Source organism: Eschscholzia californica, unplaced genomic scaffold (genome assembly GCF_041429995.1).
Source record: "Eschscholzia californica isolate CP2 unplaced genomic scaffold, dmEscCali1.0.p SCAF_2, whole genome shotgun sequence".
Classification (NCBI taxonomy): domain Eukaryota; kingdom Viridiplantae; phylum Streptophyta; class Magnoliopsida; order Ranunculales; family Papaveraceae; genus Eschscholzia; species Eschscholzia californica.
In genome coordinates, this window is record NW_028238309.1 from 16,742,869 (window position 1) to 16,814,598 (window position 71,730).

Here is a 71,730-nt window from a genome sequence, read left to right on the forward strand (position 1 = left end):
AAAAGAAGGGAAAATTGGGAAAATGAGCTCCCTAATGTCTTTTGGGCTTATAAAACTATACAAAGAAGAACGGAGAGGGATACCCCCTATAAAATGGTTTATGACATGAAGTCAAGTCCTGCCCGTGGAAATATACATGCCTATCCTAGTATCAAATACTTCGACCCCGGAACAAATAAGTAAGTAATAAAAAAACACTAGGATCTAATAGAATATGTTAAAGACCGGGAAGAGCTCAAAAATTTCACTTACTGAGATAAGTTAGTTACGCAACACAAAGTAACGTACACGAAAGAGCGTTCAAGATAGGATATATTGTATGAAGAAATGTAGGTTTGTGCAGAAGCCCTTGGTTGCCAAAATTTTATCCAAATGAGAAGTACCATGCAAGATAAAATATGCGTTCTCCAGAACATATACCCTGTGTGCGAGCAGATGCATCCTTTCCTGACCCTGAAACAGATGGCACCGGAAAAAAGCCTCCAAAAGAGGGCCAAAAGAAGCCCTCTAAGGTACATATAAAATTCTTCTTATAAAGTGGATGTATGAAACTATAGTTTTTTTGTGTCGAGTGTTCACAATGCATGTATGAAAGATACTTGATTCGTTTTGAAACTATAATGTTGTGTCGTGTTTGTATAGGCACAAATGAAGCACTGCTTTGCAGACATATATTAAGCCTGCTCTGCCAAGTATTGAAAAGAGTTTGCTCTGCTAGACACAGACTAACCCTTGCTCTATACGCACAAATTCGAAGCAAATCATAATTCCAATAATTCATTATATTGGATCCCGAGTAAATACAAAAGAGATTTAAGTAATTAAGTGTTTGTTTTATAATGTGAAATTATGCGGTGGATTTTATAACCTTAGATATCCTCTTACCTCTCTCACTTAGATAGTTTTATTTGTTTTCTTATTTCTTGCAAATCAATTATCAAATTTATGAAGTGGTGTGTGTGTGTGTGTGTGTGTTAGTCTAAGTTAGCTATTGACATTTTGATTATTGGGCTAAACTCGCCGTCAATATACGAAGTTACCTACCTATTCCTTGGGACGATTTCCCGATTTAAAAATTATACTACAACTTGACCCCGTATACTTGCGGGAATAGACCTATTTTAGGCCTATCAGTGCATTGGGGTTGAAGGACACCCACTTGGACGAAATCACTAGCTTCAATCTCATAGTGCAAAGAATCTTGCAAAAATAAATGTAGGAAAGAAACTTCCAACAAATTGCAACATCTCCCATCATCTTTTAATTTGATGAAGAAGACCACAAACACCACATAATACTTTATGGAAAAATCAACCTTGAATTTCTTCACTTGAACGATCTTTCCACGTTCATCTTCGTGTTGCTTATAAACCACACTCGAATATGGCTTAATCAAATCTAAACTAGAATGAACTGACCTTTTCAAGCTAAAAGATGATAATTCACTTTGTTCTTCTTTTTCCTCCGTCATTGAGAAAATTTTATTCTTTTTGTCAAGAACTTCTTCTTCAATACCATCGAACACGGTGACCGAAATAACATTCGAGAACTGTCTACTGGATTCAATCTTTGTCTCCACATATGGAAAATATTCATCTAAAGGAAGAAAAACATACCTAAAGATGTTTTTCAATGTAGTCCAAACGTCCGACTTTTTTCCCTTGATTAATGAGTCTCCATTGCATTGCATTGAATTGTTCATAGATTCTTTCGGACATATGTTGTTCAATGAGAAAAACCTTATCTTCATCATGGATATCTTGGTTTATGAACCAATCTTCCATATGTTGAATCCAAAAATTTATATGATATTGACCGTCAAATAGAGGAATTTTAGAAACGGTATTAATTTTTTCTTCATATTTTCGATCAACATAAAATTGTTTTGAATCTCGAAGGATCCAACCTAAACGTGGAAAAAAATTCCAGCATTCAAGGAGAGATGTATCCATGAAAAAAAATTCATCTTTCATTCCCAGATTCTTCAAGCTCTGAATACCAGCTGATGTAAATTATTGCGGAAGCGTAAAAGTAATGGAATCTACCATTGTTATTAAACTAAACTAATGAAATAAAGCTGATGAAATAATGATAAAAGCGATAAAACGATAAACTTGATTAATAATAAACGATAAACTTGATTCATAATATTCTCCGATGTGAATAACAAGGACAGACCTGACTTCCTTTTATAGGAACTTAGAAACTTCTAGATAGACTCAAATTAGGATTCCTAAATATCAAAGATACTCAAACATAGAAACTTCTAAACCTAGACTTAGTAGGAAATACTAAAACATGGAAACTCCTAAACTCTAAGCCTAATGGGCTCGGCCATGAGGCCCTCTAACTAGTTCGGCCGTGAGGACCATCTTGATGGTCTCCATCATACTCCCCGACCGAGAACGAACTTGCCCTCAAGTGAGACTCAACAATGCAATCCTTAATTCTCACTTCGAGCGAACGGTGCATGATGGGTCATGAAAATGTCCCATCTAAGTCTTTTAATTTAGTCGAGTTAGTCAGTTTCGAGCCTTTATTATAATAAAATGGTTGGTTTTCTTGATTAGGTGTCTTTTGCAGAGTTAGGTGTGAAAAACGGTTAAAAACGAGGAAAATATGCATGAAGGGTATTTTGGTCATTTGGAGTCAAGGACATTCTGGTAATTTGGCTAAGGTCAGTGCATGGGTGAAAAGTATAGGTCGAGACGAGTTCGTAGGAGAAAACGGAAGTCAATTTGGAGTCTGGATGAGTGAAAAATACAAAGTCAAAGTCAGGTGCATATTTGGTCAATTTTCGGGACATTGTCGGGATGAATTCTGGCGCCCGGAATACCGACAGACACGTGTCTTGGTGCGGAGGTAGGATCATCCAGTTACCGTATTCGCGCTGAGCAGCGAAGTTGGGCCAACGAGAATCATCCAGTGTAGCGCGTTTCAGCGAGCTTCAGTAGTCCCGTGCCCACGTTCTAATCCTATCCATACGCTTCCGCGTTTTCAAGATCTGACGGCTTCGGATGGTCTGCTCGTTTGTTCTAATCCCGTGTCACTCGTAGCAACATAGCTACCGTACTCCCAAGCACGTGTCTCCCTCTAAGCCGTCCAGATCCCGCGTTCTCCTGATCCGAGGGCTGCTGCTTGCTGCCGCACGTCAATTGCTCGACCGAGAAGCACTTTAGCAAACGAATTTCCCAGCACAAACCCTAGGATCTCTAACACGCTGACACATGTCCCTCCCCCATTTCTCTTTTAGAAATCAGGTTCCCTATCTCCTTGCGACACATGGCAGTCCCTTATCCCTTCCCTTATTAACCAGCCGCCGACCAACTTGTGTAATTTAAGGTTTTCTCATTTAAGCCCCAAAAATTCCAATTTTAACCCTCATCTTCCCACCTTCTACCATCTTAACCTTAACAAAAACCCCAACTCTATTTAATAGCACTTGCTCCTCCATTAAAACTTAGACTTGCAAACCCTCTCAATCCCTCTTCTCTATTCCCATACCTTCTCTTTCTCTACTATTCTTTCTCTAACCCTAAAATCATCCTCTCAATCCCCTCTTACCTATTTCTTTCTCTCTTCTCTACTACTAAATCTATCTTCTCCATTATTTTTCCATTTTTCACTACTACTTCTTCTATACCAATATTCTTTCTTCCATTAATAGTCTTCTCCTTCTTCCTTCCATATTCTTCTATCATCTTTATCCCCTTTCATCTCTTCTTTTCAACTTCTTTCTACATCTTATTTCTTCCTTCATTTTCTTTTTCTTGTTTGGGTGCAATAAAATAGCTATTACTTGGAATTCTTGGAGTAAAATTATTGAGCACTAATGGAGCAAATCTTCGACAAATTGAAGATACATGGGGATATGGAATTTGAACATTTTTGGTGATTTCTTTCCATTAATTTCTTAGTATTTTCATTTATTTTACAATGTCAATGAATGTTATTCTAGATTCCATGTATAGCTAACTTAGCAATCTAAGGTTGTGAATGAAACCCATTGTGGATCTTTGTAACACTTGTTCTTGATTAATTAAATCCCTAGATGTGCTTTAATGTCTATTGATTGTTTATCTATATGGATTGGATTTTCTTTCCATTACTCATGCATCATAGTTAGATATTTCATACTTTCGTTAAGTTGTTAGATGGAGTATGCTTTTTAGATGATGGATAATAGTTAAGCGATCCGAATCTCTATAAGAAAGACAATTAGAATTAGTAATTATAAAATTGTTTTATCTAGAACATCATCCGGAATCCAAATAATTCATTATATTGGATCCCGAGTAAATACAAAAGAGATTTAAGTAATTAAGTGTTTGTTTTATAAAGTGAAATTATGCGGTGGATTTTATAACCTTAGATATCCTCTTACCTCTCTCACTTTGATAGTTTAGATAGTTTTATTTGTTTTCTTATTTCTTGCAAATCAATTATCAAATTTATGAAGTGGTGTGTGTGTGTGTGTGTGTTAGTCTAAGTTAGCTATTGACATTTTGATTATTGGGTTAAACTCGTCGTCAATATACGAAGTTACCTACCTATTCCTTGGGACGATTTCCCGATTTAAAAATTATACTATAACTTGACCCCGTATACTTGCGGGAATAGACCTATTTTAGGCCTATCAGTGCATTAGGGTTGAAGGACACCCACTTGGACGAAATCACTAGCTTCAATCTCATAGTGCAAGGAATCTTGCAAAAATAAATGTAGGAAATAAACTTCCAACAAATTGCAACATCTCCCGTCATCTTTTAATTTGATGAAGAAGACCACAAACACCACATAATACTTTATGGAAAAATCAACCTTGAATTTCTTCACTTGAACGATCTTCCCACGTTCATCTTCGTGTTGCTTATAAACCACACTCGAATATGGCTTAATCGAATCCAAACTAGAATGAACTGACCTTTTCAAGCTAAAAGATGATAATTCACTTTGTTCTTCTTTTTCCTCCGTCATTGAGAAAATTTTATTCTTTTTGTCAAGAACTTCTTCTTCAATACCATCGAACACGGTGACCGAAATAACATTCGAGAACTGTCTACTGGATTCAATCTTTGTCTCCACGTATGGAAAATATTCATCTAAAGGAAGAAAAACATACCTAAAGATGTTTTTCAATGTAGTCCAAACGTCCGACTTTTTTCCCTTGATTAATGAGTCTCCATTGCATTGCATTGAATTGTTCATAGATTCTTTCGGATATATGTTGTTCAATGAGAAAAACCTTATCTTCATCATGGATATCTTGGTTTATGAACCAATCTTCCATATGTTGAATCCAAAAATTTATATGATATTGACCGTCAAATAGAGGAATTTTAGAAACGGTATTAATTTTTTCTTCATATTTTCGATCAACATAAAATTGTTTTGAATCTCGAAAGGGATCCAACCTAAACGTGGAAAAAAAATTCCAGCATTCAAGGAGAGATGTATCCATGAAAAAAAATTCATCTTTCATTCCCAGATTCTTCAAGCTCTGAATACCAGCTGATGTAGATTGTTGCGGAAGCGTAAAAGTAATGGAATCTACCATTGTTATTAAACTAAACTAATGAAATAAAGCTGATGAAATAAAGATAAAAGCGATAAAGCGATAAACTTGATTAATAATAAACGATAAACTTGATTAACAATAAACTTGATTCATAATATTCTCCGATCTGAATAACAAGGACAGACCTGACTTCCTTTTATAGGAACTTAGAAACTTATAGATAGACTCAAATTAGGATTCCTAAATATCAAAGATACTCAAACATAGAAACTTCTAAACCTAGACTTAGTAGGAAATACTAAAACATGGAAACTCCTAAACTCTAAGCCTAATGGGCTCGGCCATGAGGCCCTCTAACTAGTTCGGCCGTGAGACCCATCTTGATGGTCTCCATCAACTTTGACAAAGACAAATCAACTTAATGTTTTCACTAACCCCTAGTAATTTATACATCAGTATTTGTGTTGTGCATATCACCAAAAGGGCAGAGTACAACATCCTCTTCTGGCAGAGATCCTCGATCAAAGGAACAGATGCCCTAAATAAGAGGTCAGGTTAAGTCACAGTCCTTCGATCAGTGATAAGTTTAGGTTTCTTGGTTAGCTTTGCAACGCCTTGCGACAATTTTACAATAATTTTGCAACGCCTTTGTAAAAAATATTAGGTTTTTAACCAAACAAAATACAAATATATAAAAAACCTAATATTTGGATTTTTAACAGAAAAAAAACAAAATTTGAATTTGTAACAATTTTTTTTTGCGCTCATCTTTTTAACTAAAAAAAAAAAAAGTTTAAATAGGGTCTTGGGCCCAATTTCCTAATATCTTTTTGCTACTCTAATCCTTTTTGGACCCAATCTGTAGCCCCTTCAATAACGCCCTATGAGCCATTTTGTGATGACCAACATGGATCAACTTGATGCCCTAAAAATCTAAAATATTCAAAAGCATCGATTACTCGCGCCAACGTTAAAACCCCCCAAAAACCTATTCCCTCTCACTTTCTGTTTCTCCCTCGTAGAATTTCCCTTCTTGCAATAGTCTCTTCTCCCTCTTCAATCCTCTTCTCCTTTAACCTGCTTTATTTACTCCAAGATTTAGGGTTTCATCTCCTGAAATCCTAACAGTCCACCCTTCTATCTTTCTTTCTTCTGGGGAAACTATCCTAGGGTTTGATTTTACTAAACCCAGAAGAAGAAGAAGAAGCGAAGAAGAGGTGGAAAAATAATGATGTCGTGGGAAGACGAAATTGTTGTTCGTGATGTTACGAATGCTGGTGTTGTAATTAGTGATTGCATCGTCCGTGATGTTGCTGGTCAGCTAGATCTTGAAGAAGCCCTAGAAGCATCTAGATATGCTACTCATCCTTATACATCTCAACCCAAGGAGGTAATTTTCTATAATATCTTGTATTTTCTTAACTCAACCTTGATAAATTAAGTGTCTATACTGGCAATTTTGATTCTTTAGGTTGAAATTAGGTTAATATTAGAGTGCTGACAACTTGAAATATAGGATTTACATACTTTAATACTTAATCTTAATATGACTCGGTACACTCAGTTTAACATCACAAGTTGGGTATATGTTTAATTGTTAGGTTTTTAGAGTATCCAACTTACATGACTATCAAGACTCCGGCAGTCCCGCGTAGTATAAGGAACATGTTATTATATCATATGATGCTAGTTGCTGTTACTCCTACGGTCCTACCACCACCAAAGTGCAATAAGCTCATCCTCGAACTAATTTTTTGTGTCTGTAATAGGTACACATTTTACGTATGTGTGATCACTAAACACCCCGTCATGCTCAAACTTAAAATAAAGAATAAAAGTAAAACATTGAAGATAATAGAATAGATGGGTGCATATGTTTTACAGTTTTAGTTATAGTCGTGAAGCTTACTTTGGTTGAGTGGTCCGTGACATGTATGTCTATCCACTAGAGAGACCAGGGTTCAAATCTTATTGTTTCCAAAAAATAATTTAGTTGTAGTAGGACATCTACAATAAAAGGAGGAGGGATTTCTTACTATTAGTTAACTAAAGTCTTTGGCACCTTCTCCAATTTTTGAAAAGCATGTGTTCAAAACTTATCCAACTCAATTTTGGTTATTTCCACTAGAAAGCCACATCACGACACTCTAAATTGGTACCCGAAAGAGAAGATGCGGCCTGTCCTAACCAACCTATCACGCTCATCTGATCATCAAGAGAAAGAGTAAGAATGAAATGCTGAGAGAAGTTAGAAGATAACACGAGATCATCATTATTTTTGATGCTTCGTATGATAAAGTGTATAACTATGTTGAACATTAAGACGCATAATACTTTAGTCATTTCTTTATGATATTGATTATAGACGTCAATAACTTCGTATAATTTTCTTTTGTTGTTGTAATCATATTTCTTATGATTAATTCTTGGAAAACATATTGTGTTTGTGGTTTCTTGATTTGTTTTTTGTGGGTTGTGGCCATTCTTTTCTTTTAGTCGTCATTTTGTTGCTTATTCATTATTTTTCCTTCATGTATTAACGTTGGTAACTGTTGAATCATAGTGGCCTCCGTCAGTTGAAGTTGTGGATACACGAGGATTACCATCTATACTTGTAGAAAAGTATAATGCTTCCGCTGGCGAGGGAAGAGCTTTATGCGGAATATTTCCAGAAATACGCAGAGCATGGGCTGCAGTAGACAATTCTTTATTTCTTTGGCGTTTTGATAAGTGGTGAGTTATTGAACTACTGTATGAAGAGGTACAATGTTCTAAAAAGAAGTTGAGGTGCTTATTGAAGCACACTAAGGCAAAATGTCTTAAAAAGCATTTAACATTGTACACCACAAAATTGAATGTATAAATGACAACCTGCTTTAAGTTTGTATATTGTAATATTGATTCTACAACATATTAGAAATTGTTGTGCGAAGAATGCACATCAGGTGTGATTCTGTTTCAACATCAAGTATCCACGTTATTTCACATTCACTAATTTATAGTTTTTTTCTAACTATTTGGATAGGGATGGTCAATGCCCTGAATACAGTGGCGAGGAGCAAGCTATTTGTGCTGTTGGCCTTGCTAAATCGAAGCCGGGAATCTTCATTGAAGCTATCAAATATATTTTAGTCATAGCAACTCCAATTGAGGTTATTCCCCCATCTGAATTTTCTCATGTTTTGTCAGTTGGGCTCGTAGTTGATGTTTATAATTACACTGCCGATAGATGAAAGAGATCTGTCTGTGGTATTGACAAGTGACAACTATGTTCTATGTAGTACATAGACTCGTAAAAGGTAAAATTAATCTAGATTATTTTTTAGCTGCATACGGGCAAGAGTAGCATGTTGATCTCAGACTCCAGAGGTTATGGAAAGAAAAGTTAGGCATAATACTGTCACAATGCATGGTTGTTGGTTAATTACATATCTGACCTAAATTATCCCAATTCTTTTTCTTGTTACATTTTTACTGTTGAAATTCATTTGTGTTTATACTTTCATCATATGTCCAGTTCAGGTCATTCGTCATGATGTTTGATTGTCTTCTTTCCGTTTAATTTCTTTTGAAGATGTATTTTATTGGCTATTCTTTCATTCATCATATGACAATTGATAAACTTTTACCTAGAAATTTGTAAGGACTCAAGGACCTAGATAATGGCTTTCAAAAACCTAAATGTTGAACTACAACAGCCCAAAGTTGCAAGTGTGTCGCCGGTAACTAAATAATATACTAGTATTATTGATAGCCACCCTAGGACATATCTTGAAATTTACAATAGTGTTCCAATATAGGGGATGTGTTAAGTGTTAACTAATTGATCTGGATAAAATATGATTGTGAAATATAGATATTCAGATATCACATAACACCGGAGTTGTGAACTTTGTTGTTTATAACTTTGGCTATGTTGATGGTGTATCCGTGGTGGTAGTGAGACATTTGAATTGATTTATATTCCTTTTTCCGAAAATAAATTGAACGAATGTATATCAATTATTTTCTGTCTATAATGTTGTACTCAGTACTCTTATGAAACATCATGATATCATTACAGTTACTAACTCTGTATTTGAATACTGGATCTGTGCTGTTTATCATGTACTTTCTCATCAGGAAAAATAATGGGAGGCTATTTTTGTAACAGTGTGATTTTATAGTTCATTGGTGTTTGTGGATTGTTTTAAGATCTCTCTCTCTCTCTCTCTCTCTCTCTCTCTCTCTCTCTTGTATATTTTCATTATATCAATATACTATTTTTTGCTGTAAAAAAGACGATTCCTGTTTTTGATCACTATTTAAAGTTCAATTGTATTGTGGTTAGTTGATTCTTTTAGGGGTTTGCTGCTCAGCTGGAGGAGACGGATCCGATCCATATGCTGAGGTTTCTTTACAGCCATTACCGGAGTATACAATACCATCTGATGGAGTGAGCATGACTTGTATTGCATGTACAAAGAGAGGTGATATTTTCTTTGCTGGCCGTGATGGACACATTTATGAGATGCAATATTCAACTGGCTCAGGTTGGAACAAACGTTGCCGAAAAGTTTGCCTTACTGCAGGATTGGCCAGTCTTGTATCAAGGTACTTTTGGTCATCGTATGGTTTACTTGTTAGGTCCTTATTTTTGTGTTTTATATTTCTCAGGGTGTTTTTATGTGCATGCAGATGGGTCATACCAAATGTATTTAAATTTGGAGCAGTTGATCCAATTGTTGAGATGATAATTGATGACGAGAGGCATGTTCTTTACGCACGGACAGAAGATATGAAACTGCAGGTGTTTGATTTGGGAGCCGGTGGTAGTGGCCCCCTGAAGAAAGTGGCAGAAGAAAGAAATTTAGTCAATCAGAGAGATGGGCAGTTTGGAGGTAGATCTGCTGGGAGAAATGCTAATCGCGCACCAAAACCATCTATAGTATCGATTGCACCCTTGTCCACAATCGAATCGAAGTGGTTGCACCTTGTTGCTGTTTTATCAGATGGTAGAAGAATGTACCTTTCTACCAGTCCCTCTGGTGGAAGTAATGGAGGTGTTGGAGGCTTGGCTGCTCATCAAAGGCCAAGCTGTTTAAAGGTTGTAACAACCAGGCCTTCGCCTCCTTTAGGAGTTTGTAGTGGGGTAAGTTATGGGGCTACGCCTCTTGGTGGTAGATCAGACACCGAGGATTCATCTTTGAAAGTAGAGAGAGCATTTTATTCCGCTGGAACTCTGATTCTCTCAGATTCCTCGCCCCCAACCTTATCTTCTCTTCTCATTGTGAACCGAGAAGCAAGCACTCAATTGGCAGGTGGTTTTGGGATGAGCGGAAGGAGCTCTGGCGCACTACGTGAATCTATATCTTCTCTACCTCTCGAGGGCCGAATGCTTTTTGTGGCCGATGTTTTATCCTTGCCCGATACAGCAGCTACTGTGCAATCACTGTATTTTGACATGGAATCGTGTGGATTTGAAGGCTTAGGGGAATGTGAAAAGGAAACTGGTAAACTCTGGGCTAGAGGTGACCTGATGGTTCAACATATCCTGCCACGGAGAAGGATTTTTGTGTTTAGCAGCATGTGCATGATGGAAATAGTTATGAACAGGCCGGTGGATCTTCTGCACAAGTTATTAGACTCCAGAACACAAACTTCAGTGATCGCAGATTTCTTTAACCATTTTGGAGCTGGAGAGGCTGCGTCAATGTGTTTAATGCTGGCAGCAAAGATAGTGGAGACCGAGAACCCCGTCAGCAATTCTGTTTCTGAGAGGGCTGCAGAGACATTTGAGGACCCAAGAGTGGTTGGAATGCCACAACTTGGTGGTTCACTGGCTAATGCAGGGTTCGGAATGAGCAGGCAGGTAGTTCAAGAGGCTGAGCCTGTATTTTCTGGTGCCCATGAAGGGCTCTGTTTGTGTTCTTCAAGGTTGCTTTTTCCGATATGGGAGCTTCCTGTTATGGTTCTGAAAAAGAGTTCAGGTTCTTCGGATGGTTTCGAAAATGGAGTAGTTATTTGCAGGCTTTCTCTTGGGGCAATGAAAGTTCTTGAAAATAAGGTTCGTTCCTTGGAGCAATTTTTAAGATCTAGAAGAAACCAGAGAAGGGGTCTTTATGGTTGTGTTGCTGGTCTAGGAGATGTAACTGGTTCCATATTGTATGGTGCTAGTTCAGATATAGGGGTTGGTGAGGGCATTGTGAAGAATTTGTTTGGTCCTTACGCAACAAATGGCGACTCCAATAATGGCTGGACGTCTAGTAAACGGCAGCGGCTACCATATAGTCCCGCAGAACTGGCTGCCATGGAGGTTAAATAATGAAATTGCTTTGGCTTTTCCTGATTCTTGAATAGTATTTGTTTTTCCTTCTCAAAGTTCCGGTTCTTTTACAGGTGAGGGCGATGGAGTGCATCAGGCAGTTGCTTCTTAGATCTGGCGAAGCACTATTCCTACTCCAGCTTATTTCACAGCATCATGTGGCTCGTCTAACTCAGGGTTTTGATTCGAATCTAAAGCAAAAATTAATTCAGTTGACTTTCAGTCAACTTGTTTGTTCTGAAGAAGGTGACCAGCTTGCGACAAGGCTCATATCTGGGCTTATGGAGGTAGGTTATGGTATATTTACTACTATACAGTATATCCCTGGAAGGCTGGAAGGATCTCACTGACAAAGAATTGGAATGTGACCTTAGAACTCGGTTTCACCATTTATTTGTTTGTTTTTTTTTTTTTCGAATTTCTCCTTTTCATAGTAAATCGATCTATTATAAATCTCCCCAATTCATATAAAATAGGCATTTAAGTAAGATTTTTTGTCTCCTTTCAGTACTATACAGGTCCAGATGGACGGGGGACAGTAGAAGATATCAGTGGGAAATTGCGTGAGGGTTGTCCAAGTTATTACAAGGAATCTGACTACAAGTTCTACCTAGCTGTGGAGTGTCTCGAGAGAGCTGCGGTTACCGTTGACCCTGTGGAGAAGGATAATCTAGCTAGAGAGGCTTTTGATTTCTTAACTAAAATTCCAGAGTCTGCAGATCTGAGCATCATATGCAAACGGTTTGAAGACTTAAGGTATGGTATATTTTGTGAAGCCAATTAATGTTGATATGTTTTACAACCCTCATTATTTTCTTCTAAATCTTGAATGGCTAAATTTTTCAAAACTTGTCTTCTTTCTGGGTTTTGCAGATTTTATGAAGCTGTGGTCAAGTTGCCACTACAAAAGGCACAGGCTCTTGATCCGGCAGGTGATGCTTTGAATGAACAAATTGATGCAAGCGTTCGAGCAAAAGCACTCACTCAACGTAAGCAATGCTATGAAATCATCACTAGTGCTTTGTGCAGTCTGAAAGGTGAAACTGCCAATAAGTCTGCAGTCACTCGAGCAATGCCTGATCCAGCCACTCGCAAAAGATGTGTTCGCCAAATTGTTCAGCTTGGGGTCCAATCCACTGATAGAGCCTTCCATGAACACTTGTATAGGACAATGATTGATCTGGGCCTTGAAACTGAGTTATTGGAGTTTGGTGGTCCTGATTTGGTCCCTTTCCTTCAAAGTGCTGGGCGTCGATCAACAGAGCAGGTTCTGATAATTTATCTTCTCGATTCAAATAAGTAACTTATATATGAAGGCATTTCATATAAGTTGTAGTTGTTCGATACAAGTTAATCTTATATTGAATTTGCCATTCATCAAACTATAACCTTCCCGTTTAACTTATTATTGTTTGTCTTTTGCAGGTTCTTGGTGCTTCTGCAGTTACAGAGACTTCACCAGATACTGAAGTCAAGTATTTTGACCTGTTAGCACGCTACTATGTCTTGAAGCGGCAGCATGCCCTTGCAGCTCATATACTGTTACGACTAGCAGAAAGGCGCTCCACTAACGCAGGGGACTTCCTTACACTAGAGCAGAGGTGATATACTCGTTAAAATTTCCTTGAATTTTGGTATCTCAAAGGAGCTCTTTTAGTTTTTGTCTATTGAGGTTTATTTTTTATTTTACTGTAAGCACTCTGTTCCTAATGAAACTGCGGGAAGTTCCAACTAAGAAAGATGCTTGTGATATGTACTAATGTATTGTCTTCCTGGAACCAGGCGTCAGTACCTCACTAATGCAGTTCTACAGGCAAAGAACTCGAGCAACAATGATGGTTCTATTGGTTCTGCTGGTAACTTCGATGACGGGCTGCTGGATTTGCTTGAAGGAAAGCTTGCAGTTTTACGATTTCAAATGAAGATCAAAGAGGAATTACAGGCAATAGCATCAAGGTTGGAGGATAGCATACCTCAATCTTCTCCTAGTGATCTCTCTCTTCAGAATGAAATGGATGAAGACAACAATCTCGCAAACCTTGCACGGGAAAAGGCCAAAGAGATATCTTTGGATTTGAAGAGTATCACTCAACTGTACAATGAATATGCTGTTCCATTTGAGCTTTGGGAGGTATTATCCTTTCTATTTGGCTGAGGAGAACCAGTGAGTAGCTTTGGAAGTTTGGTTGTAATTTGTTTCGTTATGAACTTATCCATTTGATTGTTTTCTCTTAGGTATGTTTGGAAATCCTCTATTTTGCCAACTATTCTGGGGATGCAGATAGTAGTATTGTTAGAGAAACATGGGCTCGACTTATTGATCAAGCTCTTTCAAGGGGTGGGATTGTTGAAGCTTGTTCTGTTTTAAAGAGGGTTGGATCTAACGTCTATACTGGAGAAGGAGGTGGATTGCCTTTAGATACTCTATGTCTTCACCTTGAGAAGGCTGCGTTGGTAATTTGCTTCTCTTGTTTGACTTTTCTATTGAATTTATGGCCATGATTTTGTACTTTCAATGCGTCTCTTGTAACCGCGTGATTGTTTGATGTGTTTTGCTTCTCTCTCTTTCTATTTTGCAGGATAGGTCACTTTCTGGAGTTGAACTTGTTGGAGATGAAGATGTTGCCAGAGCTCTATTAGCAGCTTGTAGAGGTGCAGCAGAGCCTATAGTAAATACATACGACCAATTGATCTCAAATGGAGCTATTCTGCCATCACCAAAACTCAGGTTGCGTCTTCTCCGTTCAGTTCTTGTAGTTCTTCGTGAGTGGGCAATGTCTGTGCTTGCACAAAGAATGGGTACAAGTCCAACAGGGGCTTCTCTCATTCTAAGCGGAGCATTCTTCCGTGAACAAACCGCTATTCTTAACCAAGGTGTCCGAGATAAAATTGCAAGTGCTGCAAACAGGTCAAGCTCTTTCCTCGTTTTATGTTAATATGTACAAATCCCTATTTTTCTAACAAATCGAGATTACAAATTCCGCGTGCCTCCTATATTAGAATCTAAACTATCTTAGCGATGTTTCCTCTTGCACCGTAATATTTTTGTTTCACTCTCGTAGACCTTAAATACAAACTTTGGGTGTTCATATAATGGCAGGTATATGACGGAGGTGAGACGGCTAGCCCTCCCACAGAACCAGTCTGAGGCAATATACCAAGGCTTCCGCGAGCTTGAGGAGTCTTTACTGAATCCATTTTCATTAGATTAATTTTGAATCTCAGTTTCATTTTTCTCTTGTAAACGGAATAATGATATTTGGAAAAGGTAACCTGTGTAATTTTGTTTTTATTTAAATCAGTTAAGGGAGAAAAACAAATATAAAAACACTCCCTTTGATGACCGAAATATAAAACTCAGACGTGTGAAACTATTCCTTCGTGTTTCACATGTATACACTTCATCACTGTACCGGTGTTTCAGAATCCACCGTTCTTTAGAGACCCTCAGTTGTTACTGTTTTGTTATTCTTTTTGTTATACCATATGTCATTTCTATTAGATAATTTCTGCGCGGTATCCTCTTTCAGAGTGGAGCTGTTGGAACTGTTGAATTACTGTTTTGCCATCTTCGGGACATTGATTTGTACCATTGTTATGGAGTTGTCGAACTGGATTAAGAAAGAGGAAAAGAAGAGTTGGAATACTTCTGTTTTTGTAATTTTTGGTCGTAACTGATATTTTCATTTAAGAAAATCTGAAATTTGGCGAAAGGTAGTAGTTGTCTGAATTGGCTGAAGAACTCTCATTTCTGACTTCAAAACAAGCATGAAAAGATGGTTAAACTTCTCAAATGTATGGAGTGATCATTATACCTAGAAAACGTTTTTCTTATCTCCCTCTTCATCTTTTTCATAACGCCGACAAGAAAAACGCAAAGAATCACCACCACTGACTCTAAAAGCACATGTCCAAATGTTCCGACCACCACAAATTAAGAAACACAGATCGGAAGAAAAGAGATCCGATGAGAGAGATTGAGAGGAGGCCGAAACAAATTGGAGTTGAAATAGAGATTGAGAGGAGGCCGAAACAAATTGGAGTTGAAATTTTTACGTATTTTATAAAACAATCTTCATACCATGAAATAAATTTGATCACAAACTAAAAATTAGCTGAACAGTTGGATATCTTGCTTAACCGAAAATTGTAAATTTCTTTTGCTCAATTGCTTGTTCAAGTTTTGGTCTTTTCACCATACCATGTAACTCCACGAATTATCCTCTTCATAGGGAAGTAGTTTTTATGGTTGAAAACATGATTATCGGGGAGAGTAGAAGAAAGCTGCTAGATCGAAACAAGGAAAAGGGATTAAGGGGCTGGGGTGGTTCATGCCGTAAACCCAGATTGGTTTGATATGGTGGTAAATAAACAAATGAATGGATTGCTAAAACAAATACTACAACCAAAGATAGATTCATGCTTAAATTAGGAAAACGAACGGTGAGTAGAAGTGTAGCTCTGACCTGAAGAGAGCCTGAGAGACTCAGACATGTCGATTCAACCAATATAGTTAAGTCTACTCCGTCAAACCAATTCAGATTACGACAATTTAGATTCAGGCAAAAAAACAAAAACAAAATACACTATTAAGGAAGAACTACAATTTAACAAATCCGTTGATCGATCACACTATTAGACTACTCGTACAGAAACAAATCTTTCCTTCCAACCGTAGAATCTTCCACTTCTTATAACAAGCCCAGAACAAAAATTTCACATCTCAATTATAATATGACACCACTATTGATCTCTCGTGCTCTCTTCCGAGCCAAAATTAATCCTGAAATCGAACTCTTGTTGGTGTTGTTCTTCGAATAAGTTACTAGCAGTTATATTTCAGATTCAAAAATGAAGTACAGAAGGAACGAACTGAATTCGTCAAGTTATGACATGGTGATTACGCATGCAATGAGAAATGTCATTTATTTGTCTGCCAAAGCGTATATGACGACAGATGCCTGAAGTTCCCGGTCTACCTTGATGTGTGCGTGGAAAAACCTTTTCACCTGTTAATCATTGCAAAGATTATAGAGTGAAAGAACAAAAAAATGATATAAACTTATCTAGAAAGGTTAAGATTTGTCAAACAAAATACAAGCAAATCATGATCACAAACATTTACAATTAATTCTATAGATGTTAATCGATGTAAGAGATTAGGAGTTCATGTCATTGAATCCATGTTACCAGCAAAATCCACCTTCAAAATCGCGCATCTAAACACATTAGAAATGAATTAGGACTCGAAAGTATATTTGATTTACCTCAATAAAGGAATGGGAAGTCAGGAAATCCTTTAGCTTTCGTTCTTCTGAATCAAACAATACTATGTGACTAGGTAAAGACCAATCCTTTACCATATCCTGAACAAATCCAACCGGGTCCATCATGAAACGGTCTGATTCATCAGGGACTGAACGGTTCTCACTGGAAGGAAAAACCAAGCGACATCAAAGATACATGAAATTAACCAAGAAAACAAAATTAAATAAAACCATATAAAGTGAATACTTGAGCGGAATAATAAAATAACCGTACCTTGGAGAGCAATCAAGAAAGCGCATGGGCAAGTTGCGATGCAAAGTGGAATAGTATGGTGTATTATGACAAGGCATCAAGAAAAGGATACTCCGAACTTTATCACTCAGGGCCTCTCTTCCTAGAAAATTCATAGCATCTTCACTTCCTCTCTGTCTGGCACGATTACAAGTAAGAATCGATAGGTAACGCGGGAGAAATAGTTTCTTTCCCAAAACATTGCGTTGGGTAGGTGAAGGTCCTTTTCTCAATATAACATGGAATATCAATATCAAATACCAATACTGTAAGACATATACAGCAAGTCAAAAAGCCAAAAGGAATGCTACTAAAGGGCATCGAGACATACATACCTTAGTAATCAGTCATTTGATTTTGCTTACAAATTTTACTTTTGAATCAGGATTTCTAATATCTAGACAAGACATTAACTTCGAGTAGTATTTTATAGTAAACACTAGATGAACATGCAGAGTTTAATATTATACTTGGTCAAAGTGACAGAATATCCTAGTATTCGAAATTCAAAAAATACTAAGATAGACATCCATGTTGTATAGCATTTCCACTGTAGTTAATGTAACAAATTAGTTTCAGCAAACAAGAAAATGTGGTTAAACTCTGGGTCTTCAGTTAACTGGGAGCATATTAAGAAGTTAGACACTAAAGAAGTAGGCTAGCTGCCGAAGAAATGCCTTACCTGATGAACGAGGCTCATATATAAGCCCATTGGAAGATTGGTCGCAAGCAGGAAAAATATACTAAATTTCATCCTTGAAGGACATCTTGGTCGTAAATCTGATGGTATTTTTCTTTTGTGACTTTTAGTGCCAGGGGTTTCCATTGCAGCTAATGCATACCCAGAAAACATCAAAGCGACTGGTAGAACAGGCAGGACAAACCTGTATGAAATTAGTGATATCAGTAGTCAAGTTTTAAGAAGTAAACAATAAAGAAAATATGTGAAATTAGTGATATCTGTAGTCCATATAACTATCTAAATCTTTTAAGAAGTACCTGAATTCTTTGTGACCAAGCACACTATATAGTCCTAAAACCCATACCATGAGACCGAAAAGTTTCCATTGTTTGGATTGAAAGATGCCGGCTATGGAGAATGGTAAGAATGTGAAAACCATGACAGTAAATCCCTGGCTGAAGTACCAGTGCCACTTGTGCGTGCCATAATAGTCTCCACCAGAAGACAAAAAGTTGAATTTGAGAAAATTAAGAGGTACTATTATCCACGATCCGTACATAAACCGGTCCAAAAGAGATGTAAATGCGAGCACCAGTGATCTGGTTGAAAGGCATAGTATAAGAGATTGAGAATAAGGAGCTACAACAAAAAGATAGTGGAAGAGTTTAAGAAGCAACCAATTCTTGAATAGAATAAACATGAATGCAAAATAACAGACTTTTCACATCGCTTACGCCGTAAAGACAACCTCTACTTGATGAAAAATGTTATGTAGAGATGTCTACAATAACTGCGCAAATCAATTCCCGCATAAAAACATGCACATGAACAAATAAAAGGATTTCTTGGTTGCTTTTAGGCAACCAAAGTTGAGACGCTTTAACTGGTTTCTCTTCTAATTGTGGGTTTCGTTTTTGGTTTTCAGAAACTGATACTCATTCTCAACCATTAGAAGCAAAATTACTAGAGCAAATAAAAGATGGAATGTGTTCGACCACCAATTCGTGATTTATGTATTAAAAATATTGAACCAAATAAATAAGGTATAAAGAGTCTCCTCTTATCATATACATAACAAGGTCTTACTCTAAATGTCTGGGGATGCATTGAGAAATGTCACTATGAGGCATGAGCTGACTGAAAATTCATATAATATGTAGCAGATAATACAATAACGCTGTCGCTATTAATCTTTTTTCTCTTTTCACAATTGCAAGTTTTACCTACCCAATAGGCACTACCTCAAGAAAAATGAATTTCAGTCTATCACGTGCCTGAAAGAGCTCCAAAAGACCAACATACAACCAAGTTATAGCACTTGTTGGCCGAATAGCACAAGCTAGAGCGGCTACAAACAAGCCCCACTTTCTTGAAACCTTAGAAGAATGTCCAGAAGAACCACCAAAAGAGGGCCAGTAATATAAGCCAATGAGAGTCAGGACCGTCTCCACATTATTTGAAAAGGTTCTAGTGAAACAGAAGAATGTAAACCAGTTCGTTAACTGCGAAAAAAGCTGAAAGAGAATTAAGGACATTGCATGCAGAAGAAGATAAATTTGATCAAATAATTTAAGTTGGTGAGAAATACATAAAAGAAAAAAAGGATACAGTCCACTGAGCAACACGCTCACCAAACATGCGATAAGCAAGTTTGTACAAGTAGAAATCACCAATTGACGAGAGGATTGATTGCAGAAGCCTGGGAGCCCTCACCTAGAAAGCAGGAAAATGATCAAACAAAGAAAATTCTACACTCCGGAAACAGTAATCCACAGTTATATAGATTTGTAAGATGAAGATTTATAGGTTAGATTACACCTTATTGTAGAAAAAGCGTACTTGACTTAAAACAAACTTAATCAACTAGCCAATTAAACTAATTAGTGAAGCGTATAATGTGCTCATTTGAATGGCGAAACTCGAGGTTTTCTATGGTACTACAAACAACAATAAATCGAAGAGCCTACTGCCAAAATATTTAATTAGAGCCTTTTAGCTCGACGTTGTTACTTTTGACAACATAGATGCAAACTTCATGTTACGTTTTTCTTAAAAAAATTGATAAATAGGACCAACCGGTGAGAGTAACATCAAGGTGTAGGCGTGTAGGAACATCACTGAGAAGCCGAATTGGTTGCCACCAAAGGGGTGTTAAGTGGGCGTTATTAGGGTTTAAGGGTCCCGGTTATAGCTATCAGAGCAGTAGTTTTTAGGGTTGCTATAGCTATTAGGGATAGTTTTTAGGGTTCTTATAGCTACTAGAGCATTAAGTTTCACATTACAATTCCTGTTACACATTAATGTATTTGTGAAACTAACATTTAAAAGATTAACACTAACATTAACGAGTCGTGATTGCGTAGAGAAGCAACTTCAATTACTCACTCCAAATTGTGTCATGGATATAAAAAAAAGTGAGAACCTTTACCATGAACCAAGGAGTGTCAAGACCAAAGAAGGCAAGAAATTTATACAGAAGAACAAACACCATAGGATGCAAATAACTTCGAATTCCCTTTGACCATTCCCAAGTTAAATGCCCATATCTGTTCATCAATCATCATCATTGATTCATAAATACGTTTGATTCACTAATCACAAAAAAAAAAAAAAAACTAATTTTTTTTAGGGTTTACCCAAAAGTGATGCGATGAGCGACTTCTAAGGCTTGCCAATGTTCATCAGGATTGAAATAAGTCTGTACCAACAAAGAGTTTGCCATTCGAAAGATCAAGCATAATACGAAAATTTGCCTTGACGACGAATAGATCTCGGATTTGGGGTTTCCCCGATCTTCCCTTTTGGGAAAATACTCATCTTCTTTTTTATCTTCAGTTATTGGGGTTCCAGAATTTGATTTCCGTTTCATTTTTTCTCAATTGGAAGAACTGAAACAACTGTAATAAGAAAGCAACCAGTTCACCTAACAAACGGAGATTGAAGATAATGTCTAGGGTTAAACACAACCAGTTCTAGTCAAAGGATATCATTATCGCCATTAACAAAGAGAGAGAAAGCTTGCAAAGAAAAAGAAGAAAAAAATTGAACAATCAACCGGTTGGGTTTGATAGCGTGGGGAGAGGAAAAAAGGATGGAGAAACATTTTCTCGGAGAATTATTTACTTGGGAAAATATTTTCTCGTGGCATCAATTTTATTTTGAATTTTTGGGCTTATAATCCAAAAAACGGGCCCTAATAGGACTTTTAGTCCTCTCTAATCCTATAAAGGGTTTCAAAACCAAAAAAATAATACAAATGGATATCTAGTCCATTTGGTGTCATCTAGAGAGAAAACACAAATCCCTAGAATACCAAATAATTTATAATACCTAAACTAACCTTCCATATATATAAGATCTAATTTAAGCTCAAATCAACCAATATTCGTTTCCCTTATTTATCTTCCTGTTTCTCTCTCCAATTACCGACTCTAAAGGAAGAAAGAAATCATTATCTTCCTTAAATTTGTAACCGAAACCTTCTCAGTCTTATCTTTCTCTCTATCTACATCTTCATCTTCTGAAACTATCCTCCATTAAAACAAAAAACTTTGTAACCAAAATCTTCTCGTCCTATCTTTCTCTCTCTCTACATCTTCATCTTCTCAAACTATCCTCCATTAAAACAGAAAGCTGAGTTTTTAAGTTCAGGTAAAACTCAAATCAAAATTTTATGTTTTCAGATTATGTTTCGATTGAAAATCTTCCATTAACTTGTTTCATTATCATTAGAGCTATTAAAAATCATCATCTTAATTGTTAATCAGGTAAACAATTTTCTTATTTGATGATTCTGTTTCAGATCCAGAAAGTTATTATTGTTTTTTTCTCTCTAAAGTTTGTATTAATGATCACGATCTTCATGAGATTAATACTTCATTTCTAAATCTTACAAATCGAGTTTACTTATTGTTTGCAATCAATCGTCATATCAGTTATCAATAGATTTGAAGTTTATGCAAAGTATGATATTCAAATTTTCTCCAGATCTGATTTTTATCCGTATAGATTGATGAAACGTGATTCTTTCGCACGGTTACTCATAACAGAATTAACATTATATATACTTTAGAATAAATTACCTTAATGTAACGTAAATTATATAAACTTTTTCCTGCGATGTTTATCAAATTGAGAACATGATATATGTTTTGGTTCTGCAAATTTTTCACGAATAACATTAACATTATATTATTTTGTGTAAATCAAACGTAATTTATGGAACGTTATGTATGATTTAATATCAAAACAGTTCTCGTTTCATTATTAGAACATCTTTGATTTACATATGTAAATCCTGTGTACTTTTCTGTAAAGTACATGTAATTTATTCAAATGTTCATATAATTTACTGCAAATAATATACTTGTATATATAATTTATTTGAATTAATCAATCTCACTTTGTTATCACAGATGGAGTTCCAGGCAGAATCATCAAATCAAAATAAGGAAATCAAACTGAAATCAGATGGTTGGGATAAGATATTTACAGAACTATGACAGTTATTTCCTGGGGTGCAAAAGCTTTTCGATATGCTCTTAGGCAATATAGCATCAACACCGGGCATGATTCCAAATTCATAAAGAATGAATCTAAGCGGGCTACTGCTGTGTGTCCTGTTGAAGATTGCAAATGGTAGTGCATGGATGGTCACCATTGAAATGCGATTCTATGTTCATATTGAAAGACATGGAAAGGAAACATGATTTCATTATTTGTGATAAATGTCTCATTATTTTTCATAAAGTTTGCATAATTTATTGTAAATTATACATAATATCGTTTTTACAGTTTAGGTATATAACGTTTAAAATTATACTTTATCATTAGTATATCAGAATTTGCTGTACATCATTAAATCCCATTGTAAAACATACTTATTGTATATCAGTATACAATATAAATTCCTTCATATAAATGACCACTATCAGAAATTACAAGGTTTGATCAATTAAAAACTTTAAAATTTTTGCTGTTATCATTGGTTATTTATCAAAAATTACCGAATCCTGTGGTAAATCACGGATACATGTGAATAAATTATACATACTTTACACTAGTTAAAGTTATACCAGATTGAAATTGACATAATTTATCAAACAGATCTCTAAAAATTGATTTATGACGAAGCTTTGAACATCAGAAACTATGTCACAACAGAAAAAACCATAAAAATCAACCCAAAATCTCACCATAACGTTGAAACAAACTTCTTTATGATGAAAAATAACCATGAAAAAAAAAACTTGTGAAAAAATTATACATACTTTACAGTAGTTTTGGTTAGGATTTTTGTTTCTGAGTGATTCGGATAATCGGAAAGAGAAAATTGATTTGGTTTCTAAATTCGTAAAGAAGAGAGAGAATATTGATTTGGAAATATCCGTGGTGATGACGTTTCGTTTTGGTTAGGATTTTTGTTTCTGATTGATTCGGATAATAGGAAAGAGAAAATTTGCTTTCCAAATCTGTTTAGAGGAGAGAGAAATTATGATTTGTTTCTATCCATTTTTTTTTCTAATAAATCTCCATATTTTTTGCTAATAAATCTCCACAATTTTTGCTAATAAATCTCCACGTCAAATTTGAGCGTGGGACATTGATGGTAATGTATTTAGAAAGTGAGGGTTTTTATGTCCATAATGTAAAAGGACTAAATATCCATATTTTGAGAAGATTGGATCATAAACCTTTTTTGAACATTATTTTGGTCTATATACCCACCGACCCTTTTATTTTTCCAAGGTGAAATATTTGTTAAAATATTTTGTTTTCTCTTTAGAAGGAAACCCCAGATCTAGATGAAGCTTCTTTTGGTAAGACTATACAACCTTGTTTGATTTTTGCAGACAAGGGTTTCGCCCCTTCGCTGGCTACTAGAGGAGAGAAGAAAGAGAGAGGAAAAGGATAAAGGAAGGAGGATGGTGGTGGCGCCAGAGAGTGATGGAAAGTCGAAATTGGCCAGTGGAGAAGATGTAGTTCGTAAAATAACAAAGATACCTCGAAGAGCAAAGTCGAAAATGCTAATGCTTTTATATAAAAAGACAAATGTAATTTGTACATCTTTTGGTTTGTGGAATGTGGACTACGCATTTCGACTTGGTGGATATATGTGACCTTAATATTGATTATCTGCGAAGTCAAATTTTATTATATATTACATTTAATTTTTCAAATGTAGTCCGAAAGAATATTAATACTTATTACAAACTCGAAAATTCTAACAACATATAAATTACTTTTTATAATAACTCCAAAATAAATATGAGAAAAATATTTAACCAAGAAAACAATATTCATTGTGGTTAGCAAATATAAAGGTTGTCGTATACACACCATAAAATGCGCATTGACGATATCGCTCATTCAAACTGAAGAGTAAACTACTAAATGAATATATTCTCAAATTGGGTACAATAATGAATGTTTTTTTTTGGAGAACCGATTACATTTTCGTTACTATTGGCATTGAATACATCAAAGATGTGATAAGCTTGCTACCCGCCCACTCAAACTCTAACATGATCTGCCCTATAGCCGACTCAAACTTTAACATAACCTGGCCTACAGCCCAACTAGATAATGGCCTAAAGCCCAACTACATTACATTATTTATACCCTAATAATCCCAAATTCAAATAACCAAAGATTCCACCTTCTTTGGGATTCGAACCTGAGACCTCCAGGGGTTTCTATAGTTTATGTCAACACCTTGGAACCACTTGGGCTACCAACGGTTGACAGGTACATTAATGAATGTTGACAACACGAAAAAAAAGTCTTACACTGCGCAAAAGCTAAAAATTCACCAAAGAAGACATCAAACAACCCTCTACAATTGACCACGAGGTGTAGCAATGTTATGGTAAGTCGTCTGGTTGCACCTCCGACACATGTTTCCTCTTGTGTGGTTGATTATCTGATACAATTCCTTAGTGAAATTTAAGTATAGCGACTTGGTTAGATGATATCAAACACGTGACACATTTCAGTATGAACAAAATGCCTTATGAATTATGCATGAGAAAATTAATAATTGATATCAAAATATTTTAGTTTCTATTGAACAAATCTAAAAATAGGTGCACTGGTTTGATGTTTGTAAAAGCAAACTAGGGACTGCTTAGGGCGACATATAAACAGTTTTGTACAATGTCTCCAGTGAAAAATATATTTTTGCTACTGCGCTGGCGTTCAATGAAATGTGACAAATTATCTAGAATTGTGTAACACATTGTCCGTCTTGCTGGTAATTTAACTCAAAGTCAGGGACGTGCAGTGGGGGGTGCGGGCCGTGCGCCCGCACAGGGCCCCCCACCACAAAGGGCAATTTTCAAGTTTTTGGCCATTTATTAACCCTATTAAACCGGGAAGGTTATAGGATTAGCATGAGTCGTGAAGTAGCTCAGCTAGTGCACCGTTCATCTCCTGGGCTAAAAGTCTTGGGTTCGAGTGCTACCGGTAGCACTTTCTCTTAATTTTTTTTGGAAGAGGTCACATTGAAACGTTAATGGTCAATGATTCAAGTGGTATAATATACATGTCAACAAAAAAAATGGTATAATATATAGTATTTTCATCCCAAAGCCAATAAGGACAACAAAACTATTCTCTAACTATCACAAATCTCCTTTCTCTCAGTCTCTCTTGCGACATGATATTTCTATAATTTTTATCGCAACGCAATTTGTTCTTTAACACATAACTTTCTTTTTAATCCTTATTTTTTTTCTCCTCTCTAAAATTTCTCATTCTTTCTATCATATGAATCTCTATCCAAACTCTCATTATCATTCATAACTAAACTATAATTTAATGTGTGAGATGAAAAAGTTAGCCACAACCTTGACATACACAAAAGCAACCGAATGCGTAAAAAAATTTAGATTTTACGTTTGCTTATACAAGGGGGGCCAACTAAAAAACTTGGCACCGGGCCCCCAGATTCTCAGGCACGGCCCTGCTCAAAGTAAGTAAAGATTAGAACAGAAACACCATCGAAAGTTAAACTCTTGGATTTACCACTTTATAGAAAAAATTATAATTTCTTTAAAAGCAAATTAGAAAAATGCAAAAACAAAGATATTTGAAAGCAAATTAGTGCAATAAATGTTATAAATAAGTCAACGATGAAATGTTCTTCAACTAAATAGATATGTATTGCACAATGAAGTTTATGTGTAGGTGTAACTCAAATTGAAGCGTACAATTAGGTTTTTGTTGATCTCGTGTACAAAGCAATATGTTTTTTTCTTCCTTGCACTTAACCAACTTATTAACAAAAAAAAATTCAATTATCAGTATGCATTTTTGAATTTGTCTTGCGAAACTGTATTTTCCCTTTCGTGTTTGACAAACCTATAGTAGTGTACATTTAAATGTCTTGTGAAAGCGATTTCTGTAATGCACAAAGTGTGGAATTTAGTGGTACCATTTATAAATTAAGTAAAGCATTTTCGAGTTTGCTCATTATTAGATAAAGAAACAACAAACACCATTAATGGAACTTGAAACTCCAAAAACTAGATATGAAACTTAAATGGTCTCTGTCTTAAACAACATGAGAACACCATTAAACTAGATCTGAACGTAACTAAACATTTTGAAGGAAGATGGAATGAACATAAGGGTCCATTTGATACGTTAGCATGTCTGAGTAAGAAAATCGATTTTTTCTGATGGGAAAGCTTTCTTTCTTATATGAAAGTCAAGTTCTAGTATTTGATTGGTTATGAGAAAATTTGGAGGTGCCTTTAAAATTCAAACAAAATTTCCCCATTTAGTTTCCTGAAAACTCAAAACCAATTTAATTCCCTCTCTATCTCTCGTTTCTTCTCTTGTCCGCTTCCATCTTTATCCATTTCTTCCTTTCTCATCCATTTCGATCTCTTAACATCATCTTCTCCTAAAGTAGGTATGTTCTTCTCATCATCAGTTCATCACTAACCTTGAATAACCTTTGAAATTTTGAAAGCAGTTGTAAGGGAAAGACGGGAAGAGAGATAGGAGAGAAAGACGGAAGAGAGAGAGAGAGAGGGAGCGCGTCCTTGGTGTGTGAAAACGGTTTTCACATGTATTTTGTGGGAAAAGAAAGTCAGACATTTTCCCACTTTATTTTACAATGGGAAAGTCGTTTTCTTACTCAACTTGACCAACCAAACGGTAGAAAATTATTTTTCTTACGAAAATCGATTTTCTCAGCCTATTTTCACACGTATCAAACAGACCCTAAAAGTGAAGAAAGGTGTAATGATAAAGAAACACCTATTCCCCTAACCAACCTCAACTAACTCGTTTTTTTTTCTCTACTTTAAGGTCTACAATATTTTCTCTGATCCTGCCTTTCACCCGTTTGATCAAAACTGATTTTGACTCATATTTGTAGTTGTTGACTGTCATTAACTGCCAAATCCCAACTGAAATTCAGTTTTTTCTGTTTCAAATAACAGACGTTATTCTTCTCCAATTCTTGATTCCAAATCTTGGGGTATTAGAGTAGTATTAATAGGTGGGTGATTATAGGCTTCCCCTTTCTCACATCCAAAGTTAAAAAGAACTTCTCACTAATCTCATCAACCACCCACCAAACACCTTCTTCTTATCAGACTTTCTCTCTCTTAATCTTCATCTACTGTGAGATTAACATCTTGTTTCTCTCTCTCTACAAACTGAAAATGTCTGCTGATACCTATACCCTTCTCATAGTAATAAGTCCCAATTTGGACCAGGAATTTGCATCCCTTTCCACCACACTTGTCAAAGAAAATTTCTCAAATGGTATTTTAATCCCTCTCTCCCTCTTTCTCTCTTTCTCTCTCTATCTCTCTCTATCTATCTGATGTGGTTATCAATTTTACAGTGAGTAGATTTACTCATAGGTGGGATACTGCAACTAATGCTATAGAACATCTCCATCGTTTGGCGTCCAAACAATTAAACCCACACCAAGTTCCTCAGGTAAATTGATAATCTTCTTCTTGAAATTGGGAATTTGAGTTTCTTGATTTCATGATGAATTTCATTTTCTTTCTTCTTCTTATTTTTAGAGACAAGAAAGAGTCATAGTGATAACAGAATTCGATTTGCCTGATATGTCTTGTTACGATTTTCTTGAAAGGGTTAAGGTAATAACTACAATCGTCATTATACGTTATTCTCTTTAATTGATCTCTCTTCTCTATTAGTTTCTATCTCTCAAATTGCAATGAATTATCAAAATGCAGCGAATCCGAAGTCCTCCTGGATACATACATGTTGCTGTTGTCGATCCTGATTTTCAAAGAACAAGGCAAATTAGGTATATATATCAAGATTACCCACTTGTTCATTTCTTAAAGATTCTTGATTATTGATTATGGTTGTTAATTAGATGTAATCAAGGAGGAGCTGAGTATTACTTGAAGCCTATGGATGCATTTCAAATGGAATTGTTTAAATTTCAAATTCTTCGTAAAGAAGCTCAAATACAAGAAGCTCTTCGTATTGAAGAAGCACAAAAACAAGAAGCTCAAAGACAAGAAGCTCTTCGTATTCAATTCGAAGCACAAAGACAAGAAACTCAAAGACAAGAAGCTCTTCGCATTCAATTCGAAGCACGTAGACAAGAAGCTCAAAGACAAGAGGCTCTTCGTGTTGAAGAAGAACAAAGACAAGAGGCTCTTCGTATTGAATTCGAAGCACATCGACAAGAAGCTCTTCATAATGAAGTTCAGAGGCAACTTGAGTCACTAAGGAAAAGGAGAGGATGTAGATTTTGATGCTGTCTTGATTTTCTCATGACACAAGGTTTCCCAATACAGAGAATATCGATCGAGTTACACTACTACTGTTTTTTCTTATTGTTGTTTGGTACTAGAGGGACATTGTAGCTTGGCAAAATTCTACCTTTTTTCTTTTTTTTTTTTGGTCATCTTGAGACAGCAATGTAGAGAGAGGATTGTAACACTATGCCTTCTTCTCTTCTTATTTTCGTTCTTTTGGGATCGTCTAGACATCAATGTAGAAAGAGAGAGAGGTGGTCTTAAGAGTGAGTTACTTGTAATCTTGCACGCATTTACAGCAATGGACAATGATCTATGCCTTTTTTTAGGAGAACTTGTCATATTTTAGTATTAAAATTCGATTTTGAGCATGTAATTTACTTGTTCGTTCTCTCTGAACGTCTACTTTCTAACTCTATAATAAACCTGAAAAGTTCCAACATTCACTTACATCCCCGAAGCTTAATTTTGTCGAAAACGAAGAAAAATAGAAGGGAACCCATTTATTGATGATCAAATAGAAAAATAAAGTTTATTGAATTCACTTGTGGAGCAATAACTTACATGCATCTAATTTTGTTAGGCGGAATGTGAAGACCCTGCCTGGAACAATGTTGGCACTCATTTATAATCTAATTGGAAATAAGCTAAAGTGTACCTCTGTTTGTACTTCTCCTCTGTTTTGCCCAACCCTGCTCTTTGCCATTGCCCACAGCTCTAGGTACAGTAAGGAATCAACAAACATCAATCTGCCAACAACCCTTGGTTGGAGTGATAGGAGGTTTAGTCTTCCACCTTCTAGGTCATGGGTTGGAGGCACGCTGACAATACAAAAAAGAACATCAATCTAGGTATCGAATTGCATTACCTACTAGTCTCAAAAATCGATTTTCACCAAAGTATAACATAAAATTGAATTTTGGAGCATCCAACTTAAATTTTTTAAACTGAATGTACCTCATTAGTTTTCTTCCTCTTTCTTCATAAAGGTTAACCTCTGAGATCTCTTTCGCGCGTGTCAGGTCGAAAATGTTCGGAAATTCAAGCTGATCGGTGTTTCAGAAACTGTCTCACTAGATTTTTCATGGATTCCAATTGCGGCAGGCGGCCAATGTTTCTTCACCATATAGGAAGTAGAGATGCCTATAAGTCAGATCTCAGATATTTTTCTGGAGAGAACTTGTACCAAGTAAGTTAGATCATCCAAGTTCAGAACTTCGAAGTGGGATTTTATGTTCTTACTTAGGTTGTGCAAGTTTCAGCTGCCGATACATCTTGTAGTGTTTCTAACCTACATTTATCCTTAGCATTCATAAGATCATCATCCACCATAAAAGCTTGAACTCCATCCTGATACTCAATCCAACTATAACCTGGACTTTTGACAACTTCCCTTTCGCACATCAGGGACCTAACAGCTGATGCATCATCCCATCTTCCTACAGATGCATAAATGTTCGATAAAAGCACGTACGGAGTTGGATTTTGTGGGTCAAGTCGAAAAAGTTGTTCTGCTACTTTTTTTGCTAAATCAACATTTGCATAAACTCTACAAGAACTTAGCAAAACCTCCCATATTATTGGATCATCTTTACACGGCATCTTGTTAATAAGATCTTCTGCTTCATCAAACCGACCAGCTCTAGCTAGAGAGTCAATGACGCAAGTGTAGTGATCTACCGCAGGCTCTACCATATGATCTCGTTTCATGGAATCCAAGATTTTTATCCCTTCATCAACCAACCCAGAATGACTACAAGCAGTTAGAACAGAGATGAAGGTTATTGCATCGGGCTTCTCACTTGATCGAATCAACTCTTCAAAGAGTTCAAGAGCTCGATCTCCACATCCGCTTTGAGCATACCCATGTATCATTTCATTCCAAGCAACAATAGTTCTATTTTGCATGTTATTAAAGAACAAAAATGCTGCATCTATATCACCACACTTACAATAAACATCAACAAGAGCACTTCCTACAAAAACATCATTTGTATAACCATCTTTTGTAATCTGAGCATGTATTTGTTTCCCTTGAGATAAAGAGGCCAATCTAGAGCAAGAGTTCAATACACTAGCATAAGAGAACTGAGTAGGCCACATACCATTTCCCCTCATCTGTTTAAAGAATGTAAAAGCTTCTTTATTGAGATTGTGTAGAGAGAAACCTGTGATCATTGAATTCCAGCAAACAATATCCCTTTCAGGCATTCTATCAAAAATGCACCTTGCTGTGTTGATCTTCCCACATTTTGAGTACATATCAACAAGCCCACTACAAACAAAAATGTCAGCATCCAGATCCATCTTGATTGAAACAGCGTGAACTTGTTTTCCGTACTTGAGGAGTATCATTCCTGCGCATGAACTAAGAATACTGGCCATGGTAGTTCGATCGGGCATGACATATGAAAACTGCATTTTCCTAAACAAGTTGATTGCTTCGTCATAGTTTCCTTCCTGAGAGTATCCGGAAAGAATAGCATTCCATGAACTTATGCCAGGATTTGTTAGCTTGTCAAACATCTTACGGCCAGTTTCAATGTCCCCGGACTTGATACATGCCCCAAGAGTACTTACATAAGTGACCTCATCCGGTTCAAAACCATGGCAGCCCATCAACAGTACCAATTCTAACGATTTCTCAGCTTGTCCTTCCTGGCCATACCCGGCAATTAAAATGTTCCAAGAAACAACATTAACTTTTGGCAAATTTGCAAAAACCATCTCAGCCTTGGCCATGTTTCCATACTTGGCATACATGTCAAGCAATGAATTGCCAACATGAAGATCTGTTTCAAACCCAAGTTTCAGTACGAGGCCATGCACTTGTTCCCCATATGAACTAAACGAGACCCCAGAATCCCGATTGCAATTTGATTCCTCAGAAGCTCCCTTGGCACATATACCAAGAATACTAGAAAACGCAACCGGATCAATCCGAATTCCTTTCATATGCATCTTTACAAACATTCTTAATGCTTCATCAATTTGATCAGTTTGAGCTAACCCGCCCATCATAGCCGTGAAAGAAACTTCGTTCGGTTGAGACATCTCATCAAAAGCTCGAACCGCATTTGAAATACACCCACATTTAGCATACATTCCCACCAAAGCATTCTCAACATACATATTATGATCAAGACCTACTTTAATAACATAAGCATGACATCTCCTACCTTGCTCTACATCTACCAAAGCCCCACAAGCACTCAAAATACTAGTAAAAGTAAAATGGCTCGGAACAAAACCTTCTTTATTCATCTTGTAATACAAATCCATAGCTTTCTCTTCCAACCCATTTCTAACTAACCCACCAATTACAGTATTAAATGAGACAGTGTTTCTTTCAGGCATTTTAACAAACAAGTTGTATGCATCTTCAGCTTTACCAGCTTTTGATAATGCTCCAACAATAGCATTCCATGAATAAACATTCTTTCCAGGCATTTTATCAAACACATTACGAGATGATATAAGATTACCACAAACAGAGTAGAATTCGATGAGTCGATTGGATAAAAAGACATCAGAGGAAAACCCATTTCTTAGAATTTGAGCATGGAGAAGTTTACCTACTAAATGGGATTTCTTGTTTATACATAATTGTAAGTGATTGGCGAGATATGTGACTTTGCTTTCCATTTTACTATTTTAGCGCGGGAAAACTCCAAAAGAAATTATGGGTAAGTTAATATGTACTCAGCTGTTTTCTTTTTGAGGGAGTACTCAAGTTATATTACGTTAGTATATGGCATCTTTACTATTGGCGTGCGTATCAATGTGGCTCCCAAAATTTTTATGTGCTAATAAATGTGCGACCACGTTCGCACAAAGAAGGCAAAAGATAACGGATGTGTGAAGACAAAAGATAACGGATAATCTTTCGAGATTGCAATATATTTCTTTGAGCAACTCTAATGTAGTGGGATGGGACTCTTAAATTCAAATTTTTTTCGGTGGGGTTTGGTTGTCGACAGTAGCGTGTGGTGGGGGGTGCGGGGTGTGCTCCCGCACAGGCCCCCACCACATGCGCCCCCAAATAATTTTCTTTTACTACTTTTACAGACGACTATAATACTATATAAAGAGTAGGGGTATAGCTTAAAGGCCTACATCCCACCTATTCTCAGACTTTTATCTATACAGGAACTCCACGAATCCCACTTACCTTGTTTCTCTCTCTACGTACATTGGGTATTCTTCTCTAGCTGGTTACTGTTTAATAACCACTAATCTATTACAGCTTACTATTTTTTTTTCTATTGAAATCATCTGTTTATTATTTATTACTGTTAGGTTTGTTTCTTCACTTCTTGTTATAAAGAAAAAGAAGAATACCAGCAGGGATTAGTTAAATCTCAAAGATCGGATTGGACAAATACAAATTTCTCGGTAACGAGATTGTACAAAATTTTCTACCATCAAGATTTTGAAATCATACTTGAGATAGACTATGTTGAAAGATATCCTAAATAGGTTAGCTTTGCTTACTTTTGAAAGCGTATTCTTAGACAAAATTGACTATTAAAGTTTAATTGACTATTTTGGTTAGATAATGCGAGAAGAAAAAATTTCGAACAAAGACATTAATTTGTAATTATTTAGTTCAGAATACAACATTGAGATTCAATTCGCCGATGAAATATTATTTTTATGGTTAGATCGTTTAAATTTTATGTTTATTGTAAAAAAAATTAGACATGTAAAAGGCCCCCATTAATATTTTGGCACCGACCCCCAATTTCTCAGCCACGACCACTGGTTGTCGGTGTGGCTCTGAACCCAAAATGTCACGGTTGGAAAACTCCCCAGCGGTCACAACTCGCGATGGGGTGGATCTGTTTAATTTTTTTGTTTTCAATTTCTTTGAATCTAATTTTTTTTGTAAGTTCTTTAATTGTTTTAAATATTTTCTTTTTCGATTCTTTCTCTGATTTTTTTCGTTTTAATAAATCATTAATTTTCATTTCTACTAGAATCGAACTTAGAACTTTCGGCATAAAGTTTAATAGTACACTATATTCTACGGATAAAACTATATACGAATAAATAAAAACAAGCTTCATAGAACACTCGAAAAACAAAATATAGAAGCAATTTGAGGGACATTTTTTAAAATGACAAAACACTTAAACCCCCCATTGTTAGAATTTCAAGCTTTTAGCCCTTCAAATTCTGTGGTACTTCCATTGCTATACATACACACACACACACACACTTCCAAGTTTTTAACTTCACGCTGTATTTACAACTCATAATGAAAAATAATACCCAAATATATCCTTCATCTTCAAATACAAATTTCAATCTTAAATCATGAAAGCAAATTAAATGATACTAAAAAAATGACAACAATAATGTAATCCATTCATTTCTTTCTTTCATTATTAGGTTATTTTACCAATCAGAAACCAATAGAGAGGAGAACCAAGACCTACGACTCTCACCATGAGAAGCCGATCTTCGTAAACTTGATCTTGAACATCTACCCAAATGATCTCTTGACCTTCTATCAGTTGCACAATGAACTAAAGAAGGACTAGTATCTGGAGCTCCCATACAAAACGAAGCCGAGTTGAGTTTCATCGATGGGAACCTTTGACAAGTGAGACTTCGAAATGAAGATGAACCTCCGAAAGGAGAGACTCGAGTACATTGAAGATCAGGTTTGCAGAAAGGAGTTAACATCGAAGAAGAACGATCAGATGGTTCTCCTGAGCAGGCACAGAGAGTTAAGGAAAGACTTGTTCTTGGAAATTCTTTAGTTATTGGAGCTGTACCAGGGAGTCGAACAAACGAAACTATCCCGTGTCTGCATAGAGGACATGCAATTGACCCGGGAGGACTTTTTGGGACGGTTGAGCTGTTGTTGGTGGAACAGAGATATAATGCACATTGAGTGCAGAATTCATGATCACATCCTGCACCAAAAGACGCAAACTTCATTTGAGTAATAGTCTGTGTTTCCCATATTGGGTATAGGTCGATCATGCATTGCACTTATAAGACGTGATTAACTCATAGCAAATAGTAATCATCAATGTTATGTTAGGCGATGTTTGTTTTTTCTAAATCGAACTCCACTAAGTCTGATTTGTCTGAATCTAACTCGTTTAAGTTCGACTTGTTTCCGCAAAAGACACAATAGTCATTTCCGACAATGCGCTCTTAGCTCAGACTTATTTTCATCTGACTCAGAGGACTCAAAATCAAGTCGAGTTAGACTCACAAGTCAGATATAAAACAAACATTACGAAGGCTATCTAGATCTCGAGTCAGATATCATAATTGAAATTGGAAAAAGTGAAAAACAAACACCAACATGGTGAAGTACATTACCTTCTGCAGCCACGGTGCACTCTCTCTCTAAACAGACGACACATGGGTCAGTAGTTATGATCTGCGTATCGTTGTTCCTCCATCCACATTCTCTGTAAAAGAATAAGAAAAAATGTATGTATAGTAGGAAAAGAGAAATCTGCTATAAGTAAATCAAAGATTGACTACGATTCTCAAATGTCCATAATAGGCACAATTAAACCGTTGAATGGAATTCAATCCACAAAATAATGTGAAGCATGGACTATGTATCGTTTATGACTTTCTACATTCCAACAAAAAGAGGATCTTGGAGTATTGATTATGATCTCCTACAACTTTCATATGACGTCATTTGCCCCTTCGTTAGCTCTCGTTGTTTATCATGTCTTTTAAACTAAAGATAATCTATGGTATCTTTCAAGTTGAGAGACTAAATAATTAAGGCTATTACTCAAGATAGTTGCGTCTCGTACCACTTCCAACATGAGTTTATCATCTGCAATTGCATGGTACGCACCTACGCACTTTTTAGATCAAAAGCAAGCCAAGCAAATGACGAATTTATTCACACTTAGATAAACAAAAGAAACTTGGACTAGATGTACTCTTCAAAAACGTAGTAACTACTAAACTAATATAGTCAATTCTTAAACTAGAAATATAATCCGACCCATCATAACTTCTACTACAGTTGAGCCTCGTCTTTATAAGGGAAGGGTATTACTTTCTCTTTTTCTTCATCTAAATCATACCTAACGGTTCATAAACTTCAAAATATAATTCAAAACATCGTAACTTGGAATGCTTTCCATGGTTAAGTGGAGCCTCTTATTTATAAGAGAATATAGCATTCCTTATTACGGTTACCTACTATCCCGTTACTATTTCGACTAGAAAATAGGAATCTACTCAAAATAGGAAATTTTCTAACACTTGAATGTGAACTTATAAAACAAGTATTGAAGTACATAACAATTATAAGTAAATAAACAAATCAAAGTGAAAAGGTAAAATTAAATAGAAAACCAAGCTGTTATTACGTCTTCTCCTTACAGAGTTGTGCTTGGGACTTGGGTTTATAGCTCGACCAGGTCACGTCAATTATGGTCTTTCTAAGTAATAAGATTTATGGATTCCTTTTTATCATGAAAGATGATTTTATCCTTGTTTCTTACCATTCAACAGATATAGAGCTTATCCATCAGTAAGAATAATGCTAGTCATTTTAATCTGTTAAGTTAATATGCATTATTCATATTACTACCAATAGTTCATTGTCTAAATCTTCAATCATTTGGAAGTCCAATTTCTGCAGAATTTTGTTAGATTTTCAATTTATTATTTGGAATTCATACACAGGACAGGGCCCATTGAACGTTCGTTGAAATTTGAAACTGACGTCAGTTGTCCAATTGTCCCTATTCATAAAAATTTAAGATTTATTGGTGCATTGTGCACCACAGATGTCCTAAACCAATTCATCCAGTAACGTTATATACGCTGATCAAGACAAAAATATAACACTGACCTAGCAATATTGATAATGCTCATTAAGGGAAGAGAGAGATATGGGGAAGGAAGAATTTGCAGCCGGTATTCTGGAGGTTTACTCAGAATTTCCTCGAGAGCCTCTCTATGCCACGATCTAGCAACCATCAAAGGCGTCCACCTTTTAAGGATAAAACAGGTTATGAGGTTAGTAAGTCAAATATGTCCAAACTAAACTCATACGTGTAGCTAAAAAAAGTTTTATATGTCATAATAGTAAACCTTAGGAGCCCAAATAATCAAAGTGTATCAAATTTGAGTGACGAAGCTATAACGACATTGACTGATATGGAACTACAATGTGCAACAGTGCAACTAAATACATACCCAGTAGCATTTTCAGCAGTTAGGCTGGCACCTCTTGCAATCAAAAGCTGAGTTGGGAATAAGATAAGTCAAGGCTCATTCACCATGATATTTCTGAAGTGTACAAACTATAAAGTATCACAAAAATTCAACATACTTGACAACATTGTGCATTTCCACCACATGCTGCATAATGAAGTGGCGTGCTTCCTGCACCTGAAAATATACATTTCCAATGGATACTGTAAATGCATAATCCGTATTATAGTGATCTTTTTCAGCAATACTATAAAAAAAGGTACTGTGTCATGATAGTAAATGTAGGGTACTATGTTGAAGATCCTACGAACAAAGACCTTTAAAGTACGAAGATGGGGACTATTATGACATCCTTGAGCTTAGGATACTGAGTTTGGGCCAATAAGCTACATATGACCCTGGTCATAAATAGTTGGAGATGGGATTGGACAAGGGTCGATTCCTGATCCCAATCTGATACACACGTTACTCGGGCGAGTCGAACGGTCCAAACTACTTCGCACCATACTCCTATGCGAGAGGCATGTGGGTTTTGGTATATGCCAGGGACTGATAATTGCGACTATAGACACAACATAGTTGTAGTTCAAAACAAAGTTCAATTTGTACAAGCTAACTACCATGATTCAGTTCTAAACCATCCAAAAGGAAAGTCGAGTGAAGCATTAGCAAGTAGTAACTCAAAGTCAAATCCAGTATTATCAGAAGTAAAATTTCATGTCTTTAAGCAAGTCAAGGCAAAGGGGAATACCGATTAGGTCAATTGTCGTCCCATCTTCCACAGTGACCTCTGAAACACAAGCTCCGAGGTCCAATAATAGTTGCACACTCTCGACATGTCCATTTAGTGCTGCCATATGAAGAGCAGTAATACCTCCATCCGCTGCTTTATTAATTATTTGATAAAGAGCTCTGGAGAAACAAGATTAATCATAAAAATGGTAAATCAACCAACCACCTGAAAGATTAAATCACGATAGCTTTTTGAAAGTTCTTAGGGAAATCTTACCGATCGTCAAACTCTAGCGGAACTTCTTTATTGGGCTTTTTCCTCATTATATTCCAAACATTAGGAATGCTAGGAATGTAGTCAGCAAGGAGGAGACGGATGCATCGAGAATGTCCATTTAACGCAGAAAAATGGAGTGCTGTACCCCCATTCAGATAATCCACTCTATGAATCTAAAACCCAATTCCCAAATTACTCCATTAATTCAAACCAATGTACAGATGATAATAGGTTAAATGCAGTTAAAACTAGGAAGATGAAACACAAATTTACATTGGCTCCGAATAGCATCAACGTTTGGACAACCTCCCAATGACCATGTTGACAAGCTTGCATCAAAGCAGTCTGTTCATGTCATTAAAAATTATAGTTCAAACAAAAAGCTTCATGAATTTGAAATCTCAATATGTCAAATATCAGAACCAGAATAGAAGATTAGGTTATTTATTACCTGCCCGCGATAATTCCGAACATTAATATCAACTCCAGATTCCAGCAAAAGATAAACAATCTAAGGGCATAAAACAATTTACATAATGAATTAAGGTAATCATGAATTCAATAAAGTCTAAACTTACTATTTTGATCATCAAAAGAAAAGAAAAAAAACCCATAAACCCAATGAACAACTCATAAATTAACAATTTGTCAATTCAACAAGATTTTGGTAATCTAAATACCTAAAAAAACTAGACCCAGTTTAGTTTAGTTAATGAATTGAAATACCCAAGTCTTCAATCAAACTAAAATTGATTATAGGAAGATAAGATTGATAATTGGATTACCTCATGGTGACCTTGAGATGCTGAATAATGAAGAGGAGAATTACGAACACCAAAAGTTGAATACCTAGCAAGACGTGGATTATATTCTAGTAAAGCTTTAGCTTCTAAAACATCTCCATCTCTTGCTGCAGAAACCAGACGTTCTCCAGATGCTGAGCATCCGAATGAATTCCCCATTAGACTTAAAAATCTCATTATTTTCAAAGGGTTTCAGCCAAATTTCAATGAACTGAAACCACAATTCTTCATTTCCTAATACCAATTTGGTCGCCGATTATCACATATTTTGATCAAAACATAGAAACCCAGGATTAAAAAAACAAGATTAAGATAGATAGATATCTCTCTCTCTCTTCCCCCCCTCTCTCTCTTCCTCTCTCTCTCTCTCTCTCTCTCTCTCTCTCTCTCTCTCTTCCTCACCACCCAGACCCAAATTTCTATCAATAATTCAAATCCAGCTAAAACTATCAAATAATTACAAAATAATCAGAAAACCTTGAACAAAATATATATTATCTTCAGAAGAAAGAAAATCATTTACAAAATAATCACAAAATCTTGAACCAAATTTTTCAGAAAGTAAAGAGAAAATCTCTGAAACCCATGAAGAAATTTAAACTAATTTGCAATTTGGATCAGAACCCATTTCTTGTCTGATCAAATTCGTTATTGGGTCTCAGAGGATAGAAGAGGAGAACGAGACAATGAGAAAGTAAAGGAGAAAACAGTAGTTTCAGTGGAGGATAAATGGTCTTTAACAGAATAATTAAAATTAAATTAAACACCTAATTATTTAATTATTAATTGCGATAAAAATAAAAATAAATAAACAAAGTGAATATTTCTTTCAAACCTTTTTGATAAGAACCCCTTAATATGACCCTAAAAGGTTAGTGAATCTTTCTTTCTATCTTTTGTTGAAAGAAAGGTGAGTGAATCTCAATAGCCAAAATTGTCTTTCATTGTCATTTGTCATTTGACTTGAAAGTGAGTGACTAATTGTGTTATGCCTAGTTTTTGAGCATCTTCAGTGCACGAAGCAACATATTAAATCAGTCGTTTTGGAGATGCTCTTAGAGATATCCCAAGATGACACTCGAGAAATATATCGCACTCTGAAGATATTTGTATTTGACTCCGACAAATCATAGAGATCAAAATTGAGTTTTGCATCACAATTAAAAAAACTCTAAATATCTTATGTGACACTCAGAAATTATAAGATTGATTGTTGCTTTGAAGATGCTTTTAGCCAAACCCTTTGATAAAGACCTAGAAGTCAGTGAACCTGAATTTACAAAGCTATCGTTCTTCATCAACTAAGTTGAAATTGTTTTTATTTCTCAAGAGACCTTCAATTAAGTTGTATTGGCTAGTACATCTTTGTACTATATATATAACTATGTGAATACTCTTAAAAGTTATCTAGACCTATGAAAAAAATTATAATGGGACACTGTAATTTTACTCATTTACATGAATTATCAGAATAATTTTTGGGTTCCTGGTCCAAAAATCTACAACTAAACACACATTTAGTCCACTCTAATATTAATATAAGATTTTAAGCCAAAATAACAATTAAAATGGATATTTAGTCCAAATTGACCCATCTCTATATAGAACAGATCTTTATCATTTCTATTTAATCATAACACGGCCTATTATAACATTTTATATAAGAAAAACCCACTTTTGAAAACCAATCCCCAAAATTTTCTTTCTTTTTTTTCTCAGATTTTTTCGATTGATTTCAAGCTTACTATCTGTTTCGCAATATACACGTTATTTAGTATCAATTATGTATATTTCTACAACAAAACACATTTACTATAGTTAAAGTATGTCTCGATGTCAAAGTTACAGTGTTTTTCTGGTTATTGATTTTTGTTTTGTTATTGTTGAAGTTTCATACTTTATTTCATTTTTTTATATGTGTGGTACATAACACATTATGTATCAACAATGTTTCTTCCAAAAGGGAAAAGGACTAAAATCCTATTTTCTGTTGGACCTTAATTCCTTTTTGAATTTTATTTTTGGGCCTAAAACCCGTGGACCCTTATGAGAATACTTGCAAAAAAATGATGATGTGATGATCTATCTTCTGTTGTCGCTCAATAAAAAAATTAGGGTTATTTCTCAAATAGCCCCCAACTTTGTGACCAGCTTCCTGCCTAGTCCCCTACTTTATCAAAAATACTCAGATGACTCCCTTTTTGAGTTACCGTTATAACACCGTTAACTAGTCATCACTCTATCTCTTCCATCTCATCACCTCTCTGCCACCTCATCTTCTCGCCACTTCATTATCTTCACCGGTGAAGGTCGTCGGCCGGAAATTTCCGGTCGGCGGCCTTCAAACCTAATTTTCTTTTCTCTCTTCTTCTTTCCCTCCCTTCTTCTTCTCTCTCATATTCTCCCCCTCTTTCTTTCTTTCCTCTCTCTCTCTCTCTCTTTTTCTTTCCCTCTCTTCTCTCTATTCTCTCTCTCTAGACCTCCAGCGAAGTCGCCAAAGGTGTAGAGAACAAAGAGAAGGGAGGGAATGATAGAAAGAAGAAGAGAGAGAGAAAGGAGAGATAGAAAGAGGGATAGAGAAAGAAGAAAAGAAAAAAAAATAGGTTTCAAGGTCGCCGACTGGAAAATTGGTCGTCCGACGGCCTTTGTCGGTGAAGATGATGAGGTGGCGAGAAGATGAGGTGGCAGAGAGGTGATGAGATGGAGGAAAGAGAGTGATGACTAACAGTGTTATAATGGTAACTCAAGAAAGGGATCTGAGTATTTTTGATAAAGTAGGTGGCTAGACAGGAAGATGGTCACAAAGTCGGAGGCTATTTGGAAAATAACCCAAAAAATAATTGTTCACATTTTAGAATCTTAAAGACTTCAAAATCGTTGATTTTTTCAAGTTTGCTATAACGAACTTCATAACCGAATAATTTAACATTAAAGAGAAAGTGTATCTTATAAATCTAAACATGCAAAATCTTATTGAAAATAACATGATATCTTTCTATCTTATTCCATATCTTACCTAATCACCACGGTAGACAATGCGATAAGAGGGGTGAATTAATGAAATTTTACGTTTTTGAACAATGTCTTTGGTTTCCTACTCAAGTGCGGTAATGCAGCGAGTAAGTACATCGTGGTTGAAATATAATAGGTGTAAATAGGCAAAACCTGAGCTCCCTTTAGTGTTCCTTATTTGAAAAATAAATTTGCTCTTGACTGCGGTCTCCATTACCCAACATGTCCTCCTCTAAGGGAAAACAGCTCTCACATCTCTATGATTGGCTGTAACTGTAACTTGGTCCAATTGGCAAGTTATATGACTTAAGTTCAAAAAAAAAAAAGTTAGATGACTTAAGTTTGTATACACTTCCCTGAGGAGTATGTGTTTTTTTGTTTTTTTTTGTTGAACTTTATGTGTTTTTTTGTTAGGTGTGTGATTGTAATTTCAACAAATTTTTTTTTTATGAAAACACGAAAATTATGTAAAGCCGTGAAAGATAAAAGAACTTATCAAATTTCAAAGTTTATTGTGATATTTTATATTGAATAATGTTGTGTTATGAACATGGATGGATCCAGGATTTTCACCTACCGGACGCGAAGTATATACAGTAACTTTTTTTTTTTGCAAATACAATAATTAACAAAATACTTATATTCATTAATTATATTAATACATCAATATTCAATGATTACGAACGACCTCTACGAGAGTTCATGTTTGAAATGTTCGCGTAACCGACTCATTGTCAATTTCACAAAAAATACATCTTTTTGATGAAGCCTACTAAATTATCATTCAACTACGGACATTATTTCATATTTATTCACAATATATGCATCAATGTCGTGTAAACATAATGACTCTTGGAGTCTGGACCAAATCCCTGTTGTGGAGTATCTCCACCGCCAATCTTTCTTTTTTATAAGTTCAGTTCTGATAACTCAAATAGATTGTTTTTGGGGCCTCATGCGTTAATCTTTATCTATTGAGGTTGCGATTAAGGGTTTGTTGTCCGCTTAATTGGCTTTCCTGTGAGCATTAAGATTTTCTTCCGATCTATTTTAGAACCACAAAATTTCCATGATGTCAATGTCAAAAGAATTTTAAAAGAAAAATGACAAATAATTACTAACAATCAACGGAAAAACTGGGAAAATTGCATAAAATTGTGAGCAAAAGATAGATGAAACCCTATATATCTAGAGGCAGAAACGGTCAATTAGTTAAAAAAAAATATAGGTTAACTCCTCCCTTTTTTTTCATAAACCCTAGACTTTAGTCTTCTTCTTCTACTACTTCTTCATCGCCAACAAATTTCTAGAGAGAAAATAACTTCGGAGTTGCACATTTTAATGCATGTTCATCTCCTCTTCCAATCTACCCAACACCTAAGCCAATAATAAGAACATCCCTATTGTTATCCCTGCCATTGTAAAAACCCTAAATATAATTAGTTTATTCTCTTCAAAAGAAAGATGAGGCGGCTGCTGGTAATGTTTTGAAAAAAACTCACTCACACAAAAAGCCATTATGAAATCTACTAGTTGAAGTTCTATTAGGGACCCATTACTCCAACTACTGTTGTTTGTTCTTGATATTGGTTTTTTGGATTGAAGCAAAATTCCTCTATGAACTTTACCACATCCACGAGACCCAAGTAGAATAATATCCTGAACCCCTTTATTGCCCATATCAGGATGAAACCCTAACCTATGGCTTAAGTCCGATCCAGAAAGAAAACGACTATTGTACTAGATTTGAAACAATGGTTTAAAGAAGAAGAAGATGATGAACATATAAGTTTTCTATTTTTTATTGTATTTGTTAATGGTCCTCAAATTAAGTAGTGGTAATATTCAAGTCCTAGTAGAGTTGTCTCCTTATTTAATTAAAGTCAAATAAGTCAAACATAATTGACTTGCAACGGACCCGAAAATAGTTGTACATATAAGAATATTGGTTGTCCACGTATTGGCAACCATTATTGTTATGGCATTGATTGGGAGATGTTAAGGAATTGATACACCGATAAGATGTGATAAGCATGTTAACTACTTTATTCATACCAAAGTTCAATTAATTCTGGATTGTTACTTTAATGGAATCGGATATGGAGCTTCCGTATTACGAAGTAGATGCAGTCCTCACTTCAAGTTTGACGTAACGGGAATCTTAACGCCATTAGCTCACCGTTAAGTTTTCATCCCTTGACTAATACCAATAGTTTTCATCTTCTTCTTCCCTCTTTCATTTGTTAAATCTCAAAAAAAATAATTTCTGTCTCTAAATCCAACCGTAAACTAAGATACCAGAAGGTTTTAAAGCTCAAATTCTACCATGGCTTAAACCGAAGACTCAAGAAGACTAAGTGAAGGTGAATCGGAAGGAAAAAAGGTTGTTATAAAACCCTAGATTCTTGTTGAACCTTTTTTTTTTTCATTTTTTTGCTTTAATTGACTATATTTGATGTTTTGTTGTTTTATCTTTGTTTTAAAATTGTTTCGTGAGCCGCTGTTAGGGTTTTCAGATAATTAGGATGGATTTAGGATCATATCTTATTTCGATTTTTAACAAGTGTACCAGACCAATGACAGTCTCAATATTTGGTATGGTTTTTTCGAATAAAGATTCACTATTTTTAACAAGTTACTCTGAATGATAACAAACTGAGCTACTAGGATTAAGTTCGGCGAGGTCGAGTAGAATTTGGCACAAAATTTTCGTATGATCATACCATATTTTGCACAATATTTCGATACGATCATACCGAATTTTGCACAAATTTTGGGTACGATCACACAATTTGACATATGAAAGGCACACAGTTATTTTGGAATGAATACAGTCTGATAGCACTGAATTCTTTGACATATTTTGGTACACGACTAGACCAAATTTATGTTCGTGTTCAAAAAAAAATTATTCACCAAAAAATATCAACTACTAGCCTTCATACATTTAATAATGTGTTAGGGGGTTGTTTATATATCTCTTCAGAAACTGAATCATCAACAAGAAATGGTTTGGCACGCTCTTTTGATGTTTCTCCAAACTTTTTGGAGCTTTCTTCATCCACGGTGGTTTGCTAAATAAGAAGACACCTCTTGAACGTACAAACAAAACACGTCAACACTTTAAGGTGGGTGAAAATTTTCAGTACTACCAGGCCCTTTCTAGGTTGTCGTCATCGGTGTGTGGAGGGGATTCCAGGGCGAAGATGTGTGCTGGGAGATGTGAGTTTTTGGAAGATCTATAGTTTAGATGAAAGAGAATAAAATGGGTAAAAATAACCTTCTGTGAAGGCCTACGTACCATCCCAAGAAGAAGTGTCTATAACGATGCAGGTCAACGTAAATTGACCGAGTTAATTCAGTGTGGGGTCTCAACAACTATTTGAGGATACGCTTTTAAAACTTCATTTATTTATGGTTTCCACTTCAATCCACCCAATTTTGTAGATGTTTGTGGTTGGCTGCCTTTTATCATGTTTGAGCATTTAATTCTAACATGAAAACTCCCATCACATATGTCACTCTCAAAAAGGATAAGTCAAAACCAATTCAACATTAGTTTTTGCCAGCTTCAAAATGCTCCTTGCTCCAGCATAGAGTTTATTTAGGAATTTCATTAGAATAACTCACAAAGATCATTTCTTGAAGCCGAAATTGAAGTCTAAACAAAGTCTTGTTTCTAGTTTTATACAACTAATATTAAAAAAAAATTGTAAAATGATTGAGTAATTACTTATGATTGTTAATGTTTGAACATAAAACAATGGTTTGTGACAATTTTGTTTTATGAAATGAGATATTATAAAAAACAAAAATTATCAAAAATAAAAGAGGGACAAAATATATTGGCAAAATCAGGGGTACTTATTCTTGTTTTGTTAATCTTTTAAACAAAAAAAAGAAGAAAAAAAAAACATTCTCATAGCAAAAGACAAGTTTTCAATAAAATAGAATAAAAGAGACGTTTTTCTACTATTATTAAATGATAATATTATTTCTTCCATCAATGATTGAAATACTTTCACTGTCCTACATCCTCAAGTAATGAATATCTAACTACAAATATTACACACAAGTTGCAAAACTGAAGCTCATGAAGCTTCCATAGGCAATTTTAAATTTAGCAAATTTTGTTTAATAGATAAAAAATAATAACATTGAATTTACTGTAATTAAAACTAAATAAAAATAATAGTTGACTATTTCTCATGCTTGAAGATTATTGTCTTTGAAGGTTTCTCTAAATTTTCTATTATGATCCTTAAACGGTTACAATAAAGGAGATGACCTTGTAAGAGGCACAACTCTTTCTCCAACCCAAACTCAAAAAAACAAAAGAAACTTTTGTGTTAAATTTTGATTGAGTTTTTCATTTTGGGTTATTTCCCAAATGGCCCTCAACTTTGTGACCAGCTTCCTGCCTGGCCCCTACTTTAACAATAATTCTCGTATGACCCCCTTTGTCCGTTATCTTTAACATTCCGTTACTCTCTCTCCTCCATCTCATTTTCTCTCTCTGCCAAGTCACCTATCACGCCACATCATCATCTTCACCGGTGAAGGTCGCCGCCCGGCCAATTTTTCGGCCGGTGGATTTCTCATAGTTGGTGCTTCTGCGCATGCGGCCATTTTATAGTAAGAGACTAAGATCCAACTACTCGATTCTCTCAACTTATTTCTCATTATTAAGAAAAGGTAACAAAGATAAAATATGAGCTTGTTTTATAGCAATAGTAATTAATCGTTGTTGTTTCAAGGTTAATCTATTCACTCGTCGAGATAATACTTTTCCTTGTTCACTAATAAATCGACTAATTAAACTCATGTTTCTATAATCAATTCGTCCCCCAACCCAGAGATGTGGATCATCCAAAGCACATTAGCATGGCGTACTCCTCCTGTTCGAACCGGAGTTTGAAACCAAACTTCTCCTCAGGAGGATAGATGGGGCGATTCAGATGAGATCCAATGTAGATCCAACTTTCTATTCACTCGTGGGATCCGGGCGGTCTGTTCGCAGAAAGACGGACATTCCTTGCTCGTTATCAAACAATCACTCATTCACAAACCTCGTGTGGGGCTAATAGTTTTCATTTTCCATCTCATGGAAAACCCTTTCGCTCCGCTTAGCCCTAGCCCCCTCTAGGGGTATTTTAGTGATAGGTTCTATAGGAACTGGACGATCATATTTGGTCAAATACCTAGCGACAAACTCCTATCCTCCTTTCATTACGGTATTTCCGAACAAGGAGTAGGAAAATAATGATCGGGATAGTGGACCCAAAGCTATGAAACTTGGGTGTGGGTCTTTTGTCGAAATAGAATGGTCTTACTTTTTCTTTTTATTTATTATTTCTCGCGAATGATTCCATCATAAAATATAGTATGCCCGGCCCGAATCAACATATTTTTGTGTTTTACTCCGCGTGATGAGACATAAAAATGTCCCATCTGAATCTCTTAACTCGGGTTAGTTAGTCCAGTACGAGCCGTTACTCTGATGATTTGTTTGTTTCTCTTGTCCAGGTATCTTCTAAGGAATTATGCGCGAAAAGTGGCTAAAATCGGACAAAAGACATACTAAGGGCATTTTGGTCGTTTAGTGGTGAGGGTGCTATGGTAAATTTGACCAATGTTCATACTCCGATGAAAATAGAGTTCAAGACGAGATCGTGGGCGAAAACAGAAGTGAAATCGGAGTCCGAGTGCGAAAATTATACGAGGTCAAAGTTTCGGTCAAAATCGGGTCAAATTAGGTTTTTCAGTGCCACGTGGCGCGCTAGCTGACGGTGAGGGATAAGTTCTCGGTACACTGGTGGGCGCACGGGTGATATTCGGGACAACATAAGGCTCTGATTCAGTGTGGTGCGGTAACTAATAGCTCGGTGATCCCCACACGTTACAGCAAACTTCCTTGCGACACGTGTGTAGTTATACTATCCAGCGGCTACTTCAATTTATTTCGATGATCCGTGAAGCACCATAGCTGCCCCTACTTCCAGCTACATGCACGTAAATTTGTTATTATCCTCTCCAATTCCATTTGACAACCTAATTGGAAACAGCTAGAGATTTAGAACAGAGAAGGAAAGTGGAGATATATTGGAGATAGAAGGAAAGATATTCGACTGGTTAAGGAAGATTTAATTCAAAGATGATTGTGGATTTGTGGTAGCTGAATTTTAGAAAGAAAATCCGAGAGAGATTCATCTAAAAAGGAATATTAGAGAGAAAGAGGGAGTCGGCCATGGAATATAAAAAAACAGAGAAGAACAACTGATGAAGCATCTCTGGATCGGGGGTCAAAAGCTCAATTGAATCGAAATATTAGAGAGAGAGAGAGAGAGAGAACAAATCATCTCACGGCTAAGACAAAAAATAACACAGAGAGAGCTTGGTTTTTAGAACAGGAATTCGAAATCAAACCCATCATCATCTCTGATTTCTATTTGGCTTTTCTCTGTAATTTTACTTTTTTTTGTGAGAGAAAAGAGTGATTGTAGAGAGAGACTTTGTAGAGAGAGATTATTATAAAAGTTCAAAAGTAATCAAAACCGAGATCATCATCATCTATCTTTCTTCTTCTTCTTCTATTTGCAATTCTTTTTAGTGAGAGAAAAGATTATTAAGAGAGAAAGAGAGAAAGAATTTCAAGAGATTCATAGAGAGAGAGAGAGACAGAAACAGTAGAGAGAGAAAGTAAGTGAAGAAGACGAGAAAATAGGTGGGAAAACTATTTTCCAACAGAGAAATTAATTCCGGGAAGATGAGAAAATCGTGTTCCTTTAGGGTCTGTTCGGTCTTACCGGAATTTATTACAACTTGACACCCGTGTACTTGCGGGTGGTGACCTATTTAGGAAACTTTTTAGGCCCATCACCGCGCAACTCTTTCTCAGTCAGGTTTGGGCTTGGCTACTCAGCGTTTACCGTGGGCACGATAACTGGTACACAAGAGGTGCGTTCTTCCCGGTCCTCTCGTACAAGGGAAAGGTGAGGAAGAAACTTATATTATCGTAGCCGCTCAACCGAAGAATGGAATGGATTCTTCAAGAATCTCATCTCCGAGAAGTAAATGATAAATACCGCCAAAGCCCAATACTGTAGAGGAAATTAAGTGAAGTACTCCAGATACAAAGTATGGAAAGGTGTCTATAACTCTCAACCAGATAGAATCCATATAAATCAATTATCCAATCATTCCCTCGAGTTTCTGAGCTATCTTGCAAGTGTACAACTAAATCCTTCAATGGTAGGGAGTCAAATGCAAGAAAATACATTTATAATGGATATTGCTATTAAGAAGTTCGATACTATAGTCCCAATTATTCCTTTGATTGGATCAAGCCCTCAGTCTATTAGTGAACTATTTCTCCAGGGATTGTTAGAGACGCTTCACTAGAAATATAATTGTTATTGCTTCGACTCATATTCCCCAAAAAGTGGATCCCGCTCTAATAGCTCCGAATAAATTAAATACATGCATTAAGATACGAAGGCTTCTTATTCCACAACAAAGAAACACTTTTTCACTCTTTCATATACTAGGGGATTTCACTTGGAAAAGAAAATGTTCCATACTAATGGAGTCGGGGCCATAACCATGGGTCATATTTTCCAAATATCAAGTAGATGGATAAGAATCATGAGGGAGTGTTTCATTTCTCTATAATTATAAATGATCTCATCCAGGAAAAATAGAGACGTCTCCTACGATACCCGTAATATGTGGAAGTATCGACGTAATTTCATAGAGTCATTCGGTCTTAATGCTACATGAAGAACATAAGCCAGATAATGGAACGGGGAGACCTAGGATGTAGTAGATCATAACATGAGTGATTCGGCAGATTTGGACTGGTTCCAAACCAGAGGAATGTTATGGTAAAACTTCGTTTAAAACGATGTGGTAGAAAGCAATGTGCGACTTGAAGGACATAATCGGCTGTGGATTCTTACACCCACCATTTTATATAGAAATGAAGGTGCTCTTGGCTCGACATAGTTTGTTCTGTTTCAGCGTTGCTTAAGGAGTCTTCATGGCCATGACAATTTGCTTATCCTGCATCTTTAGAGCTTGCAACGATTGCTCTTTCTCCAAAGCAGAGTTATGCGCTCTAGATGGTCTTTCATTGATGGTTGAGAATTTACCTATAAACCTTTATGTAATATTGAATAATAGTAACTCTGATAAGATTTTATTAATTGGTTTCATGTGTAGTAAAATCTTAAGGCCACCGCTTTGGGGAAAATAAGGAAATTTTATAGGGTACAAAGTTTTGGATGAAAAATTTTAGCCAAATTTTTTTTGTTCCCTTTTGTTTGCCCCAAACCTCCATTACCATTTCTTCTCGATCTACTTCGTTAAGAGTCGTCGGAAAATTGCAGTTGTCGGCGACCATTCACTTATATACTATTTTCAAAACTTTTTATGTCCTCTCCTACTCCTTATTTAACCACCAGCATAACAATCCATCTCTTCTCCCTTCGACGCAAACTCTAAGTTTCAGTTAGAGAGGAAGAAGAAGAAGTTGTAATGGCCATAAAATTTGATAAAAGTCCCAATTTTAAATTTTTTTCTAGTTTCTCACAAGGGCTTCCGGATAAGGCCAACAACCCAAAATGGATCGTGAAATGAGAGGCCAGCCTGCGGATGCCAGAATATTAGCGGCAGGTCCACGACGTCAGAGAGGGAGAAAAAATTTCGGAAACAACCTTAGGGATTTCAAAAATTACGATTCGTGCCATTGAAAAAGGCCAGGGAAATCTGAAATTTCTGAAAAAGAATCTGATGCCCTCCCATTAGTTCTTGTACTTTCCACGAATTCATAGAATTGCCATTATAAAATTTATCAACTTGCCATTTACAACATTCTCTCTCTACTCTTTAACTTTCTCTCTAATTTTTCTTTCCTTTTTCCAGATTTATTTATTTATTTATTTTCTCCCACACATATTTCTCTCTCCAATCTCAACAGATTTCCCTCTCTTTAAAATTACTTTTCTGTTTTTTTTCTCTCTCCAATTTTTAACCAATTTTGAAATTCTCTCTCTATATTTTTTTTTCTTTTTAAACATAGTTTCTCTCTCCAATCTTAGCTACTTTCCTTCTCTCAAACTTTGCTCCTTATATAATGGCAGATTTTTTTCAAAGATCTTGTACTGTAAAGATAATTATGTCCTTTTCTCAAACATTCTATCCTTATATGATGAACAATTATAGGACATTCGTTCCAAAACGTAAATCATTTTCAATGAAAATTTATAAGACATTTTTTATCTACTATACATTTTTTTATGTACTGCCCATTTTGTTATGTACTAGACGCTCTTTGAAAGTATAGGAAATCCTTTTATGTACACTACATAATAAAATTTCCTATACATTCCTTCCAAAATGTAAACTATTTCACTGAATATTCATATGACATTTTGTTATGTACTAGACATTTCTTTTTATGTATCGGGCATCTTTTTATGTACTAGACACTTTTTGGATATAAAGTATAAGAAATTTTGTTATGTACAGTACATATTCCAATGTCAAATACTTTGCATCACACTTCAAGAAAATTCTTTCAGGAATTCAAGGAAACTAAATATGATATATCAAATTCAAAAAATTTCATATAACATAGTGAAATAGATCTGATTTCATTCACATCTTACAAGCCTCTTACAAATAAACCGAAGTTTGATCACAAATAGTTTACCAAATTAACAGAGATATTCAATCTGGGTTAAAGATACCTGATTTGTTTTATTCGATTCAATTTTTAAAAATCCTAGATATTCGTTTTAGGATTTTAAGATCCATGAATCCAGAAAAATCAAAGATTTCAGAACTTAACTGTGCGAAACCGATCATAAATCATCAATGGTCCTTGATCTTCTGAACCATATGAAGTCGATCTTTGATCTTCTTTTAGAGAGAGAAAGAAAACCAAAATATCGATCCTAAAAAAGAAACATTAAAGGAAACCATTCACCTGAAAAAGAAGATCAGAAAACGTTTAGATTTAAGACTTTTGGATGTATAAATAAGAAGGAAGAAGGAATTGAAACAAAATAATGGGCGAGATCCCAAAATTTCAGAAAAAATGGTGCCACAGATCAAAATTTGAGAGAGAAAGAGATGAAGAAGATAAGATCTGAAAGTTTTAGAGAGAGAAAGAGAACGAAATATCCCAGATTTAGTGGGAATTTCAGATTTAAAAAAATTGAACTTTCCCGCGTCAGATTGTCAAAAAGCTGGAAATGTCCGGTTCAAGGACAAGAGGGGGAGAAAAAAAAAAAAGGGAAAGTTGTACTTTTCCTGACATTTGGACTTGTTCCGAATTTTTTGTCTTCCCCAGATTGGGACCGAACTTACCTTCCATTTTCCAGACTGTTGGCTCATTTTTTTGTTTTTTTTATCATGACTTTATTTTATTAAAAAAATTAACTATAGTCGGAATTCCATTAGGCAAGTTTTGAATCTTATGCTTGTATCCAATAAACAAGTTTTTGGATTGATTCTTGAAGAAGAAGGGTGATAGCAGTTTGGGTCATCATAAAAGGGCATCCATGTTTAGCAAAATGGACTTCTTGAAGTATAACCAACCAGTAGCAAAGTTTTGTAGTCATAAAAAGAATATAACTAGTGATGTGTAGATGGTAACTTGGATATAAGCCATCTCAAATACCCTCAGTTTTAGTATGTGTCAGTTGCATCTATGGGAAAATGAATTCTCATGCACCCATTTTCATACATATAGTTACAAATATATTTTGTGTCGTTGAGCTAAGGTTTTGATCATATATGGGCAAAACATTCTCATATCAAATCACATTTTCATCTCTATTCTGATGACAGGTTTTTACAGTTCTCCGTACGCTAAGAATAAGCTCAAACCTTGGAAAACCCTTCTGAACCTTCGAGTCAATTTGGATCTGCCCCGGATAGTGATTGGAGATTTGAATTGTATTCTGGACCCTCAAGATAAATGTGGAGGAGCTACAGGGTCTAATTCTCATACTGACAGGATCAAGGAGATCATCAGTGACATGGGACTAACGGATCTGGGCTTTCAGGGTCATCCTTATACTTGGAGCAACAATCAGTACGGGGATAATCTTATCCAAGAGCGTCTGGATAGAGCCTTGGTGAACTTTCCTTGGCTTGGTCAATTCCAAGCGTCTACCATTACTCATTTAGAGGCAGTTGGTTCTGACCACTTACCTATCTTTCTTACGAACAAGGACCAAAGCCAATCCCAACCGAAGCCCTTCAAGTTCATCCGTACCTGGATGAACCACCCAGACTGCTTCAACTTCATCGAAGAACATTGGAATATTATTAAGCAGAAGAGTATCCCCAATAACATACAATGGGACCTCAAGAAACTCAGCAAGAAATTGACTTACTGGAATAAGCACGTGTACGGTAATATAGAAAACAACATAACTAAAGTCACAAACAGAATTCAAAATTGCAACTCGAGGGAGGATTATACTAAGCTTCAATCTGAACTCGAACACCTCTATCTTCAGCAAGAAAGTATTTGGAAGGAAAAATCCAGATCCAACTTCATTTCCTTAGGAGACAAAAATACTAAATACTTTCACTCGCAGGCTATGCAGCGTAACTGGACCAACAGAATCAACGCTATCTTAGATAGTAATGGAGAGTGGATAGAGGAGACACAGGAGATCCAAGACGTATTTTCCTCCCACGTCCTGAATATCAGCTCAACTATTAACCCCAAGGAAGACCCTGCAACTAACAGATTATTCAGGCCGAGCATCTTGCCCAATCAAAACATCAACCTGGTGGCTATCCCTTCTAGAGAGGAGATTGATGGGGCCATAAACAGTCTAAAGAAAGAAGCAGCTCCGGGTCCAGACGGATACCCCCCGTTCTTCTTTCAATCGAATTGGGAGACGATTAATGAGGATATCTATGCTCTGGTGAGAAACTTCTTCAATACTGCTTGTCTTCCTCCAGGGATTAACCATACTCACATCTGTCTTATCCCTAAAACTACCTCCCCCCGAACCCCATCGGACTTCCGCCCGATTAGCCTGTTAAATACCACCTACAAAATCATCACGAAGGTTTTGGCGGAGAGATTCAAATCAACATTAAACCAAATCATCTCACCCTTCCAAGCCGCCATTGTTCCAGATAAACAGATTACAGATAATATTATAATGGGACAGGAAATCATACACTCGTACAAAAAGATGAAGGGTGCGGCAGGATATTTCGGGCTTAAGCTTGACATGTCTAAGGCGTTTGATAGGATCGAATGGAAATATCTTTTTGATATTATGAGTAGGTTGGGATATTCGGATCACTGGATTAAATTGATTCAAGCTTGTATTACTACCTCCTCTTTGGCAGTTCTCATTAATGGTCGTCCAGGTAAACCTTTCTCCCCGTCTAGAGGTATCAGGCAAGGTGATCCCCTCTCGCCCTTCCTTTTTACGCTTGCAATGGAAGGCCTTAGCCGTAAACTGATGGACACGGCTAATCAAGACAGGTTCCTAGGCTTCCCCACTAATCATGTCGATATGGAGATTTCTCACCTTCTCTTTGCAGATGACTGCATTATTTTTGGGAGGAATACGTTAGACAACGTCCATAACCTTAAAAATATTCTGCAGGAATTCAGCGAATCTTCAGGGCAAATGATAAATTATACTAAATCCAATATATTCTACTCGAAAAATTCGCATCCTAAATTCAAACGCATGATCATGCGATCTCTGAAAGTGAAATATGCTTCTACTTCGGAAAAATACTTGGGATCTCAACTTTTCATAGGAGCACAGAAAACTAAGGTCTTTAAAGATTTATTAGAACAAATACAGAACAAACTCAATAAATGGAATCATTGTTTTCTTTCTCAAGCAGGTCGCACGGTGGTCCTATCGGCCATAGCTGCTGCCGTACCCCGATATCAGATGCAATGCTTTGCAATTCCGAAAGGGATCTGTAAAAGCATCAAGTCCGCACAACGGAACTTCTGGTGGGGTAAGTCTAGAGGTTTGTGCCTTAAAGCTTGGTCTCATATTTGTCTACCTAAAGTCCAGGGGGGGCTAGGTCTCCACCTCCCTGAACTCGACAACCAGGCGCTACTTTCGAAGTTGGCCTGGAGGCTTAAAACTAATCCTGAGGGTTTATGGGCCAAACTTCTAAAAGATAAATACTTTCCACACTCTACAACCCCGGGCCCTGCAAAACCTCATCATTCGTGGATTTGGAAGAATATCAGGAAACACTACGCTTACATTGAGGAGCTTTCTCAATGGGAGGTCCAATCAGGAACAGATATTAACATATGGGAGGACAATTGGATCCCCGATAGCGATGGGAAAGTGAGTAATCTCCATAACTCTAATCTGACCAAAGTTTCACAGCTGATTACTAATAATAATTGGGATGAGGATCTCCTGAATGCAAACTTCAACTCGGCTACCCAAAACCTCATCAAATCTATCCCAGTTAACCCTGAAGGCAAAGACCACCTTATATGGAAACTATCTAAATCCGACAAATTCACGGTATCCTCGCTATACAAGCACTTAAGCACAACCAATAATATCCAAAACAGCACCTCGCGAAACTGGAAGTTCTTATGGTCCATTCCAGCCATCCCTCGCATTAAATTATTTATCTGGAAGATTTGCAATCAGGCTCTTCCAGTGAGAGAAAAAATTGGCAAGTATGTAAAAATCAGCACGAACTGCCCTAATTGCATTTCCACTTAATCAATAGAACATGCACTCTTACATTGTGCGATAGCGAAAAATATTTGGTTCCACTATAACATCATTTCTGAAAACATTACCTCTATAACGGATTGGATCTTTTCTTGGGAAGATCACCCGAACAGGTGTCAAACAGAGGAAAACATTCACTTCACCACCATCCTATGGATTATATGGAAAACTAGATGCGATCACTGCTTTCAGCACGAGATCAACGAACTCCCGAAAATCATCAAAATGATAGACAACTTTCCGAAAGTGAATATTAAACCCTCGAAACACAAGAATAAACAGGTAGTTAGATGGAAACCCCCTACGAACGGATATATAAAGATCAATGTGGACGCTTCTTTCACTAACATATCATCCATCGTTGGCTTAAGTCTCATTGCTCACGATGAGAATGCTAAATTTATTCATGCTCGAGCGAAAACTTCTAGAGGAAGAAACAATGAAGAATGTGAAGCCAAGGCAATCCTTTATGGGCTGGAATGGGCCAAAGCCCAAGGGCATCGCTCTATTATCGTCGAAAGTGATAATTTCAATCTTATCTCTCATCTTCGCAACCACCGTCACACCATCCAATGGCAATCGCTGACCCATGTCAGGAAGATCCAAGACATCAAATCCGATTTCGAAGTGATTCAGTTCCATTTCACCAAAAGAACAGCTAACTCTAACGCTGACAAGCTAGCGAAGTGGGCAAGGAAGTGTAACAGGAGCAAAGAATGGGTCAATATTCCTTGTATTTTAATTGATCGCTACTGTAATAACGTTTTGTTCCATTAATGTTATTTTAGTTCAACAAAAAAAAAAAAAATCACATTTTCATCTTGTTTTATGTGAAGCCATCTTTTGGCCACCTTAGTATAAATCATCATATATATATATATATATATATATATATATATATATATATATATATATATATATATATAATTTGGTGAGACATGTGGTTTGGATAAATTTGAGATTTTTTTTTTCAAATTGCTCAACGTGCCTCTAACCAAATAAATTTGAGATTGATAGAATGGCGATACTCATATTTTACGACTTACGTGATAATTACGTGATAATATAATTTTCTTTTTATGAAATTATGTGCAATTATTTATAAGATATTGTGCACGAAAAGTAGCATTAGTTCAGCAAAGATTTTGCATAGCAATAGTTTGGTAATTTTAAAAGCGCCACTGAACTTGATAAGTACATCCTTTGTTTTAACAAGAAAAATATTATAAGCACCTCTAAATTTTGTAGTACAACCCCCGTGACTTACCAAAAGGTTTGCCTAAATTCTTGAGTACACGCATCTGATTTTCCAAGTTTTGTTTAATATGAAGTTTTCTTAGGTGCCGTTTGTCCTTTTGTTTATATAAATGTGAGACCTGAAATTATTTGCAGGATTTCACTTTTGAGTGGGTAGAATCTTTGGTCGGACATGCCCTGAAACTTCAGGTCAAAACCTGTAATTTATGTAACTTTATTTGTTACGTATGTTTATATCATCTTGAAGCAAGTCTTTACATTCGTTGCATATGTTTCATCTTTCAAAACAAGTCTGTATTTGAAAAAGTAGATTTGTTTTAAGGTCTGAATTGATTAGAGAAGTAATCACTGAAGTACTCCAACTATACAAGTAAATAACACATTATTTATTGTGTTATTTCCCAAATAGTCCCTAACTTTGTGACCAACTTCCTGCCTAGCCCATAACTTTATCAAATATTTCCATATGGCTCATTTTTCAGTTACCGTTAGTACACCGTTAACTAGTCATCTCCTTCTCTCCTCCATCTCATCTTCTCTCTCTGCCACCTCATCTTCTCGCCACCTCATTGTCCTCACCGGCGAGAGTCGCCGGCCGGCCGACGACCTTCAAACATTAATATTTTTTTTCTCTCCTCTATCTCTCTCTTAAATTTTTTTTTTCCTCCTCTCTCTCTAATCAGATCTAGAGAGAGGATTTATGTTCTTGACAGACCATTGATTAGAGAGAGAGAGAGTAGAAAAAAAAGGGAAAAATTTTTTTAGAGAGAGAGGAGAAAAAAAATTAATGTTTGAAGATCACCGACCGGAAAATTTTCCGGTCGGCGACCCTCGCCGGTGAAGACGATGAGGTGGCGAGAAGATGAGGTGGTAGAGAGTGAAGATGAGATGGAGGAGAGAAGGTGATGACTAGTTAACGTTGTGCTAACGGTAATTGAAAAAAGGGGCCATATGGGAATATTTTACAAAATTAGAAGCTAGGCATGAAGCTGGTCACAAAGTTAGGGGCTATTTGAGAAATAACCCTTATTTATTTCAGATTTAAGATTCAGAGTTATCAACAAACATACAACATCTTAGTGCTTGTCCTTGAGAGAAAATTGAATAAAAAAAGTTCTAACAAAAAAGAAATGGTGGTTTTTGGGTTAGGTGTAGTGTTAACCTTTAACAAACCGGTTAGGATAGCGTATCCAGAATTGACTTTAAGGGGAGGCTAAAAATTACTACATTTATTCCAAAATTAAAACCCCTATAAACTTAAGCAAATAATAGAAAATTTATTGATAAAATTAATACCCTTCAATAATTTATATTGAGAGATTCAAAAACTTACTATTTTAGACAAGTTTCGCACGTTTATGATTGACCTAAAATAAATACACATATCATAGAAAAAAACATATGTTAGGAATATTTAGGATATATGTATGACCTATCTTTCTAAAGTTAGAAATAGATTGGAAATAACTAACATTTGGTAGGAAAATTCGGCCGAATCTAAAAAAAAAAACTTAAAAACAATTAACAAAAAAGTGTTATATAGTATGTGGCTGCCCATAAAATCATTGGCTATGCAAAGGGATTTGGGTGCCTTTAATATACCTTTTTCTTATCCAACTTATATCTATAGCAACCCACCATTTCTACAATACCACCTTAATGTGGTGTCACCTTATGGTAGCTCCATATGACATGTGTTTGTGGTTAAGTGACACCACATCATGCAAGTGACAACACATGAGGTTATGTGTCACCATTCTACAACTCCATATGCAAAGTGTCATCTTGGTGGTGACAACACACCATGCAAGTGACAACACATGGGTTATGTGTCAACTTCCTATTACTTCTCCCACCCTATAAATAGATGTACTTGGTGTATTGTTTGGATGAGTTGGTAAGAGATGGAAAAGGTTTGGAAAGAATTCATCTAATAAAGTTTGGTTCAAGTTTATGTCTTTTATTTTAGTATAGCTCATTACCTATATCCCTTCCCCTTCTCTTAATTACATTAAGTTGCATGCAAATATCGATACACATTGAAGCAAATAGACCGACAATTTACAACACGTTATCAGCACGAGTCTCTAGCCAGCTGAAAGAAGTCGTACTCTGTCTACTTGGCGACGCCAACATCGGTGAAATATCGCACAAAATAAGTCGTTACTGTGCCCAGTGAAAGGTATATATTTCAATTGTTGGGTTTATTATAACTAACATATTTGAATTGCATGTTGCAGATTCAGATTTATCCAAGAAGAGATATTGTTACAAATGAACAAGTGGTTGACTACATTAATTACTTTCCACGCCTTGGTTATAGTTCTGCAGACTTAATACCGAATGTGTTATTTCATCAAGAATTCTCATGTGCTTACTTATTTCGTTTGAAACGAACAAAACAACCTGTTGTTCTTACATAACCATGACTCTCGACCCACTGGGTTCATACTTGTGCCTGAAGCACATACAATATTGTCAAATGTTCATGGAAGGAAATAAAATTATATATGGAGAATTGGTTCTAGAAGAAACCACCAATGTGTATCCCTTACAAGTAAATGAGAAAGAAATAGTAGACAAGCCCCTTACCACCAGAAGTGGGAAAAGGGATAAACTCAAAATATAGAGTTGAACCTAAGAATGATAAGGTGAATAATCCACCCATGGTTCAAGAAGATGCTTGTCACATATGTAGAATGGTTAGTAGTTAATTCCGTACCTGTTGTGCGGCAAAATAATTTGTGGATTTATATCCAACCTCTTTGAAGCCTGAAGCTATAAAGATGAATCTCATGGGCTTGATCCACCATTGAGCATTAGAGATGATCTCCCCGAAGGAGTCAATCAATGTGATCATATATTTAATTTTACTAACTAATATGCTAACATATCTAACTTTGACTTATTTATTTTAGTTTTGGTATTGTAAATTTATTTACTTTCTTTTGCTATAGTTGTGGATTGAATCTTATATTATATTATTTAATTTAATGAAAAGGTATGGATTCCAGAAGAAACATATCTAAAGGTGATGAACATAGCTGTCTAGCAGACAGTGGGACCACAAATTCGATACTTCGAAATACAAAATATTTCTCGACCTTAAAATTATGTGAGGCAAATGCGATTACTATCGCTGGCTCATCAAGCCTTATAGATGGCTCCGGAAGAGCTACTATAATATTGCCCCGTGGTACGAAAATAATTATTGAGGATGCTTTGTACTCGACTAGATCCCTGAAGAATCTATTGAGTTTCAAAGACATTCGTCTGAATGGGTATCACGTTGAGACTGGGTCTGAGAATGATAAAGAATATCTATATATCACCTCGAGTATATCATGCTAGAAGCGTGTTCTGGAAAGACTTGAAGCTCTTTCTTCTGGGTTATATCTTACAGAGATTAAAACAGTTGAATCAGATGTCGTTGTCAACCCGAAGTTGCACGATCCAAATACGTATAAAATTTGGCATGATCGACTAGGACACCCAGGATCTACCATGATGAGTAAAATAATACAAAACTCTCACGGACACCCTCTTCAGAACCAGAAGTTTCTGATAGATAGGGATTTTACTTGCCCTGGTTGCTCACTGGGGAAGTTTATTTCTCGTCTATCCCTGACGAAAGTACATATCGAATCTCCCAAATTTTTGGAAAGGATTCAAGGTGATATATGTGGCCCTATACACCCGCAGTGTGGACCATTTAAATATTTTATGGTATTAATAGATGCATCAACTAGATGGTCTCATGTAAATCTGCTCTCGACGCGGAATCAGGCATTTGCAAAGTTATTAGCTAAGATAATTCGTTTACGAGCTCACTTTCCTGATTATCCGATAAAATCGATTCGCCTAGATGGAGCAGGAGAATTTACATCGAGTACTTTTGATTCATATTGTCTCTCAGTTGGAATTAATGTTGAACATCCTGTAGCTCATGTTCATACTCAGAATGGTCTAGCTGAATCTATCATAAAACATATCCAACTGATTGCGAGGCCAATGTTGATGAGGACTAAATTACGGGTTACTGCATGGGGACCTGCAGTTCTTCATGCTGCAACCTTGATAAGGTTACGTCCTACTTCAAATAATCAATTTTCACCTTTGCAATATGTTCAAAGCCAGCAGCCAAACATATCTCATTTGCGTATTTTTTGATGTGCTGTATATGTTTCTATTACAGCCCCACAACGCACAAAGTTTGGGCCTCAGCGCCGACTAGGAATATATATTGGTTTTAATACACCATCTATTATTCGATATCTTGAACCCCTGACGTGTGAGACTTTCACTGCACGCTTCGTCGATTGTCACTTTGATGAGACAGTTTTCCCGCCATTAGGGGGAATAAATTTGCCTGAAGCAAATGATACCAAAAAGGAACTTTCTTGGGTTACACCAAATTTGTCTCATTTTGATCCTCGTACTAATCAATCTGAAGTTGAAGTACAAAGGATAATACATCTACAAGAGATTGCTAATAAAATGCCTGACGCATTTAATGACGCAGCAAGAGTGACAAAATCACATATACCTGCTGCAAATGTTCCAGCAAGGATAGATGTCCGTGAAGGACACGATAAAAATATTGGAACAAATGAATCGTCCAAAGCACGTCTGAAACGTGGACGACCAATCGGTTCTAAAGATATAGTTCCTCGAAAGAGGAAAAACCAACCACAAACAAGTAATGTTCCAGAAGAAACGACAAATACACCCCTAGAAGTGGGTAAAGCCCCAGAAGAGGCAGAAGCTCTTGAAGAGCATGAGTTATTTCCAAATGAAGAGATATCTATAAATTATGCTTGTAATGGTAAAGTGTTGAATCGAGATAACATAACCATCGATTATATATTTGCGCTTTCGGTAGCCACTGATATTATCACTGAAAATGATGATTATGAACCACATTTTATTGAGGAATGCCGGAAAAGGACTGATTGGGTAAAATGGAAAGAAGCAATCCAGACAGAGCTGAATTCACTGTCAAAACGTAACGTTTTTGGACTTGTAGTCCTGACAACCAATGATGTAAACTCTGTAAGTTTCAAATGGGTATTCGTTAGAAACGGAATGAGAATAATGAAGTCATTCGTTTTAAAGCAAGACTTGTGGCACAAGGTTTCTTGTAGAAACCAGGGATCGATTATGAAGAAACATATTCTCCAGTTATGGATGGAATAACCTTTCGATATTTGATCAGTTTAGCAGTTCTGGAAGAACTCGAGATGAATTTAATGGACGTGGTCACTGCGTATCTATATGGAAAGTTAGATACCGACATTTATATGAAAGTCCCTGAAGGATTTAAACTGCCTGGAGGCAACCCACGTACCATGTATTCGCTAAAGCTTAATCGAACTTTATACGGATTGAAACAAGCTGGACGAATGTGGTACAATCGTGTTAGTGAATATCTGATCAAAGAAGGTTATGTTAATGATCTCGTTTGCCCATGTTTATGTATCAAGAAAGGAGAAGTTGGATTTGCGATTCTTGCAGTATATGTTGATGATATCAACCTTATAGGAACTCCAGAAGAGCTCTCTAAAGCAGCATAATATTTGAAGAAAGAATTCGAGATAAAAGATCTCGGGAAACAAAATTTTGTCTTGGCTTACAAATTGAGAGAAGCACAAGTGGCATACTTGTACATCAAATATTATACATTAAAAAAGTCCTGAAGCGCTTTAACATGGAGAATTCTTATCCGCTTAGTACTCCCATGGTTGTTAGGTCTCTCGATGTTCTGAAAGATCAATTTCGACCTAAAGAAGAAGATGAAACACTTCTTGGTCCAGAAGTACCATATCTGAGTGTTATTGGTGCATTATCATACTTAGCTCAATGCACTAGACCGGACATTGCTTTTGCAGTAAATCTATTGGCCAGATATAGCTTTATACCAACTAAGAGGCATTGGGTTGGAGTAAAGTAAATTCTAAGATATCTGAGAGAAACAACTGACATGGGATTGTTTTATTCAAAAAACTAATCCGGTGATTCTCAAGTAAAAGGATACACAGATACCGGTTATATTTCTGATCCGCACAAAGGGATTTCTCAGACAGGTTATGTATTCACAAGTGGAGGTACAACTTTTTCATGGCGATCTAGTAAACAAAGTATGCCCGCTACCTCATCTAACCATGCAGAAATTATTGCCCTCCATGAAGCAACAAGAGAGTGCGTATGGCTTAGATCCATTATTGAACACATTAGAAGCTCAAGTGGTCTTGATTTAATCACAAATTCTCCCACAGTCATTCACGAAGATAATTCAGCTTGCATTGCTCAGATCAGAGAAGGATACATCAAAGGCGATAGGACTAAGCACATATCCCCTAAATTGTTTTACTCACATCACCTCCAAAAGAATAATGAGATTGATATCCAGAAGATACAATCATGTGAGAATTATGCTGACTTGTTCACCAAGTCTCTGCCTACTATAACGTTCAGAAAACTAGTAAAAGGCATCGGAATGAGACGCTTGAATAACCTGATGATGTAAGACTACATCATTCCAAGATATGATATTCATCAGGGGAGTCTATTACCATGTGCAGGTTCATGTATCCTAATGGGTTTTTCTGGCAAGGTTTTAACGAGACAGTATTTAGCGTATCCAACGTCACTCGGAATCTATTATTTGTACTCTTTTCCTTCATCAGATTTTGTCCCACTGGGTTTTTCTGACAAGGTTTTTAATGAGGCAATTATTCCAAGTGATGGTCATCCAAGGGGGAGTGTTATATGGTATGTGGCTTCCCATAAAATCATTGGTTATGCAAAGCGATTTGGGTGCCTTTAATATACCTTTTTCTTATCCAACTTATATCTATAGCAACCCACCATTTCTACAATACCACCTTAATGTGGTGTCACCTTATGGTAGCTCCATATGAGAAGTGTCACCTTATGGTAGCTCCATATGACAAGTGTTTGTGGTTAAGTGACACCACATCATGCAAGTGACAACACATGAGGTTATGTGTCACCATTCTACAACTCCATATGCAAAGTGTCGTCTTGGTGGTGACAACACACCACACATGGGTTATGTGTCAACTTCCTAATACTTCTCCCACCCTATAAATAGATGTACTTGGTGATTTTTTTGGATGAGTTGGTAAGAGATGAAAAAGGTTTGGAAAGAATTCATCTAATAAAGTTTAGTTCAAGTTTATCTCTTTTATTTTAGTATAGCTCATTACCTATATCTCTTCCCCTTCTCTTAATTCCATTAAGTTGCATGCAAATATCGATACACATTGAAGCAAATAGACCGACAATTTACAACAAAAAGAAGGTTATTGTGATTGAACCATTGACCACAGGTCAATGGAGGCTCCATGCAATAGCTTCAACCAATCAGTTGAGGAACAAGTAGTGATATCAACTACTAACAGTTGATATTGCAATCATTCATTGAAGTTGGGGGGGGGGGGGGAGGGGGGCTTATAGAAGGCCCAATTCTCTACCTAAATCCGCCAACAGCAGTCCATGTATAACGTAATTTGCTGAATTCGGCTGAGGATGAGCTATAGCAATTTTCGGGTGCCTACAAAATTTCCTTTAACATTGGGGGAATTATATGGAGCCACGTGTTTTCTTTTATGAAGTCACATGTTTTTTACATGGTGTTAAAAACTTACTCTTGGAAGGAGACTCAATCAATGTCCACAACTTCTTGAACGGGAAACCAAGCTCAGTTCACTGGACCGCGATCCACATCCTAAAGGAAATCAAGCAACTAGTCTCTTCTTTTGTCTCTATTTCCTTTTTGTTTGTAAATAGAAAACTTAATAGCAAGGCTAACAACCTTGCTATTAGTAATAGGAGAACTGGACTGAACATCTCTACTTGTATGTCTAACTGCACTCTATCTCAGCATAGCTCTCATGTAATTCACCTTCATTATAATCAATAGATGTTATGTTGCCTTAAAAAAAAAAGCTGGTGGCATTCCATACTTCAAGGCTGTTAGAAAATCTTCATCTAGTCATTTCGTAAAACTCATAATCATTTCTCATTTCTTTCTCTTTCGCAGGATCATTCTGTTCTTTACTTGCTTGTTTCTTCTCATTATGCTGTTTTACTTACTTTGCTAAGCGTTTCAAAATGAATAAATCATCTTGTATTGAGAAAACTCAACTAAATGCTAGTAGGCCGCAACCTTCGAGTTTTCTCAATACAAGATGTATTGTATATTTCCTAACTAGTTTTAGATCATCTAGATAACAAGTTAGCTTTTCAAAACTTCACCTTTTTCCCAAATTGCCCATTTGGTGTGGGTAGAGTAACCGGTCTCCACCCTAGGCTGGAGTAGTTACCAAGTTAGTTTCTACCCTCTAGATCTCGGGTTCGAGACACGGAACATATATTACCTCTCAAAAGATTGCTCAGGTTGGTAAATACCAATATTTTTCTCTAGGCGAAGGCTACATGAGCCCGCCTAAAAGACACAGACGTTTAGTCAACCCTCAGTAGTCACTTACTAAGCTTGAAGGAACGCTCATACCTATCGACCAGACTCCCACCTCTCCCCCATGCAGTGTTGGACTATCAAACAGTTGTGCGTAAATGTTAACACCTTTGGTTGAACCCTAAGTAATGGAGTTAACTCAAGTCTACCCAAACAACAACATATATTCAAGAAAAAGACTAAGCACAGAACAATTTTTAACAAATAATTATGAGGTTTTTACCTTTTTATTCTTTAGTATATCCGTCTTGCACTAAACCCTAAAATTTGAAGGTTTAAGGTTTCACAGGAGGAATCACCCTTTTGTTACTCGAGAGGGAAATTTTAGCTATCTCTTGAGCATGAAACTGATGCAGGGAGATTTTCATGAGATATTCCAAGTATCTTGGATATCTTAAAATCTAGTTATTTTAGTAGTATAATATTTTTGTTTGTAGAGAATTATTATTTTTAGTAGTTTTATATTTTTGGGAAACCTTTTAGGTTTTAGATTATAGTATTTTATTTATTTAGAAGTTGTTATTAGAATTTGATTAGGTTCAGGAAAGTAGTATTTTATTAGAAATTGTTATTTGAGTTTGATTAGGTTAAGGAAACCCTAAGTCTATCTAAAGGGAGATCTAGGAGTTGTTTTATTCATTCAAGTGGATCAATAAAATTCAGTATCTTAGTTTATTCTTATTAGTTTTAGTTCTACAAGTCTTAAGACGGAGATCTAAAGGCTTTTTCTAGGTTTTAAAAGTTTTAGACGGAGTTCTAATTCTTTTCGGAATTTTCAGCTGCGTCAGTTGGCATCAAGAGCGAGGAATTGCCTGGTTCGATATCATCTACGCGAAGATCACTTTAGAACACATCGATGGATTTGCCAAAGATGCATCTAAAGTTGGTTTAAAAAAAATCATATTATTGTTTTTCCTATTTGTTATCAATCAATCAATATGGAGAGATATTATCATGGTAACAATTTTTCAATTCAAGTTCACCCACGTAGAGATTACAATGAGTACAAGATCAATGAAGAGATACCAATTTTCGATGGGTATTTAACTATAGAAGAATTCCTCGATTGGCTAGGTAAGGTTGAACGACAAGTCAATATGTGGACTACTTTTTTGAATGAGCAGATAGTTAAAATGATTGTTTCTCGACTTAAAGGGAGTGTTGCAGATTGGTGGGATCAATTACAACATCTAAGAATGAGACAAGGAAAGGCACCCATCCAAAATTGGTCGTCTATGAAAGAGAATCTGAGAGAGAGGTTCTTACCTCCTGATTATCAACAATACTTGTTCAGAATATACCAAAACTGTAGACAAGGGTTGCGTTCAGTAGGTGAGTACTATAAGGAGTTCTCAAGATTGGCTCAAAGAAATAGTATTGAAAACTTTAGAGAACTTGATAATGTGCTAATAGGATTTCTGAACGGATTAAAATTTAGATTGAGATGTGGTTTGAAAGAAAAGGTGAGCTTAGTTAATTTATGGACGATTCAAGACGCAAACAACTTGGCTTTAACAATTAAAGCTCAGGAACGGGAATATAGGAACTTTGGATTTCGAAGGGAAGAACAACCTCGCTTAAACATAAAAAAGGTAAAAACAACTCCTTTAGAGAATGTTGAACCACCACAAATTGTGAGCATAGAAAATTCAAGTAATATTACTCACGAATCAAAATCTAACATTATTGTGTTCACAGACAAGTCTCCTAATATCAATTTACACGATGAAGGATTTGTTTCCGAAGAAGTTGGTCAGAAAATTGAGTCAATTGAAGTCGTTCAAGACGTTGTTCAAGAAATTGAATCAGTTGTTAACAAAATTGAGTTAAAGGAAGTTGTTCAGGAAATTGAGACAAAGGATGTTGTTCAAGAAGCTGAATCAAAGGAAGGTGAAGAACTTCGGAAGTCAGACATTAGTCCAATTGAAGTTCCTTCATACGAAGATCCGTTCTCAGAATTTTGCGAATCTCAAATTGTTTCACATGGATTGATAAGTAATTTTATTAGAAAGTCTTCATCGAAGTTTGTAATTTTCAATCACTACACTCATGATCTATACAAGTTTATTTTTGGAGTGAAAAGGGAGTTTGAATCACATCACAATGATAGTCGGAAAAATTTATGTGACTTAATAAAGTTTCCCGTCCAATCTGATAGTTGGTGATTCCCATGCACAATTCACGACAAAGTTTTCTCATGGGTGTACCATTCAAGACAATTCAATCAATCAGTAAACTCGAGGCGAGTTTCTTTGAAGTAGAGGAGACTGATGCAGGGAGATTTTCATGAGATATTCCAAGTATCTTGGATATCTTAAAATCTAGTTATTTTAGTAGTATAATATTTTTGTTCGTAGAGAATTATTATTTTTAGTAGTTTTATATTTTTAGGAAACCTTTTAGGTTTTAGATTATAGTATTTTATTTGTTTGGAAGTTGTTATTAGAATTTGAAAGTAGTATTTTATTAGAAATTGTTATTTGAGTTGGATTACGTTAAGGAAACCCTAAGTCTATATAAAGGGAGATCTATGAGTTGTTTTATTCATTCAAGTAGATCAATAAAATTCAGTATTTTAGTTTATTCTTATTAGTTTTGGTTCTACAAGTCTTAAGACGGAAATCTAAAGGCTTTATCTAGGTTTTAAAAGTTTTAGACGGAGTTCTAATTCTTTTCGGAATTTTCCGCTGCGTCAGAAACACGAAGGTTTACGTAGATGGCTATATATAGGTAGAGGTGGCTGACGGGCCGTTCCGAATATTAGTAGAGATGGCTGATGGGGCGTGCCGTGCTGGAAAATTTTAGGGTTCCGAAGTACGTTTCACCCTGCCCGTTGCACACGAGAGACGAAACGATCGTTTTCACGAGATGAGTCCAATATAAAGTAAGTCTGAATTAGCAGTCAGTTAGAAAAGAGTATTTTTAAGTTATGACCAAATCCATTCGAGAATGTTTATTTGTTGTTGTTTTATCGTCTTTGTTACATCTGTTTGAGGCTTATATAAAAGAAGAAAATATTCTTAAGTTACTATTATACCCATGACCAACAAAAAAAAACTAAGTCCATTCCAGACAAGTCATATTCAAACAAAAAACAAACACCGCCTTTATATATAATGCCAAGATCTAAAGCGCAACCCTCAACCATCTTTACGGGAAAAAAAAATTATTCATACAACTAAATTACAACAGTTATACAATAAGATTCATTGTCGGTCTTCCCACCTAATTTGCGTTATTATAATGAGATATAAATCACAAACTCTTACATACCATTCGGATTAGGATTTGAATTTGCAACCTCATAAATAATACTACTTAGGGTTATGTTGTACCTGCAGGCATCTCCTCAAATTACAAGGAACAAAATCAGAGTGTATTTTATGAACTCGACCGGAGCCTGCACTTACCTTTTTAGCAACTGAATAACTTCCATTCTTGATATCAAACCATATTATCTCGCATCAATCTTCATCAACACAATGTCTGTCATATAATAATCAAGTACTTCTATAACAAATACCTTTTTGTCGCCCAAAATCGGTTCTAAACCATATTACTTGATATACGCAATAATCCCAACTCTCCTTCACAGTCTACCAACTTATTTAGACCACGCAACTCAAGGTTAGTCATCTTCTGTTGTTCTTCATCTTTGGGCACTTCAATTATCTTCCAAGCACATTCATGGACATTCATTGAACATAATTGTCTATTTTTAGTTAACCAGTTAAGGGATCCATGAAGTAAAACCCCATTATCCTCATTATATATATCAAACTTTGGCAACAATCTATAATCAATAGCAGCCTTCAAAGTTGTCCACCTCCATTTCTGTTAGAGAGTCAATTCCACTCGGTCACAACCGAGTGGGTCGGTCTCCATTACTAATCCTAATCCTATTAGGATTACATTAGATAAAGATAGAATTTTAGTTTTTAGATTTTATAAGACTCCTAAGTTGTAAACATATAAATATGTATCTCCATAGCCAATGTAATCATCAAGTTGTAGTGTTAATAAACAAGGTATTTACCTATCTCTATCTCTCCTTCTCACACGATCAACAACTCACTAATCATCATCAACCATTCTTGGTTATAACTGAGAGCTCCATCTCTCTCACTCTCGGTTATACCCGAGCACCTAAGTTCCATCACTCTCGGCTTCAACCGAGAGTCATCACATATCATCTCGGTTATAGCCGAGACCATCATCTCTTCTTCATCTCCCTCGGTTAACAACCGAGTTGATCATCTTCTTCACCTCCACTCGATTATATTCGAGTGTGTTTATCATTCAAAGGTTTAACCTTTTCACATGGTATAAGAGCCTTCAAACTTTTTTTTTCTCTCTTGAATCATGACTACTCCCGAAGCTTCCGAAACTTCTCAAATTCATGCTACCACTAATAGTGGGCCGTTTGAAGTTCATCATTCGGATATTTCTACATGCTTCAAACGACAACGACCGTTTTGTGATCATTGTAAACTCCATGGCCATGATATTTCTACATGCTTCAAACTCCATGGTTATCCACCAAACTACGGTCAACGTGGAAGACCACGTTCTCGGCAAAAATCGGCCACCAACTCGGTCACAAATCAAAACGGTGTGGGGGTGCCTACAGCAACATCTCTCACCCCGGAACAATATCAATCGGTTTTGGCATTATTAGATCAACACAAACAGCCCACAACCTCTCTTCGTCTCAACAAAGACCCACTCGTTAATCTCACCGGTAAGTATACTTCTTCTTTTCACCCTCCTTGGGTTATTGATTCCGGTGCCGCTAAACACATATGTTCGGTTTTATCACGATTTTCTTCCTATTCTCTTGCTCCTCCGGATTTATTTGTTAGATTACCCGATGGATCAAGAGTTAAAGTTCACCATATTGGTTCAGTCTATTTTTCAAATAGATTTTATTTACAAGATGTGCTTCATATTCCATCTTTTCAATTTAATCTCATATCTATATCTCAAATTTCTAAGTCTCTTCGTTGTACCGTCTTATTTGACAATGACTTATGTCTTTTTCAAGACCGAACAACGAAGATGGAGATTGGGCATGGTAGTCTTCATGACGACCTTTACTTCCTTCGCACGGAGCGTCAAATTTTTTCCGTTTCCAATTTAGTTCATGATAAATCTAGTCATGAGTCTTTTTCTTTATGGCATTGCCGTTTAGGCCATCCATCTTTTTCTCGTTTTCAATTTTTTAATTCTAGACTTCCATGTATGAATTTTAAATTTTTATCAAATAAAGTGCCGTGCGATATATGTCCACTTTCTAAGCAATGTCGATTGCCTTTTCCTACTAGCACCACTTCTTCCACTCATATATTTGAGTTAGTTCATGCCGATATATGGGGTCCTTTTCCGGTTCCCTCCACCTCCGGGTGTCGTTATTTTTTTACCCTTGTTGACGATTTTTCTCGTTGTACTTGGATATTTCTCCTAAATTCTAAATCGGATTCTACCATACTAATTAGGAATTTTTCTAATTATGTTCACACACAATTTAATTGTGTAATAAAAACAATTAGATCGGACAATGGTTCCGAGTTCATAAATCATTCTCTCCAAAGTTGGTTTCTTGAAAAAGGGATTACCCACCAACGAAGTTGCACTTATACGCCTCAACAAAACGGTGTTGTAGAGCGAAAACATCGCCACATTCTTGAAGTCGCTAGATCTTTACGACTTCAAGCTCACCTCCCTCTTTCCTTTTGGGGAGAATGCGTTCTAACCGCTGTCTATCTCATTAATAAATTACCCACACCAGTCCTTGATGGGAAATCCCCTCATGAAATTCTCATGGGTGCTCCTCCGAATCTTTCACACTTACGTGTATTCGGATGCCTTTGCTATGCCCGTATCCCTTTGGTAAAAACCAAGATGGACGCCCGGTCCTCCGCCGGCATCTTTCTTGGCTATCCAAGTGGACAAAAGGGTTACCGTATCTACGACATCTCTACTCAACGTATTTTTATCTCACGAGACGTGACATTCTTAGAGAACCGTTTTCCGATGGCCTCTCCGCCTCCGGCACAACCTCCTCTCACCGATCCATCCCCGTCCCTCTCTATCGATGACGACGGTACTTTTAATTTTCCGGTGATCCACGAGCCTCCTCCCGACTCACTGTCCGACAGCAGCAGGTCCACCGAGGAACCTACTATTCCTGTCGTCCCTATTACCGATTCTGCTCCAGGGGTGCCTCCAGACACCCTTGCTGACCCGCCTTTGGAAGCCAGGTTTATCAATTCCCCTTCGGGGGTGCCGACAGAAAATTCTGACGGACTACCCACTTCAGGGGTGCCGTCAGAACCTCCTG

The 71,730-nt window shown here is 36.2% G+C and overlaps 5 protein-coding genes across 6 annotated transcripts; 2 read left to right on the top strand and 3 right to left on the bottom strand.

Moving 5' to 3' along the window:
• Nucleotides 1–6,317: 6,317 nt before the first annotated feature.
• NUP155 (nucleoporin 155) lies at nucleotides 6,318–15,272 on the top strand. The gene is made up of 13 exons (XM_086664611.1): nucleotides 6,318–6,908; nucleotides 8,082–8,251; nucleotides 8,544–8,670; nucleotides 9,849–10,111; nucleotides 10,196–11,813; nucleotides 11,897–12,109; nucleotides 12,331–12,578; nucleotides 12,696–13,089; nucleotides 13,248–13,423; nucleotides 13,605–13,953; nucleotides 14,058–14,276; nucleotides 14,402–14,730; nucleotides 14,923–15,272. Exons 1-13 carry the CDS (start codon nucleotides 6,747–6,749, stop codon nucleotides 15,032–15,034), a joined length of 4,380 nt encoding a protein of 1,459 aa, XP_086520737.1. The 5' UTR covers nucleotides 6,318–6,746; the 3' UTR covers nucleotides 15,035–15,272.
• A 1,139-nt stretch (nucleotides 15,273–16,411) lies between these two features.
• LOC147556568 (Alg9-like mannosyltransferase family) lies at nucleotides 16,412–21,215 on the bottom strand. Of its 2 annotated transcripts, XM_086664613.1 has the most exons (10): nucleotides 21,086–21,123; nucleotides 20,700–20,960; nucleotides 20,492–20,609; nucleotides 19,672–19,776; nucleotides 19,291–19,577; nucleotides 18,381–18,662; nucleotides 18,064–18,265; nucleotides 17,364–17,515; nucleotides 17,090–17,252; nucleotides 16,412–16,831 (listed from the first exon to the last, which is right to left on the bottom strand). In XM_086664613.1, the coding sequence occupies exons 2-10, from the start codon at nucleotides 20,930–20,932 to the stop codon at nucleotides 16,748–16,750; spliced, it is 1,626 nt and encodes a 541-aa protein (XP_086520739.1). In that variant the 5' UTR covers nucleotides 20,933–20,960; nucleotides 21,086–21,123; the 3' UTR covers nucleotides 16,412–16,747. The 2 variants fall into 2 exon arrangements, with proteins under 2 accessions (XP_086520739.1, XP_086520738.1); XM_086664612.1 differs by having other exon boundaries at nucleotides 20,700–21,215.
• A 6,322-nt stretch (nucleotides 21,216–27,537) lies between these two features.
• LOC147556569 (uncharacterized) lies at nucleotides 27,538–29,154 on the top strand. The gene is made up of 5 exons (XM_086664616.1): nucleotides 27,538–27,843; nucleotides 27,926–28,023; nucleotides 28,113–28,190; nucleotides 28,290–28,363; nucleotides 28,436–29,154. Exons 1-5 carry the CDS (start codon nucleotides 27,741–27,743, stop codon nucleotides 28,821–28,823), a joined length of 741 nt encoding a protein of 246 aa, XP_086520742.1. The 5' UTR covers nucleotides 27,538–27,740; the 3' UTR covers nucleotides 28,824–29,154.
• A 158-nt stretch (nucleotides 29,155–29,312) lies between these two features.
• LOC147556570 (Pentatricopeptide repeat (PPR) superfamily protein) lies at nucleotides 29,313–32,784 on the bottom strand. The gene is made up of 2 exons (XM_086664615.1): nucleotides 29,784–32,784; nucleotides 29,313–29,647 (listed from the first exon to the last, which is right to left on the bottom strand). The coding sequence occupies exon 1, from the start codon at nucleotides 32,469–32,471 to the stop codon at nucleotides 30,069–30,071; it is 2,403 nt and encodes an 800-aa protein (XP_086520741.1). The 5' UTR covers nucleotides 32,472–32,784; the 3' UTR covers nucleotides 29,313–29,647; nucleotides 29,784–30,068.
• A 1,133-nt stretch (nucleotides 32,785–33,917) lies between these two features.
• LOC147556571 (putative E3 ubiquitin-protein ligase XBOS32) lies at nucleotides 33,918–39,815 on the bottom strand. Its single transcript, XM_086664617.1, has 10 exons — nucleotides 38,838–39,815; nucleotides 38,504–38,563; nucleotides 38,326–38,397; nucleotides 38,053–38,225; nucleotides 37,795–37,955; nucleotides 37,162–37,220; nucleotides 37,026–37,072; nucleotides 36,679–36,819; nucleotides 35,169–35,260; nucleotides 33,918–34,750 (listed from the first exon to the last, which is right to left on the bottom strand). Exons 1-10 carry the CDS (start codon nucleotides 39,030–39,032, stop codon nucleotides 34,227–34,229), a joined length of 1,524 nt encoding a protein of 507 aa, XP_086520743.1. The 5' UTR covers nucleotides 39,033–39,815; the 3' UTR covers nucleotides 33,918–34,226.
• Between the last annotated feature and the right edge of the window lie 31,915 nt (nucleotides 39,816–71,730).

Excerpts from the sequence above, each read along its gene's own strand:
- LOC147556570 (XM_086664615.1), bottom strand. The coding sequence starts at position 32,471 with ATGGAAAGCAAAGTCACATATCTCGCCAATCACTTACAATTATGTATA.
- LOC147556569 (XM_086664616.1), top strand. The coding sequence starts at position 27,741 with ATGTCTGCTGATACCTATACCCTTCTCATAGTAATAAGTCCCAATTTG. Across the intron at positions 28,191-28,289 it reads ATTTTCTTGAAAGGGTTAAG|CGAATCCGAAGTCCTCCTGG; the intron begins GTAATAACTACA and ends ATCAAAATGCAG. Across the intron at positions 28,364-28,435 it reads CAAAGAACAAGGCAAATTAG|ATGTAATCAAGGAGGAGCTG; the intron begins GTATATATATCA and ends GTTGTTAATTAG.
- LOC147556571 (XM_086664617.1), bottom strand. The coding sequence starts at position 39,032 with ATGAGATTTTTAAGTCTAATGGGGAATTCATTCGGATGCTCAGCATCT. Across the intron at positions 37,221-37,794 it reads GACGACAATTGACCTAATCG|GTGCAGGAAGCACGCCACTT; the intron begins GTATTCCCCTTT and ends GTATATTTTCAG. Across the intron at positions 34,751-35,168 it reads GTGCACCGTGGCTGCAGAAG|GATGTGATCATGAATTCTGC; the intron begins GTAATGTACTTC and ends CTTTTGGTGCAG.
- NUP155 (XM_086664611.1), top strand. The coding sequence starts at position 6,747 with ATGATGTCGTGGGAAGACGAAATTGTTGTTCGTGATGTTACGAATGCT. Across the intron at positions 12,110-12,330 it reads TCATATCTGGGCTTATGGAG|TACTATACAGGTCCAGATGG; the intron begins GTAGGTTATGGT and ends GTCTCCTTTCAG. Across the intron at positions 14,277-14,401 it reads ACCTTGAGAAGGCTGCGTTG|GATAGGTCACTTTCTGGAGT; the intron begins GTAATTTGCTTC and ends TCTATTTTGCAG.
- LOC147556568 (XM_086664612.1), bottom strand. The coding sequence starts at position 20,932 with ATGAAACGGAAATCAAATTCTGGAACCCCAATAACTGAAGATAAAAAA. Across the intron at positions 19,578-19,671 it reads AGCGTGTTGCTCAGTGGACT|CTTTTTTCGCAGTTAACGAA; the intron begins GTATCCTTTTTT and ends ATTCTCTTTCAG. Across the intron at positions 18,266-18,380 it reads CTTGGTCACAAAGAATTCAG|GTTTGTCCTGCCTGTTCTAC; the intron begins GTACTTCTTAAA and ends AATTTCATACAG.